The sequence below is a fragment of the Ornithodoros turicata genome, chromosome 8, assembly GCF_037126465.1.
Source record: "Ornithodoros turicata isolate Travis chromosome 8, ASM3712646v1, whole genome shotgun sequence".
Taxonomy (NCBI): domain Eukaryota; kingdom Metazoa; phylum Arthropoda; class Arachnida; order Ixodida; family Argasidae; genus Ornithodoros; species Ornithodoros turicata.
The window spans coordinates 6,985,874-7,048,407 of NC_088208.1; the positions used below are offsets into that span (position 1 = coordinate 6,985,874).

The following is a 62,534-nucleotide window of genomic DNA, read 5'->3' on the forward strand; positions in this document are numbered from 1 at the left end:
AAAAAATTGCCCGAGTTCTATGGCTGCAGCCAAAGAGCTCCGGACGTACACAACATCCCGGTCTTGCACCAGGTAGAAGGGACTCTGACGCAATCTGTCCAGGTAGCCGGTGTTGTTGCAGAACACGACGTGTGATAATATGTCAGGTCACTTTTCCGCGGTCTCCGTCTCCCGCACCCGGATCATAGTCTTGAGTGTCGTGTTGGCTCTCTCAACTAAACCGTTGCTGCCGGATGATAGGTAGTCGGTGAATGATGAATCCCACAATGTTGAAGGTATTTCTCGGTGGACCTCGCCATCATTTTCTCCGGCCAGTTATAAGCACCGCTGGGCAGCCGTGCTTCAGAATGATGCGACGCTCAATGAACTTCCCGAGCGTCTTCGCCTCAATGTTGGTGACCGCCTTTGCTTCAACAAACTTGGTGAGGTAGTCAGTTGCGAGTCTGCATCAACGAGACGCCTGCAGTGGACATACAATGTCGATACCCAAATCTGTGGAAAGCGGCGTCTCCTTCCACAGGCTGAGGCAGACGGCGTAACTTTCATCGTCTGACAAAAGTCGCAGCTCTGAACGAAGCGCTCGACGTCGTTGTACATGTTCGGCCAGAAGTACTTTTGAGGGATACGCTCAAAGTAACAATAAAACTTGATGGGAGAAGTTGTTGCTTCATTGTGCTGATCCCGCTGCTTGCCGTTGCCAGTTGTCTCCGTGGTGCTCGATGATGAAATTTGGTGACGCCTTGGTTACTCCACGACAGGTGACAGGTTTATTTACACGATGATATTTACAAAGTACAGTCAAGACGTTCGTCCTGAGACGTCCGTTCGCGTCAGAGTCCGTGAGCCAAGTCCCGTTTTTCCACTTTCCCGCTCATGGCGTTGTTTTTCAGTCCCTAATGCAGCCGTTCCCTTCGCATGGCTTAAGTTACACACTTGACAAAAGTCAGACAAAAACAGTACACCCGTACAAACGTTACCTCGGCTGACCAAACCATACCCCAACCCTGATATTTATAGCTTCCTGTTTGCTACACAGAACCCATATGGAGAGCCCCTCACGGTAACCCGATCTCCCGTGTTTTCGCTCAAGACTCTAGGAACACTATCCAGACCCCACACATGCTAGGAACGAGGGTGGCATCTTCAAAGTGTCCAGCCGTGTTCTCCGAAAGCGTGGGGACGCATAGAAGTAAAGATATAAAAGGAACCCGGCATTTCTGTCGCACAGCACGTTCCATCTTTACACCTCCCGCCACAAGAATGTGACACACTCTTAAAAATGAACTTCACCGCATAGCACGCTCCTAGCCAACCATAATTTCGAATGATATCGTTATCTGCCCTGATTCGTTGAAAATGGTAGGCGTACGCCTTTTTTGTGACACTTATGCTGTTCATAATTGTCACAGAAAGGCGTACGCCTCCCGTTTTCAACAAATCAGGGCGGATAACGATATCATTTGAGATGATGGTTCGTTAGGAGCGTGCTATGCGGTGAAGTTCGTTTTTAAGAGTCCAGGGCGTTTTGCACTGTCACAGTCAAAACAACTTGAGATGCGACAGACCTTACAACTACCCAAAAAATATATCGCACACAAACGCACAAAATGCAACACATCATAGGAGACCGTCAGCATCACTCCAGGGTCCATAATCCTAAATAAAGTCACCGCATCACACTACTTTGTACATATAGTGTGTCTGCGCTGTGGTCCTCCCCGTATACGTGCAGTACGGTGGTGGTGTGTCGTATTTTGCTTTCCGCCGTTTCCTATGGCAGTACTTCGATACTACCGTGTGGGCCCCGCTGCATTCGGGACATATACTTTTATTGGACTGTACGAGTATGGCATTTGGACCTGATACCAAGACATCGGTGCCCAGTTACGCCGTTCTTCCTTTTGAGGCGGCCTACTGTCTTTCGCCTCAGAATTAGGACTTTTATGTTTCGCGTGCGTCCCACTGGCTGTGGCTGTTCACGGTTTTGCCTTTAGCTACTCTCGGAAGTAGCGTTTGCACGTGTTCCAACAGCTGAGATGGAACGACGCAAACTTCTGCGTAGCAGCAACATCGCGGGAAGGTTCACATTTTCTGCATAACGCACGAACAATAAGCAAAACACGTTTAAGTTCCAACGTACCTTACAAGAACGTCGTGTGTCCAGCTGTATGAATGATGTCAAAGAAGGTTACAGACAAAGACAGTGTTCGTGGGCGTGAATGGAGTTACACGGTGAAATTTACGAACTCTATTCAGGCCTGTCCGGCGTCGCAGCAACAGAAACTGGGACACAAATTATTGCCCGTGGATGAGCACGCTCGTGTAATAGAATTGTCCGTATAAATAGGCGCGGACTACACCAAGGAAGTCATTCCGCTCGGCGACTACGTCCTTCAGGTTGGTTTCCTTTACGATACATTTCTAGATTCTGTGTTGCGCATGCAGCGTAAGTGAATGTTAGCGAGTTTCATGCGTTCGGTACAAAGTGGGTACAAACACTATTGGCTATATATTGTTGTGTGGCATACCATACCGTAGGTGGAAAAGCTATGGCACGATATTAGCGTTGTCGCCCGTCCGGATTACACCCGAACAGTTCGAGAATACGAGGCTTGCTTCGGTGTCCGTATGAAGGTGTAATTCAGAAATTAATGTTCGGAAATTGACGGAGTCGAAGTAAAATCATTAAGACGACTTTTTCGTTTGCGCCACCGTCGCCAAATACTGAGAGATAACGCAGCTTTGATTGCTCATTTGAGCTAAGCCGCATGAAGATATCGTTGACAATCTATCATCTATTATTCGAACACACCGTACCAATGGAGGGCGACGTGGCACCCATAGTTCGGGATAGTTTGCACAGCGCTGGGCGCAATGCAAATGAAATTGACTGGACCAACAAAAATGCGATGTCATCCATTGGAGTCGGCCAATCAAGGGCCTCCCGACTTGTGCCGCCCTTTCGGCGTGTCCTGCCTACCATCGATTTCTACTGGTGTTCCGCGTGACGACCAGTAAATTGTAGTTTGAAATGACTTTCGCTTTAAAAATGCATTTCATACATCGTATTTATCCAAGGGTCTGTGCATGCAAAGCAGAAAACAGAATCCGAGGTTTCAAAACGAACACGCTCTCTATAATTCCTAATAACGAGCGAGCCTCATGAGTGAGCATTCGACTTCGTGATGATGAGCATCTCAACTCGTAACATACATTGCAGCGCCAAGGGAAAGTGCTGCTACATTCCCCTCTCCCCCGCTCTTTGGTATATTTGCCGTCGGAAACGGTGGCAACCTTACACGATATTCCAGCGTCCCAGACCGAGACCCAGATCTCAGGATCAACATTACCAAAATCGCATGTTGCAAAATAAAAGCTTACATCTGCAAGGTCTGAGAACGACCGCGTTCCACAGTATAGGATGTTCCTCTAACGCGGTTCCTGAGTAACGTGGCAGCCTCGCGCGTTTTCGATGTTCATCGAAGTCGTTTTAGCGAATGAGGTGGGACATTTTGGCGACGATTAGACAAATAGGAGGGCGGACGCGCTGGCGCAACACAGACAGATGGGACGTTGTTTAGTTCACGGTCACGAGATACTGAAAAATACTGTGGTAAGACCATGGTTAAACGCGTATCCTTGGCCATCACGAACGAACCAGAATAGCGCCATAGAACGTTAATGGGCGCATGTTAGATGGACCAGCTGACGAAGGCTTAAAATGGTCGTAGAAATCCCTCTCAAAGAAAACGAGTCGCGGTGACGTTCCATGTAGCGTTTTAAAGCCAACGTATTAAAATTTTATAAAATCTGACTACTTGACCAAACGTTATATTGCAGGTTTTTTGTGCTTTCGCTAGCCCTGCTGGAGATTATCAGCTATACCCCTGCTGGCGTTAAGTCACGAGACAAGTAGCAACGCTACTGACGTCGGTTGGTCACTCTGAAAACAATGTTGGCACCTTTGGCGGTGGTCTTGGATGTCGCATACACGACTTCGCTGCATCATAAAGCACGCCAGCTTCCATTGTGTGCAAGCATACTCCGTGCACCGTGCTGTGTACAAGGGGTGTACAGGTCACTGTGGCGAGGAATGCTCTGTAGCTTTGGTAGCTGTTCAAAGGGAGTTCAAGTACACCTCACAAGTGAAAGCCTGATGCGTAAACCTGCTGGGTGTCCAGGTGCATAAACTTCTTCTGTATGTTTATGTGCTCTGACACACGCCTGCAATCTGAATAGACATTCAGACAACATTTACATGCGTGACACGCTGTGTAGGTGCCTGGCGCATCAGCCTATTTGCCTGCAGAGTTATGTGCTCACAGGGCTGCGTAAAGATATCTGAACATACGTGCGACATATACTATAACAAGTGAAATGCTCTTGAGCGACTGTTCATCACTAATTATTGCCGTTATTATATTATTAATTTATCGTTGCCAGTGAGCCCTTCTGCAGCGACGATCACGCTTCCCGTTGCCAGAGTGTCCACGCATGGGTGTGTGACCGTTGCGTGGGCCTCCCCCGGACCCCGAAATATAAACCACAGAACACGACAGAAGCAGGTGTCATTTGTGATGGCCCATAGTGGTACAGCTTGGGACAAAAGTTTACGGAACACGACACTAGCGTATTTCTGCATCGGAGCGGCCCGCCGCTGCTTATCGGGGAGAGATAGAATAAGAAACGGGTGACCAGCCATAGTATCAATCCTTCAGTATGTGTGTCCGCTCCTGCACGCTGCTAGGGTGTCGCTCTAGTGGAGAAATACGACACCCCGGTGTTCCGTAAACTTTTGTCCCAAGCTGTACTCATTTCGGAGACAAGGGCTCGGAGTACAGCACGCATTTCAGCAGTGGCTGTTCTACCTGTGCTGCTAAACCTCGAATGCCACACTTCTGCGACTTGCCCAAATGCACTGGTTGGTCTAGAAAGACGAAGGGCATAGTGGAACCGGTATAAATCTCCAGTTCGTGCCGCTTACTTTGTATATTACGGATAGTATGCTGCTTCTGATAAAGATAGCTCTCCGCAGAAAGCGAGTTTGTGAAAAGCGAACTGGCAGATCTGTAACAGTACAATGTTTTATGAAAAATAATTGTAGCAGTAGCGTGAGCACTGAAACAGCCGCACAAATTTATTTCAAATTGCTTTTACAAGGCTTTGTTCATTTCGTGGTAGGTGTTATAACTGGCGCACGAACAAGGCTAGCTTCGATATAACAAAAGCAAGAAGAGACGAAACAGCTATTTATTGCGTAGGTTACAAGCTTTCGTCCAGAGCTGGACTTTTCTGGTATGGATGGAGAAGTCTGAGGAACGCTTATATCAAGAGAAACAAAAGAAACAAATGCTGAACTTTTTGGCGCACTGCCAAACGCGTATGAAATGCGATAGCATTGGTAGTATTGTAGTACATAGGGTTGCCACCTTTCGTAGTGAAAAATACCGGCTGAGGGGTGGAAGAGCACACACAGAAAACAGAGAGATAGAGAGAGAGCTCAAGATAATACGAGGAAACATATGTTCCTGTGTGTAATAATAATAATAATAATAATGGATAACTAAGGAAGGAACTGGTGACTGCGGAGTTGGGGCTATGTTCCAGATTTATTCAAGCTGTAGTGGAATGTTGAAGGGAAAACCCCGCAAAAGCCCATATGAAAGGTCTTGAGGCACAAATACCGGCAAAAGGCTGCCGGTATCACCTTCCTACCGGCAACCAGTGCGAGCAAATAACCGGCCGTGCCGGTATAATACCGGCCTGATGGCAATCCTAGTAGTACATGAGGGAATTTCGCATCCGTTTCTTCCGGAAGAAGCATACTTTCGGGAGTCTTACCAGAATCGGCTGCACTCCACAGAAACGACACGACGAAGGAAGCTGTCAAATCAATGATGAGCAACGTTATGTAAGCCGATTGACTTATCATATTTTCCCAAGCGTTACCGTTGAGGACTTACGGTCTGCTGAAACTCGATATTCATTTCTAAGGCCATGAACCTGAACGTGAACACCGTACACGATCACTGGGATGATTCCTATTCCTCTTCGTCTGGGTGATCTTCGAATATAGTGATGCAGATAATGGGTTTCTGGATACTGTAGTATGGATATGTAGTCCATGTAGCGCACACTCATACGCACTTCCCGCGAACACAGTCTATCGTTGTACCGCTGCTTGTGGTCTGCATCACCCGCGATGTCCATATTGAACGTGTCTTTCATGCAGCCGATAACGAACCCATTGATGCCGCCCCTGACGTTAATGTTCCACACACAATGAGCGGCTTGTTTCAGCAGGTCGCAAGCTCTCTACGAAAACAATACAATAGAGGAAACTCTCAAAACAAAGACCCATAACACGATGCCAGCCACTTCAAATAAATGAATGCTTATCGTGTTTTAAGAACCGCTATCATGTAGACTTTCCAATCTGCGAAATCCCCGCACGCCGAAACGCTCAACCGAGGCGCGCAACAAAGGAACAGTCGAGGGGGAGATAGCGCATCGCAAGAGCGAAAGTGTCCCTCTCCACTGACGCTATACTTCCGAGGCCCGAAAGTGCGTTAAAGAATAATGTCGCATTTAAAAATTGAGTCCGGAAAATTCCACTGTCTTGCACCTCATGGTCTCAACGCGTACGGCAGTCAGCTTTGCATTCCAAAACTCAAAGCGGCAGAGTTACAGAGACCACTTCTTAGTCTAAGAGTAGAGGGACGCCGACAAGCTGACGCATGAAAGAGACGACACCTAGAATCACTAAGTATACTGAGCTTCAGAGTATCGACACTGAGTCAAAAGGGCGACTTGAGCCACCATGTTGTTTCCGCTTGACCTCCAGCCCCACCTCTACCACCTCTGCTTCGGCAGTAGAAATAGATAAAGATGAAGTTCGGCAGTGGAAGAAGACCACAATTCCAATAGCGCCGTATGGATGGCGCTGGAGGTCAAACGGGGCGGCTCTAACTCGCCCTTTTGCCTCAGTGTCGATGCTCTGAAGCCCCTATTGAAAAAATCCACAACACTTCGATGTGGGATCGATGGGATATTGATGTGGGATCGCGTATCAATGTAGATCTCATATCACATATCGATGTGGTATCTCATATCTCATAATGACGTGGAATCTTATATCCCATATCGACATGGGATCCCACATCACATACTCATGTAGGATCCCACATCTCATATTCATGTAGGATACCACACCCATATTGTTGTAGGATCCCACACCCTGTATTGATGTGGGGTCCCACATCCACGTAGGGCCCCATATTTTGTGGGGTCTCGTGTTTCCCGTAACAGATATGCGTCTCAATAATAGCATGCCCGTGCCTTGACACCGCAGCAGCAGCAGAGCACCTTGAGATGATGTGAAAGCATACAGTGCACATATTTGAAGTGTTTACATTTGATTTTTTATTCAGGACATTTAGCATCCCACGTATATTGTGCACGGAACAAACCTTTCCTTGTTGCCTTTTCGTTTCCATCTTGCACAACACTGTCTATATACTTGATAAATGCATCTGAAACTGTAGCAAAGAAGAAATCGTAAGACATCAGCAGTTCAATGGATGACACCGGTGCACGACAACATCTCTTCTACCCCACGAATGCGCTTAAAACTATCAAGTATTCGGATAACAGAAATAAGAAAAAAACATACTGTGCAGCATGAAAACTACGGCGTCGTAGAACCCCTCCTCCATTTCTCCAATCCAGTGCGCAGATCGGACCGAGATGTGAAGTCCTTTATGTCAGTTGGCTCGAACGGTCCATGTCTACTTTAGGTCCGCCACTGGATTTGAACCTTGAAATCTACATACCTGGATGTAATTATGCAAGGTGCATCGTAATCTGTAATTAATATTCGGCGCTCGGTTCCACAAATTCCTCCAGAGATCAGTTTCCCCGGAAAAGTTTTGGCAGCGGCGACCATGTCACCTCCATGCGCCCATCGTTTACCTATGACAGCTTACGCACACCTCGCACTCTTCCCAGCATGCCTTTCGCCTGTTCCCTCTCGCTCGTTGCCAAGAATGCACAATGAAAGCACTAGATCTCGACGGGTATCATTTGTGGTACTCCTACGCATCAGCCGTAGAGCTTGGCTTTCCACTTCGTGTAGTGAGGTTAGGTCAGGCTAGGTCAGTACATATTACACGCAGTTTTTCGTGACTGTGCTGGCAGAAGACAGTGCCAATTTTGGCGCGGAGCAATTGCGTGAGGAGGAGGCCGACTGTCGTCCGCTAGTGGAGTCGCTGTGCGTCTTAGCAACGAACAGGCAAAAGGCATGCTGGGAAAAGTGCGCGGTGTGCGTAAGCTGTCATAGGTAAACAATGGGCGCATGGAGATGACATGGTCGCCGCTGCCAAAACTTTCCGTGAATCACGGGTCTCTCGAGGGATTTGTGGAACCGAGCGCCGCGTATTAATTACAGATTACGATGCACCTTGCATAATTACATCCAGGTATGTAGATTTCAAGGTTCAAATCGAGTGGCGGACCTAAACTAGACATGCACCTTTTGAAGGCGATATTATTATTGCAACCGTGAATTTTATCGATGTTGCACAAACTCACAAAACGGTAGCACTTATTGCAAAAAGTGGAGGAGCTCACATCCCAGATTAACTGCGAAATACAACAAAACAAAATCAACAAACTATCCAGCTTTTGAAGTATTTGGGTACATGAAGTTGTGCTCAGAGTACTTACTTTATTTATTTGTAATACTTCTGGCACGAATGCCATAGAAGGAGGGACAGTACGAACGCGAATACAGAACACATGCAATGAACAGATAATCACACAAATTAAAAAGGATACTAACAATAAGAGACAACCTATAACGTTCTGTAATATTGTGAGATGCCGTCCTCAAATAAAGACAGTGTGTCACAGTCAACCACCGCCTGGGGAAGGCTGTTCCAGTCCCTGATGGCCGCCGGGAAAAAGGAGTCCCGTAGACAATTAGTTCGAATTTTGTATGGCGTTAGGTGCTGGCTGTGTTTCCCCCGTCGGCTGCCATACTGCTGTAAGCGCAAGTATCCATCTTTCGCAATACCGGTCAGATCGTTGTTGATATTCCATAGGAGTTTTAAACGCTGAATTTTATTCGATTAGTTACCTCTAGTTATTTACGTCTGAGGTCTGGCAATGCATAAAACATGAGCCCACACACAGCAAACGACAATGTGGTGTCATGCACCTGACAAGTGAGATTGTTAGTGTCTTACATAAGTGCTCTCATATGCAAATAATATAGGATATGTGGGATCCTAAATGTCCTACATTGATTCCTATGTGATGCCGATATGAGATGAGATAAACATGGCATAAAGGACATGTGGGACAACTCATGTCCTGTATGGCTTCTCACGTCACACATGTGGATTCCAACATGTTCCACATCCATTTTCATATAAGAATCACATGAGATATGTAGGATCCTACATGTCTCACATCGATTCCTGTATGAGAAAATGTAGGATTTTTCAATAGGGCGCGTAGCTTATTTTATTACTCTAACGATACCTTTAGGCAGTAGTGAGGCACAACAAACGGTGTGTGGGCTCTCTCCTTGTCAGAGGAAATGTCTTTTTCACTTCTTCATTATTTGTCTTGTCTTTATATAAGCGTTCCTCATACTTCTGTATCCCAGTCACTTCAGGGTATCGACACTGAGGTCCAAGGAAGAGCAGGAGCGCCATCTTGTTTCCGCACCACAGCGGTCCCACCTCCACCTGAGGATCAAAGACGGCCAACATAATGCTCGCTGTGGGATAGAGAAGCGCCTATGATTGTTGTGCGATATTCCATGTATTGTCAACCAGAGCGTCCCGAGGATGTCAAGCTGAGCTCAAGGCCGTCAGCCTTGATGAGCTGCTTGCAAGCGAAAAGAACACATCAGCCGCGCACGATTCATGTCATCGCGCGCTAAAGTTGCGGAAACAAGATGGGGCATCTTCATACGAAACCTGAGACTGGGGAAATAACACACAAACAGGAGTCTCAAACACAGCTCAGCTGTGTTTGAGACTGCTGTTTGTCTGTTATTTCCTCAGTCCCAGGGTTCATCATGAAGATAAAATTACCACTAGCTCGTCTGCTTTCTTGCCGCTCTTTAAGATGGGGCATGTTCGCTCTTGGAACGTAGTGTCGATACTGTGAAGCGAACCTTATTTAGTGACTTTACTGGCGTCCATACCCCAAGAAGCCCAGGTTCCGGCCGAAAGCACGTAACCTAAGCAATAGAAAGATGTTCCATGTGCTCTTCATATTTTCGGTGTTATAACTGCAAATTTCCATTCACTCAGCGTGCGGAAACTCTTTCTTGTCTCGGTACCACCTCGCGACCTTCGTTTCGTGACATGTGCCTCAGATTGTGCCTGTCGTTAGGATCCATCCCGAACCCCGTAAAACACCAGATCCGAATGTCCCATACTGTATTTCATGACGCCAACCTGCCGTTTGAGAAGTTCAACATTCGCCGGCACTGTTTCGGCACGAGCCAGTGGCGTCACTAGCGCGGTGTGACCGGTCGACACCACGTAGATAAAGAAAGCATGCGCACTACCTCCTCTCCCTCTTTCAATTAAGAGCCAGAACTCGTCTGCTACTGCGATTCACCGTTTTTTTGCAAATTCAAGCACCCGCAAATGATTACAGCTCACCTCGAACCTGCAGACCAAACATTTAGACAGAAAGTGCAAGACGCGCTGCAGAAAACCAGTTTTGAGAAGATTGAGACCGTTTTGCGCTTTATTTCTAAGTTTTCCCATTTATTACGCGGGGACGCTCAATGACAACTCGCAGAAGACGGTGCTTCTTCTCCATGGCCACGACCGCAGAAAGCGCGTTCGTGATTGGCTGACTTTTAATTGTTACGTCACGTCGACAAGCACGCAGGCTTTCTGGATTTAGGTGGCGTTGGAGCGGTGCGGCCAACACCGGGTGACGCAAGGGGCGACGCGCTGCATCTGTACCGCCGCGTTTTCTCTGCTGCGCGACGACAACGAACCCTGGGCGAGGTATAATATCGTTATTTCTCCCGTATCGTTGGGTGTGGAAAGGTACACTTTGATGGAGTGGGTAGGGAGGAAGTGACACAAAAAAGCTCCCGCACCCGGTGACGCGTACCATAGTGACGCCACTGGTCGTAGGCAGTTCCAGCAGACCGTTTGAGGAGTTAACGTGAAGGCTTTTTACTACCTAACGAGAAGCAATTGAAACGTAGTGTGACTCAGAATCATATCTGTTGATTGGATGCAGTATGGCTATGCGGAAAGCACATTACTGGCTGTTTGCTAATCATGCACAATGAAATGTCGCAAGCGCCATAGAATGTGTTGTGTATTTGCTTTGAACGATCTACACTTTTGCAGGAACTGTGTCGCGCGGCCTTCAAAGCAAGCATGGCTGACGACTTGGCGAGTCACGATGAAGAATCTATCGTGAAATTTGTGAAAAAAGAGATTGACTCAAACAGTCAATTCCTGCAGTACTTGGAGATACTCATCGAGAGACTTCGCTCTGCAGAAAATGAACCACCAGCTAGGCGCCTCATGGCGCATGTTGGTTAGTCTGTAACTATTGCCTCTTTCTTTCACTCTTGTGGGATAAGCATGTCTCTCACAGCGTATACCTCAACGGGTTGTGACGCCTTTCTCTGTGGCTTTCTCAGATAAATGGAGAAGATAGTCATTATTCATGTTACTCTGCATTATAAGTTGTACAGCAAACGGTGTAATATACACGTATATAGCGTAGATAGCGGCATGTTTAGGCCAAGTAGGACACCTAAAAATGCTAGAAAAAAACAGAGGGAACCGCGATAAAAATGTTGGGAGTAACAACGTAGTCAAAAGACGAAGACGAAAACAAGGTACAAGAGTACCATAAGCGGGCCCGTTTAGGTAAGGTATACTTCAGTTGCACTACTACAATAGTACTTGATCATATACCAGATCACTACTAACAAAAACAAAAGAAAAACCCATAGTGAAGAAAACAGCCAAAAACCAACCGTAAACAAACCGGCAGTCGCCATTTTTAGTTGCCAGGGGGCGCGCCGCTCCTTCTCGGCATGTTTAAACCGCTTTTGGCGCCCTGCTGAAGGATGCACTTTCCCAAATTTGTTCCTCACTATGCGGTCGATTTCCCTGTGGTAAAATTGGACATTCGATTTTTTGGTCCTGTTACCCTACCAAATCCCCTTAAAGGGGCAATAAACAGGTATACAATGTGCACTTTTTTTCTAATGCGGTGTGATTCGTTTCGTACAGTGAGGTTTAGCAAACATTTTTCTCACAAAGAAGTAAATGATGGCTCCTAACCGGCCGAATATTCATTGCCCTCTTGCGCGCTCATGCTTCACCCTGCGATACCCTGGCGACAATAGCCACACATCATTCTGACGTCGCGCACAATCAACTGCTCAAAATGCGAGACGCCTATTGATTTTGTTGTAATATCGAGAAGTGAGGTCAATTCTAAACACGTTTACACTTGTCAATCCCAAGGTAGCCAGATCAAAAGGCACCGAAAGCCCATAATATTCAATTTCATGTGCGCTCTAAGTTTTCAGCGCTGTATTGCTCCGCGAGGTCCCAGCGATGTTCCCACAACCGGTTCTCCCCGCACGCCGCTATTTGTGCCAACGAGGCCCGTCATTGGCTAGGAGTCCGAAATCTCCCCCATCTCCAGTGACTGGAATGGAGCTTTGCTACACGTGCGAGGCGTGTGACGTAGATGCTCTCCGAGTAGGAAGGAGAGACGCACGCTGATTATGCCCTTCCAATGGCATTGTTTTGGTGTAAAGGGTCTCGCCAGAAGTAAATGAATTTCATCATTGGATGTCGTGAGCCACGTTCTTTCATAGAGCATAATAATTCGAGAAAATTCGTGGACCTGTTTAGTGCCCCTTTAATGTTCGCCGTGGAAGGCGAGCTGCCTACGGAGCACCACAAATGACCTTCTAAACTTTCGTCTTTTCGGATCCGCTTTTCGAGAGCCATTTCCTCGCGCCACATTGACTCGATCCTCCATCTGAAAACAGCAACGGCAACGACTCCCCGAAATGCATCTTTTTAAAGCAACAGATATTGTCATTGAGCAGACCTTCGTAATTAAAAACTAATTAGTCGAAAGCAAAGAGGGCAACGCCCCAGGAGCTTGGTAGTGCGGCGATATCAGGAGGCCCAACTTGACCTAGAATGCATCACGACCTACTATAAACCAGAAAAGTCATTTCTCCATTTGATTTTGAAGCTTATGTTCATAGCGTCGACAACCTCTGTTGCGCATCGCAAGTTCATTTAGCTTTACAAAAACTGGGACAGATTGAGCATTGAGACTTCTTTCCCTACACAAAATGGCAGTACCAGCTCCCGTGGTGACACGGGTTCGAACCCTGTCACCGGCTGTGCTGTCTGAGGTTTTCCCTCGGTTTACCGAAGACTTTCCAGACGAATGTCGGTTCGGTCAGTTCCCCCTGAAGTCGGCCCAGGACGCATACTAATCCCCCTGTCCCGCACTCCTTCCTGCTGCTCTCTCTCCATCTGTCCGCGTCTGTACGCCGCTCATAGTCACAGTTGCTTCGCGGCGCTAACACGGGATTAAAAAAAACAAGATGGCATTATGGGATTACATTGCATGTGACAGTCTTCCTGTGCGCAGGTTCTGGAGACGGTGCACCGCTGGAGGTGACGCAGCTGGATTACCATATGCGCCAGAACACGCGTCTTCATCACACGGACATGTTCATGTTGACTCAAAGCAATGACGCGACTTTGGTGGTACGACGTGGTTGTCCCGTTACATTCAGCGTGCAGTTCGACAGGGATTACGACGGATCTGTGGACCAGGTTGTCCTCATTCTCAGTACCGGTGCGTATGCTTCGTACTTACTGCTTGTTAACGTGCTCTTTAGGTGAACTCGTGCCTCACCTGAAATAATGAAGCGGGGACTCACTGTTGAATTATCCCAACGTCATTTCACCGAACTAAGCCAATTCCAATGGAACTGGTAGGAAATCATAAGACTGCGAATGCGAAAAGGTGCTTGGAGCCTTGCGAATCAGATTCACCTAGAGCACAGTACTCCCACACCTCTGCGACAGCCATACAATAGTCATCGCAAGCATTGGCAAATGACGCCTTTTGCTGGTTTAGCTTGAATGTTGAGGATTTTGAGGGTACTTGCTTTGTGATAAAGTAACGGGGGTAGTATCGTGCGAGGCATTATGAAAGGTAACACAGGAGCGCGTGGCAGTTAGCCTCATGCGTCAAAGAGGGTGAAAATGGGGCTGTTCGGTGAATCATGGTTAAAATCGCTAAAACCTCCGTGCCGGGGAGCTAAAAGGACAGACACAGACACATAGTACTGAGTAGCGAACCAGGAAACTTTATCTTTAAAACCCGCTTAAATCCTGATCTTCTCGTAGTTAGTTACGGCGACGCCTTGTGGTTCACTTTGTGTGGAAGTGGAAACAGCGCTGCCCTATCTTCTGCGGAGTGCGGCATCCCGACGCACTCCGCTGACTGCTGATAATGATAAGCTACGCTGTTATGACCTCATATCGCAGGCTGATTGGACGGCAGAGTGGCGCCACTAGTGCCAGAGGAGGTTATCTGCCAGGCACTCGCGCGTTCTCTTTCATACAGCTCGCGGTAGTGCGTACAACTAGGGTTCCGAGTTTTCGGAGTTTTCATTCTGGAAAATTCGGACGGTGTTTATCGGAGTTTTCAACTTTTCGGAAATTCGGAGTTCGTCGGAGGATTAAAAGTCTGAAAAATGAACGGCGCCGATTTCGGAGTGTTGCGGAGCAGTCATAGCAGAGACAATGTGAGGAAAGATGTGCAAAAGTGACTTGGACCACGCGATGTAATGAGCGGATGTTTTAATACCCAGAGCTATTGAAGTACAAACGAGCGTATTTGCACAAATTGGGAATGGTGCCCAGACTCAAAATGAGTAGCAGCTGTGACGAACACAGAACTGTTCTGTGCCAAACTAGCCCAGTACCTGGGCCAAGTAGAGTCACTAGGGTCGAGGATACACAGATAAAAGTGTGTGTAGTATCCTCCTTTTGGGCCATTCATGCGTCCAGCGACCCTGAACGAGGCTACCACTTCTGACCTTTTCTTTATTTTTTAGTTATGAATCAGTTTGAAGTCGAAAACTAGGTGTCGAAGAAGGGGGACAAAGGAATGAAGAAAGGGAAAAAAACCTTAAGGCTGCCCGTGGGCGTGGAAAAAATCGGAGTTTATCGGATAAATCCGATATTTTGCGAAAAACATCGGAGGGAGTTTATCAGAGTCTATCGGATAAATCGGAAATCCGAAAAGTCGGAAGCCTAGGTATAACCCCTGCGCTACAGTTGCTTCTGTACGCCATACCCGTCGTTTTTCGATGGACGTGAAGACGTGTATAAACGCTGCTAGATGGGAAGCGAAGAAGGAAAGCGTCCAACTGGAGACGTCACTATGTGCACAGATTGGTATTGCAAATCTACATCTCCTCGGCTTGTCATGGTGTAACCTCACTGCATCCTCTCTGACAGTGATTGAGCAAGTCCTAAAGTTTAAGAAGGAAGTTCATGCTCCTCTAAACAGTTGCTTCTGTAGGGGATTGTAACATGGATTGAGCAGTGATTAAGCACCGCTCAGTGAAAAGGAATTACGCGTCGATTCGAGCAATCCTACACGGCATTTCGCTTCTCCCTTAAAGGTACTGTAAAGCAGTAGATAATCAGGATATGCTGGCGACATGGCTTGAGACATTGTTGCTTGTAATTGTTGCTCGAGAATTCTTCGCTGATACAACACAAGAAAACAACAACGACCTCCGACTACCATCAACCTGGACACCAAATCACGGCCGAGAACCCGCATTAGACCTGTACATTAAACAAGTAAGCAACGACATCCTTCGCAGTATTTCCCAAAGCTCGCGTGGTCACAACCTCACTAAAACACAGCGTGACATCATCAAAGCGCTAGCTGACAGAGATGACATCATTATCAAGCCCGCAGATAAGGGTGGGAGTATCGTCATCTGGCCCACAGATAAATATATTTCTGAAGCTCATAGGCAACTCAACAATACGCAACTCTACCTCAAACTGGACCATGACCCAACAAAGGAGTACACGGCGCTAATAACCAATACCATACAGGACCTCCACGAACGAAAGCTCATCATACGTGATGACCTCAGATATCTCACCCCATCAAACACAAGCGCAGGGCGTTTCTATTTACTGCCCAAAATCCACAAGGTACACGCCAACGAGCTCTATACGGCTGACATCCCAGCAGGCCAATTGTATCTAATAACAACACACCAGCAGAAAGACTCTCGAAATTCCTGGACCACTATTTAAACCATATTCCGACAACACTGCTATCGCATGTACAAGACACACCCCACCTCCTCAGAATAATCAGAGATATAAACAACACTCGTACATTTGGTAGGGACACAATACTAGCCACGCTGGATGTGACATCACTGTATACTAACATCCCACACAACGACGGAATCACAGCCCTCTGCAATACCCTTTCTACAACAAACACCAGAAAAGACACGGAAACCATACTCGCTCTAATGGACTTGGTCCTTAAACTGAACTACTTCGAGTTCAATGGCGAATACTACCTACAAGTACACGATACAAGTATGGGCACACCTGTTGCACCCACATACGCAAATATATTCATGGGTTTCTTGGAAAACAAAGTTCTCAGCGCCCTCTCATTAAAACCCACTGTGTACCTTCGATACATCGATGATATACTGATAATATGGGAACACGGGGAACATGAATATCAAAAGTTCGTAGATCTACTGAACACCGCGCATAGCACCATAAAGTTCACATCACAACAGTCAACTCACTTAATTAGCTTCCTCGACACCACAATATCACTAGACAACGGCAACCTCATCACAACCCTGTACAAAAAGCCAACTGACAAACAACAATACCTTCACTTCAAGAGTCACCACCCGCGCCACTGTAAGGTTGGAATTCCTAATGGGCAGAGTGTAAGACTACGCAGAATTTGTTCAAACGACACAGATTACGCTGAGAAGCTTGACGAACTCTGCAGTACACTTGCCCAAAGGGACTATCCAGACTCCCTCCTAACCGAATTCCGTCGCAAGGCACACACACTCGATCGAAACGAGGTTCTGGAAAACCGAAAAAATCCTGACGCGTGCCAAATAAGCTTCATCACAAGATATTCCAACGCACTTCCAAACATCAAAGCCATTCTACAGAAGCACGAGCCCCTCCTCCAAAGCAGTGACCGACTTAGCAATATATTCACAAATCCCATACAGGTGACATACCGACGCGCAAAAAACCTAGCAGACTCCTTGGTCAATGCCAAAATGAGCAAAACGAGCGCCCCGTACACGGGAACACGGCCCTGCAACCTCCCGCGCTGCAAAACATGCAAGCACGTTCAACACGCTAACTCAATCAAAAGCACTGCGAGCAATTACACCCACCCCGTTAACCACGCATTCACATGCACAAGCTCCAATGTCATATACTGCATTGAATGCGGCGACTGCTCTATGCAATACATTGGTGAAACCGGCCAACAAATGAACAACCGCCTTACCGGACACAGAACCGACACGTCCAACAAACTCCCCAAAGCAGTCGCCGAACACTTTAACGTTCCTGGTCACAATTTTGACAACATTAAACTATATATTCTAGAAACCGGGTTTAGATCCACACGTGACAGACGTGATAGGGAGTCTTATCTCATATACAAGTTCAACGCTCTTCACCCGTCCGGTATCAACAAATCACAAGGCACCCTAGAAACACTTCACAAATAAAATATGCTTTTCCCTTTTACCCCCATTATCATCTGTTATGTTCTGCATGGCCACTGCTTTCTGCATTCTTTATTGCATGCCACAACTTTGTATTACAAATATTATTTAAAAAAATAAAAAAGAAAAAAAAAACATTGCTTGTTCTGGAATTTTCCCCACGTAACCACTAACCTCCTTATCTTTCGCTATGCTTGCCAATTCTTGCCTGTTGTCCCGTTTCGTCCACATGTTCGTGAACCTTCCATTTTCTGTGACCGGTCTGTAGCCTAGATCACAACGTTCACATAATCCCCTCCACACTCTAACAAAGCAGCCATTCACTCCGGCCGTAGAAGCCCGCAGGGACCCTTTCTTCCCTCCGGGCTGTTGACCACAATTCGCATGAACCTTTAAACACGTCACACCTAACCCTTTAAATACCATGCGAATGATGAGGACGGTGCCCAGAAGAAGAACAGTCTCTGTTCGAAATATCGGCGGCTTCTGTCCTGAGGCAACTCCCTTCCTACACGAAATAATGGCGCGGTTTGACTCCTGTTGGATGGAATACATGGTAAGGGCAGATGCCGGACGTTGAGAGCATTCTAGAATTCCTTCTCTAGAAGAAGACGAAAACGTCATTCACTACACCACGAATCAGAGCACAGCCTTTAGAAAAATGGATGCCGCTGCGGTGCCGGGCGCCTTTGTCCTCTGAGTGAGGTGCTCCCACTCCGGTGAGGGAGTGACGTCACGCTGATCTCGTTATCGCTGGAGCTTCCGAAGCTGCTGAAGCAGCGCTGATCTTTAAAATAGTCTATTTGATATATATGCACATTTCAGACAAAAAGAAAAAAGAAACGAGTAGGTTGCCGGCCTACCTCTATAGCTCTGTTTCCAGTGCGTTTGCAGTGCGTTTCCTGCGCGCGACTGTGCATTTTTTAGTCTGATCACATTTATTTACACTAGTTTGTTTTGCAACGAGGATTTCGAATGCAGGTGGCGAATTGCATTTCTCCATTGATCATCATCAGTGTATCTTTGTTCTTGTTAGGAATTTCGATCACTTTATTCCGAGGTACACCTGTTGCAACCAGCCGCTTCTGTGTTTCCTCCCTACTATGGTCCCATAGGGGCAATGTTGTCAGTGTGATGGCAAGCTGCGCGCGCTGTGGCCTTAAGCAAAATTAGACATTGTATTTATGACGCTTCGATGTTACACACACAAAAAAGAATATTTTGGGAGAGTACAAAGTGAGACACACGGACCGCATAAATTAGGTACGATATTGACGGGAGGAGATTTATAGCCGTAAAAATTCATCAATAAAAAAACGTCATCACATAGCACGCTGAAGGCTAACCGCAGCACAGAATGATGCCCTTATCACTCCTGATTTGTGAAAAACACGGCGCGTACGCCTTCCCGTGACAACTAACATAACTGCATAAATGTCACAAAAGGGCGTACGCCACGCGTTTTTAATGAATCAAGCTCGGCAGATAGAACGACATCATTTGAGATGACGGTTGGCCGAGTGCATGCTATGCGGTGAAGTTCTATTTCAAGAGTTGGTAGTCCATAGTGGCACTTCAAGTCGCCCTAACAACTAACTCTGTAATTGTATCTATTGCGCTCTGAAATCGACGCCCGTGGAATAAAGGGTCACTGATAAATAACTGGCTGAATAGGTCTGGAACCGAAAGAAGAGGACCACAGTCTGGTGAAGCTGGAGGTACCTCAGGTGAAGGGATCCTTTTACGCTACCGACAACTCTCCCTGGAGCATATGCCTTGTACTTACCGAAAAGAAGAGCCTCACCGTCAAAGTGATGCTCCCACCAGGGGCAGCCGTGGGGTTGTGGAATCTTTCAGTGGAAACCAAGTTGCGTGCTTCAGACAACAAGGAAGACAGCGCAGTCTTCAACGTCAAGGACACTTTCTACATACTGTTCAACCCCTGGTGTTACGGTGAGCCACTCTTTCCCATTGGTGCGAGGACAGCGGTCCTCCTGGTCCGTTCATATTTTTACTTGGTCAGCTTGAACGGTCATTCCCATATCTCTGTGGATTGGAGTGCGAGAAGTACGTAAACTAAAATAGGCAATCACGAACACGCCGTTTCAATCTGTATGTGTTAAGTTCTCCTAACCCCATCTACTCAAATATGCAACACCAACGTGCCCAATGGCCGGCCCTACATGTTTACAAAGGACGATGTTTTTTTTTTTCTTTGGTGATTACTCATGGTCTGGTGTTCAGGTCAGTAAAAAGGCTAGCTTCAGACGTGTAAATGGGCCTAGATAAGCAAAATCAATGCTAATTGAAGGAGCGCTTTTGATAATAGATTGTGAAACAAATCTCCATCTTTAAAAATTACGTTCTTTTTTAGCTTGTGTTTTGAAAGAAGGGAAAGACGATTCAAGCATGTAGTACATGAGAGCTGTCCCACATCACATCTAGTATCGCAGACAACAACGAGCAGAATTATGAGTTGGGATCGATAAAAAATGAGGAGCATCTGAGTTCGAGCCAAAGGGACACAGTGTCTTGGCCCAGTGCCGCCTGGATATCGGCAATACTCGTCTAATATTGGACCAGTACTGCTAACGTCATGCTAATATTGAGCCGTTGTGCTGCTTGTGTAGTTGTTACAGAAGTCCATGTTACAGAAGCGCACTTGCACTTGCGGATGCTCAAAGCATTCCACGTAATCTGGAAACTGTCACTTCTTTGAGGGCAGCAGGACGGATGTAGTAGATATAGCAAATGAAGCAAAAGTTGGGCTGTTCGGTGGATATCCGTCACGAACTTCCGGGTGTAGGCTGTCGCGCGCCCCTGACATCACGTAATAGACGACTGTTTGGAACTGGCTGGACTGTTTGGACTGGGTCTTTGCAAACAATCTACGTCACAGTGCCAGATGTCGTTGGTAAAAGAAAGCCACGCGCGTTGGCGGCCGTCGATCACATGCGTTGTTTTTGCTGGTTGTTTCCTACGATATGGATGACACTGCGCGAAGCATACATGAAGGAAACACTAACCTGACGTCATCTCACGTAACGCCAAAAACAACGAAGTTACGCAGCGAGAGCAGCATCGTGCGCTTGTTTTGCCAACGACCACCTCTTTCCCAGTCACGTGATATCTCGATGTGACGTGCCGCAGAGGCTGATCTACTCGGAATAAGGCGCAGATAAAATGCGTGGATTCCGCTTCCGGGGACGTTTACGCCATTGCGCTGTCCTAGGGAAAATAATATATTGCTGAAACATGTAGATGCCTGGACAAAAGAGTCCGGGAGCATAGGGCAAAGGTAAACAGATGTACGACAGGCCGACTCGGCAGCCACGTCGCGTCTTGCCGTTGCCAACCTGGTTTATAACGCCATACGTGTGACTAGCAGATCAAGACATGTGCATGTTGGTCCGGTTATTCGCTCGGAGATCGAACGGTGTCGGCGCGCTGCGGAGAACGGAGAACTACCGCAGTGTGGACGCGTCGTCTGCTTTTACACGTTTTATTCTGCGTTCAGTACAGTAGGCGGAGCATTGGAGAATCCAACAGTATGCTGTATCATCGCGGCACAAGTGATATTCTGGTGAGTATACACAAGAATTACGGGAAAGAACCATCAACTCCGAACATCGGCTCACGTGTTATCCACACTAGAATGGTGAGAGTGTTCCCCCTATAGGGCGATCTCGCTGCGAGTAGACGACCCTCTGTTTACAACAACGTGACGTCACGAGAAGACTGGTTCGAAGTTATATTAGGCTGTGGTGGGCAAGAAACTGGAAAAACGCGTCGGCTGACAGGCTGATAAAGCTCATATAGTGCACACCAGCATGCTTTGTGCAGTGGCGGTACGTAATCAATGACGTAGGGCGCACGTCAAGAGGGCCCAAGATAAAAGTATTAGCACCCTTACGGCAGCCTTGAGATATAAATAGGCAGATATAATCAACGTTGGTACGTAGTTTGGGTAACCGGACATCATAGGAAGTCTTAAAGCTGTTGCAATGTATTGTGTTTTCATTTACTAGTAAACAGGTTGTAAATGGACTGTGTTTGTGCTAGTCCGTCCGACTTCTTTATATTTCGATATTTCAAACTAACTTGCTTGGGACGAGTAGAGATGATGTCGAACCGCTTTTCGACGCCCAAAATGGCGTTCAGAACAAGAGTTAAGTTCAGGCGTTTTCATAGTGGCAGCGCGAGGCTTTTGCTACGCCGGGCTCAGTGACGAAAAAAATAGAAAAGGGAAAGTGTAGCACGAGCAGCCCTCTTCAACCCCAGTATGGTGAGAGGGCACCTAATGAAATGCAGGGACCAGACAAGCTCTCTTGTTTCGCAACAGTCTGTTTAGATCAACTAAGCTGTTCACTTCAAGTGGAGGACACACAGACGACGTACCTATATTAACCACGCATGTCGACTGCCTGTTGAGTGCGTTAACCAACTACGCTACGCTGGTATCTGCTTTCCGACGACTTACCAACATGCTCCTTGTGTTCGTCTGTCTCTGCAGTAGCCTCAGAATGGTTGATTGATTGATTTTAAAAGAAAAAAATGGAGATGGTAGTCTCGAGCCACTCGGGACTGGCTACTCCAGGACGCGTAGCCTCAGAATGGTTACTTTTCGTCGCGTTCATTAGTTTGTCTCAAACAGGCAGATATAGACAAGGATGTGATAAATAGACATTTTGTCTGAAGATCCTGACTCTATTAATGAGCCTTTCTGCAAAGTTTGGCCACAATTCGACTGTTGGAATCGTACAAGCTTCAAACGTGTCCTCAATGAGACAGCTGATGTTCTGATTGGAACACATAGAAAAGACAAATACACACACAGCCTCAAGTGCCTAAGAGATTAATGGGGAAAGAAGGAAGTCACTGAAAAGGTTAGCCAACCGTAGGGCTCGAACCCGGTAATCCACAAGATGTGGGTTCGAGTCCTACAGCTGGCTAACCTTTTCAGTCACTTCCACCTTTCATCAGTGTCCTCAATGTTTTGAGAGCTGCATGGAGTATGCGAAGATTCCCAAAGTTCAACCGCTGCCTCTCGAAACGTATATCAAACACTAATTACCTGAAAGCAAAAGTTAACTTAGAGAAAGTTTCATTTCATTTCATTTTTATTTTATTGTACCCAAGATACATCTTAGCTGGAAATAATACAGACGAGGGAGCCAGAGGGAAACACTCGGTTGAAGGCTCCTCCTTGAAAGGTTCGTTAATTAATCAAGTCATAAATCATGATACGTGAAAATAATATATTTGAGGAAAAAGTTGGCGTCGTAAAAAAATGTTAATAACACATTACCTGCCCTCAAATTATTCATTTATTTATTTATCTATCTCGAAGCCTCCGGAGATCCTCTCTCACATAGTCTGACGGGTTACACATGTCCTGTACAGGTCGTGTAGTCTAATGAACTATTTCAATTCGTCAACAAAGCCAAACACTTTTCGGTGGTTTGTACTGCAAGCGAATTCGTGTACGTGCCTAATTATGCTAGGCACGTTACGCAGTTAGCAAACCCTTGTCGTAAGTGAGCCCCATGTCCGCTTATTTGAAGTTCAAGCACAAAGCCACATGTCACTTACTTTCCATAGAGGACTACGTGTACCTAGAAGACGAAGAGATGCTGAAGGAGTACCTGTTGAACGACAGTGGAAAGCTCTACCAAGGAAACTGGGACTACCCAACTGGAAAACGATGGTATTTTGGCCAGGTACTTTTCAATGGCATGAGGACGCTATTATACAGCGGAATAACTTGGCATCCTCGTTCCAGTTCTGCGATGTGGTGTTACCGGCATGCAATTATCTCTTCGAGCTCGGAGAAATGACCGCCAAAGATCGCTCTTCCCCTGTCTCAATGGCGCGAGCCATAGCGGCACTGGTGAGTCTTCACCGTAACTTGATAAGTTCAAAGGAGCAGTCTAGAGGCACACAACTTTGTTTCTGTTTTTAGTCAGTAGGGAATGTTAGGCGGCCGAAAACAGTTTTCTCACTATTAGTGCAACCGTAGCGAAATTGGGACGCCTGCAATAGCCCCCTGAACCTCCCGTGTGCGAAAAGCCCTCCTTCGCCTTCACGATAGACACGTGGTGAAAGCCGTGGTAGGGATGCTCCTCACTGGACTTGAGATCACGTGATCGAGGTTAGCTACCGCGCAGGACAAACGGACGAACGGACAAAGATGTCTACATGAAGAAAAATCTGCCATAAAATGACAACGAAAGGAAAGTTAGGTAGCAAGCGAGCTGGTCGGGACGATCCATGAATTGAAAACCCGAGACAAGGTAGAGGACGATAACAGGCAAACACAAACACAGTCTCAAACTCAGCCCACGGTCTTCACCGTGTTTGTGTTTGTCTGTTAACGTAGTCTACCTTGTCTCGGGTTTTCAAGTCATGGATAAAACGCCAATTTTTGGACATCTGTTGCGTTTTTCTTGCTATTTGCTTGCGATCGTCGTCTTTACTAGGCCTAACAAGAACGACGAAACACATTATTTTCGGGTAAGCATCGACACTGAAGCGTAATTTATAGATGATTTGCAAGATAATCTCTTACGGTAATACACTTACGATATAAAATTAAAGTAATTTGTGAAAACAAATTGTCACGAAATCCTTGCAATCCGTTACAAGCTACGCCGCCATTTTCGGGAAAATTCTGGTGTCATGGCTGCCCGCATATGAAACAGAAGTGAATGAAAAACGCTCGATTTGATTGACAGGTCGGGACATTTTTTTAGGCTTCGCCTCATGGCCAGAATCCCTTTGGCATACACTGCACTGAGGTAAATCGGTTCGGGGCGACGTCTGGTGGCAACAAAAAAAAAAAAAAAATGACAGAAGAAAAAAGTTCCCAATTCGTCGAGCAACAGCGATCTATGTTCCAGGCTGACTTGCTGGCTCTGGGTGCGTTTTCTTATTCAACCCGAGTAGCCAGGAGTTGGGTAACGACGTCAGAGCCTTTATCATCACGTGACTCCAGAGTAGCCACCTTTAACCGTAATTTTCAAACGGCTAGAGTTACTCTGCGCTTAAAATGGCGGACTGGCCTGACGGGCGAGACGATGTGGAAGTGCTGGCAGACACTCTGTTTAACAACTTAAAGCAGATGCGTGCACTCCAGCAGATTTTGAAAATGCTCCACAGTTTTTAACCAGTCATACATTTCGAAATTGGACACCACCCATATTATCTGTCAACAGGACGGTTGGTAGCAGACGACGCATCCTCGTCTGCTAGCTTGTGTGCGACGTCAAAACGACGGCTACCCTTCTTCAGAGCCAATACACCAATGCCAATACACTCTCTTCAGAGCAGAATAGAGTAGAGTTGTCACTCCCTGGCTACTCTGGCTATGTTTCGCCGGCTGAGAGTAACTCGGAGTTGCCAGAATTGAATAAGAAAACGCACCCTCTGAAAGCTACGTAGCTGACACGTCGCCGACTTCTTTCGTTATACACCCAGTGTTGCATGCATGCAACGCACTTTTTCGCCGTACTCGACTGTAGTGGCGCTGCAGTTCCATCGGCAGCGATGTTGAGAATGAAGACAGGCGAGTCTGGTGAGCAATTGCTAGGCAGGTGTCATTTGGGTTCTGGCCTCCGTGTAATAAACAATGTACCCGCGTACTCCGGTCACTTCAACTGGTGACCTCTTCGGCGCAGTGTTGCCCGTAATTTTCCATTTTACTTTCCTAAAAAACCTACGAGCGCAATTGTGACGTAATTGTACTGAAGGACCATGATGTCCAATAGGTAAATCTTTTGAGACTGCAGCTCTACTGCTTTACGGCACCTTTAACAGTAAGACAGCGAAGCGTTTTGGGACCCCGACCGTCAGTGTGCATACGCTGCGGAAACATGCCCAGAATCCAATCCGCGTTTGGAGGTGCACACTGTTTTCGTGAATAAAGTTTTATAGAACGACTCGGGAACGTACGGGGCGACTCAAAACGCGATTGCAACAATGCACATGGCGACCGCTACTCGTGCACAGCTTATAGGGTGGAGCGAGCGCGCTGCTGCGATTAACAGCAAAGAAAACAAACCAAAAGAAACGAAACACGCTCAAATTCTCACCAGCCGCAACAGCAACGCAAGCCATCTTTCGAGCGGCACTCTATTTCGCAAAAGTAGTGCCCACACCGAAAACTCAACGCGGCGATTACGCTATTTCTACCATTAACACAGTGTCATTCCCATTATTATGTATCTTTGTCACGCTTATATAGCTCAGCGTAGACGTGGCACCAATGTGGCAAACCAACTGCGGCAACCTGCAAAATCTGCAGGAACTAAATTTGTGTGCGACTTTGCATAAACTAGTGCAGTATACGTTCGTCACTGACTGTTTTCCAGTACATTTGATGGTTGGGAAGCATGAAGAGGAAACTTGTCGTTTTCCTTTACAGGTGGATGCGAAAGATGAGAACGGCCTGCTCGTGGGTTCCTGGACCGGTAACTACTGGGACGGCGTCGCACCCACAGCGTGGTCTTCTAGCATCAGCATCCTGGAGCAATACATGAACACCGGTGGCGCTCCAGTCATGTACGGACAGTGCTGGGTCTATTCGGGGTTGGTCACAACACGTGAGTTCGCTCGTCTGCAGATGTGCCATCTCCATTAGGCTCCTTAGCGTACTGCTCGCGCGACATACTCGCCTGGAATCGACAGCTCGTGGTGTACCCGATCTGAAATATCCAGGTGTTGCAGATTATTTATCTTGGCCACTAGAATCGTGTTTTATGTGGCCCGTCTTGAAACAAAATATTGGTACAGCTCCTTCGAAGGTGGTAAAACCAATACGGGCTGTTGAACCATGCACTGAAGAACCAAGCACTGAAGAAGCACTGTTGAACCATGATTGAAGATGGTAGAGAAGGATGTCGCAAGCAGTACACATATTTGTACAGGGTCAAAACAGCGAAGATCCGGACTGGAGAGAACGTAGACCAGAGCGCTGCCTCTACTGCGTTCGTGCCTTTCGCGTTGTCACAAACACGGCAATGTTGAAAGATGGAAGTCACTGGAAAGCAGTGATGGCCAGTAGTTAACTACATGTAGTTAAACTACTAGTTAAACTCCCTGATTGTAGTTAAAAAGTAGTTATCAACTACTTGCAGAAATGCAGTGGCAACTACTAGTTAAACTACTATTTTAAGTAGTTAACCACAGTAGCCAGGTTACTGCAGGCGCCAACTACTTCCGATTTTGCCGCAAGCTTTACGGCACGATTGTGCTTCCAACTTTTACCTTGAGCTACTTGTTTGATGAGAACGGAGGTGCAGAGCAATTGTGTCGTGCGTGTGTACTAAATCTTCACTTTTAATGCTTGTCTAGTGAAGCCTCACTTGCTGTGAAATAATCCTGCAACTTAGTTCATCGCGTAGGCACAGAAAGAATCCCGCCGCTAGCTTTGTATTTGACGGTCGTAGCAATAGCTTGAGCCAAAGTTTATCGTTGCTTGTGATTCATGTTTAGGTGTCCAAGAACACTATAAAGGATTGGTGTTGATGGACAACGTTAAGTAGTTATAGATGTAGTTAAAATACATTGCAGAAGTTAAAGAAGTAGTTTTAACTACTCCCCTGAAAAGTAGTTGAACTACTAGTTAAACTACTTCATCGCGAAGTAGTTAGTAGTTATAGTTAAACTACTGTAGAAGTAGTTAGTGGCCATCACTGCTGGAAAGGTTAGCCAGCTGTAGGACCTTTTCAGTGACTTCCATCAGACGCCATCAGCATAGATAGATATATTGACTTTAGGGGCGATACAGGACTTTAGGCCTGCCATTACAAGGTTAAAAAGGATAGGACTTAAAACGATGCCTTGTGGTACACCCTGAGTCAAGACAGCTTTCGACGTGACTCCTTCTTGCGTGCGAACAGAGAGTGGTCTGTGCCGCAAAAAATCAGCAAGCCACAAGAACATTCTGTCGGGAAACCCTGCTTGCAACAATAAATGCAGAACGTTGGCATGACTGACTGTCGTAGGAACACTGCCATGACTATTTTGAATAGGATATTCACTGAGAGAGGCCTTTTCAGTGACTTCCATCTTTCATCATTAATTTCTTAGGCATTTGAGGCTTTGTATGTATTTGTCCTTTCTATGTGTTCCAGCCTCAGAACATCAATTGTCTCATGTTAAACATGGCAAGTTCCGACGAACTATCCTGCTGTACAACATCGGTTGTGCAGCAGGATAGGACCATCTATTTTATTTGGTGTTTTGTGGGTAAAGAACATTACCACGTGAACAAGGAGAACTAGTCGAGGTAGGTCATACTTTAATTCGTTGAAGAACATTACGTTGTCAAGCGCCCCCCCCCCCCTTTTTTTTTTCTAACTCACACAGTAAAGCTTGGGCAGTGGTAAAGGCCTTTCTGATGGAGGTTTTAGACCATACAGAAGGCCTCATACATTGTGCAAAAGCGCTTTAAATGCTACGGTCTATAAAAAAAGTTTTTTTTCTTTTGGGGGGTGGGGGTGGGAGTATTGTGTTGAAATCACTGTTCCAGATGGATATGTGGAAAACACATTCCCCTGTGCACGTTCCAGTTGTGTCAAATATATATCCTTAGCGTTGGGTAAGTAAAGTGCTATTTGCCAACACGCCCTTTTTAAATGCGAACAGCTGTAGAAAATTACTGTGCAGCACTAATGACTGACCTGTGATTACTCCCACACTACTTGGTTTAAGAGAAGCGCCCAAAACCAACGCTTCGTTGACGAGAAAATGTTGAGCGGCAGAAACAAGGCATCGTAGCCATTGTCATGCATTTGACTCATGCACGGTGAATTTTGGGTACAATGTTCTAACTAAACGTACTCTGAACTTCGAATCTGGCTCTAGGGCGCTTGAACAGGCTTTTTGATAATATCAAAGATCAATCTTGCCAAAGGCATCAAGTGAATTACTTTTTTATTACTAGAGCAACACTGCTTGATCGGTGATACCATAAATTATTAGACCTGAAATCATGCCATCAATGTTATCTTTCAGTGTGCCGTGCTCTCGGAATCCCATGTCGCTCCATCACAAACTTCTCCTCTGCACACGATACGGACGGAAACCTGATCATCGAACGCTACTTCGATGAACACGGCAACCCTATAGCTGGAAAGACCGAGGACTCAATCTGGTGAGTAAAGCGTTTACAGTAACACAGACACCTGTGTGTTAGCAAACGAATCAGTGTGCTGGACGTATGAGTACGTGAGTACGAGGATGTGCTGCGTTCGTGCGTTGCTGGAGCATGGAGATAAAGGACACATTACGAGCGCGGGATCCACAGTGGCGCCCCTCAACCACACAGACATAAAAGAAACACAGTCACAGACGAGAAGCTCATCCCGTATCCACGAAGGACCGTAGTGGCATGGGTTGACCAAGCGTTTGGATCATCGATTGTCCCACATCTGTGACATTCATCCGGTCAGTAATATTCAGGCGGAATTGATGTATTAAAAGAGCTAGGACACATTGACAGATGTGGTTCATTGCATCATGCACTCGTTGTACGTCAGAGTGCCGAGGTAAAATCATTCCATTTCTTTCTGCTTATCACAGTTGGCAAGGAAGGAACGGTTGAACAAAGTCGGGTGTCAGGCTGTGACGCGAGAAGGGCCAGAGCTTAGGTCATGGATCTCGCAAGCACGTGACCTGACCCGCAGCCGCCTGACTGACAGGGATATCTGCTTGATGTCACGAGTAGAATGAGTTTCGTTATTCGTGGGTCATACGGGTCATGCTCCAAAGGCTACGATCTGCGTTCACCAACTCTGAGCTACTCAAGATCGGCTCTAGGGGTGACTCCGGCTCCGGCCGTTGTTAAAATATCCTGCGAGAATGCAAAGCATACCATGCTGCGCTTCAGACGGTGATAGTGGTGGTGGTACTGGTGAAAGGGCTCGCCATTGTCGGCCTCGCAGAGGTGGGCAATGTCACGACTGACGCCCTGGGGGAATTTGCGTCCTGGGCTTACTTCTAACTGAACCGTGCCGACATAGAGCAACAACTTCATGTTAAGGAGATGAATGGGGAGTGTCATCGCCAGATGCGATACTCTACCCCTATTGTTGGTGGTGATGGGGGAATGAAATAATGATCCCCTTCACAGTAAGGATCCAAGTCCGATTGTGGCCAGAAAGGTCAATAGAGCCTTGAGCGCAGAGCGTTGGTGGGCTGGATTCGGCCAGGGGCCAAGCAATTTTGATAGGGAGAAGGGGCGAGAGTTCAGCTGACTAGGAGACCCGGAGAGTGCGGTTCGGGACGGGAAAGTTCGTAGTGTGTTGCAATGAAGAAAAATGTGCTCCAGATCCTCTAGACCACCGCAGTGACAGCATCTGAGAGAGTCAACTTTTCTCAAGCGGTAACGCCATTGAGCTGTAAAAGCCACATGGAGTCGCATTTGGTTTGGTCCTTCAGAAATTTTTTGCGGACGATCTATCGAACGGATTTTTGTTCTGAAAACGGCTTTGGTATCTGGTGACCGAAGAGATCAGATGTTCTCATTGGAGCAACTTCGTAGCTTTTATAATTAAAAAGTTAATTATTGAAAGTTAATTAAGACATTGCCTTAGAAGTCTGTTAATGCCCCCCTAGGGAGTGCCCTTCAGCATATGCTATATTGCAATTTATTTCATCGCGGAAAACGTGATTGATATATTTTTCAAAAATCTGTTCACACTTAGCGTGGACACCCTGTATATATATAACTTGCAGTGCAGATTTTGAATTTGTGAAGGCTTCCCATTCCCACTGGGTAAAATCAACGAAGTGCTGCAGACATTTGTGTGCCGGCCGCCACATGTCTGAAAACATCTGAGGAAATCCCAGGAAAAAGCCCTGACACCACAGCTAGCACAGTCTCGTACCTCCCAGTCTCGACGTGACATGCACGCTAACCACTGAGCCACGCGAGCTGGTTCTTCAGACGATGAACGGAACCCCGCGCCTTTGCAATATGCAGTGTCAGTTCTATCAGCAGTGCTTTCGAAGAGGCCGCTACGTGTATTATAGAGCTGGTGTTTTCAATACATTATTCCGATGCACGTTATTCTAAAAATATCTACGAGCATATGGCTTCTGTTGTATCTATTATTTGCCTTCTGCGCCTGTAGAATTGTCGCGCTAATGTAACCAAGCGATTCCAGAGGTGATTAAATAGAGCGTGGTCTCTTTGAAACACAGGAACTTCCATTTGTGGAATGAGCTGTGGATGGCCCGGCCAGACCTTCCTCCAGGTTATGGTGGCTGGCAAGTCATAGATGCTACACCACAAACAATCAGCGATGGTAAGCAAAGCTTCAAGTCTCTGGTGTTGGTTTGCATATGTATACTGGGTGTCCAGCTAAATGCGAACATATCTTTTAAATATATATATGTATCACTTTTTCCGAGATGAAATCAATTGCAATATAGCATATGCTGACACGGGCACTCCTTAGGAGGGCATTAGTAATCTTCTAAGGCAATGTCTTAATTAACTTTCAATAATTAACTTTTTAATTATAGAAGCTACGAAGTTGTCCCAACGAGAACATCTGGTCCCTTCGGTCACCTGATACCGGAGCCGTTTTCGGGGAAAAAAAAATACGTTCGATAGATCGTGCGCAAAAATTTGTGAAGGAACACCTCTTTTTTTTTTTCGTTTCTTGCGCATCCTCGGAGACGCGTCTTTCCTTCACCCCCAATGTGAGAGTGTGAAGGAGTGCCATTCAGCATGTTATATTGCAACTGATTTCATCTCGAAAAAAGTGCTGTATATGTTTTTTAAAAATATGCTCGCATTTAGCTGGGACACGCTGTATATATATATCCACGAATTAGAGGAATGGAAATTATCGGACAGGGGCGGCGCACGTCCTGAATTCAGGGGGCCCCAGATCCCAACCGGCGCCCCCTTCCAACCAGACTCTTTCTTGGGTCACTGCCTTTTCTGTGGCGTCTTTTCCTAAGGCGGTTACCGCGGACGAGGACCAGAGAGCCTGGAATTGTATGCGCCGCGATGTGGGCTGCGGCTTTCGATTCTTCAGCTCATGGCACACATGAGACTGAGAGTTGTGTAAAGCATTCTAGAACCCGTGAACACTTTCAGGTTATGTCGCCGTGAGTTCTACCGCAACAATCGACAAGCAGTTGACTATGCTGGCAAATTGATCGATTCAGAAAAAGGATTTAAGGCATTTAATTCGCATGCGGCACCTGAGATAACATTTCGAGCCTCACCTCCATACGAATTTTGCGCCCCTTCACAAATCGAGGAGGTATACAATGACCCCCTTCCGCCGCCCCTGCTGACAAGAGATTGGAATCGTTCATTCCCTTTGCAGGCTGAGGTGGGGTGATGAAGGGGGAAGGCGCAATCAGCCCGCTCTGGAGTGAGCGGGTTGAGACGCTCCGCTTCTGTTCTCTCGGGCCATGTTTCACCATAGCAAGGTCAACGGTTTCCAGCCTGACGAGAACATAAAGTTCATTGCTCTGAGTGTTTTTATAAGTACTGCCGCTATCTGGTGCATGAAATTTTGTACATGCGTGTGTCTGCTGGCTTGTTATTCTTTTTTTGCTCATATTTTGGCCTCTTTCACCTGTGTTTGGAGTGAGGCGCCGTTGGGTGTTTGGGTGTATGAGGAGAGTTGTGGTTGCTAAGGAAATCCCTGGTCGGATGTTGACAGTATGGCGGAAGTCAGTGAAGGAACGCCGTCATTCACGAACCTTCAGAACCTTGGACCGTCTGGAAGGCGCTTAATCGGCGGAGCAGACGAACTTGGAAACAATGCCAGTCGACTGGGCGCTGCCCTCTCACCCGCCCTTCAGACGTACGTCACCATGACGTTCTCGCCGCTGGAGCTTCCTTAACTGCAGAGGCAGTGCTAATTTATAAAGCTCGGTTACTCGTGTTCGTGTTAAAAGGGCCGTAAACAGGCCACCAAACATTTCTGAAATAATGATACCACATGAAAGAACGAATCTCATAATACCCAAATATACATTTCGTTCGGCTCGTGCTAGCTCATTGACCCATATAACTGCTTTCAAAGATGAGTAACCAGCGAGCCACTCTCCACAACGCATACGTCACATGGCTACGTACCGTTTTACCGTCCAATCGGGCGGCCCAGCTGCGCACATGACGTTTCAAATTACCAGCCAATAAACATACTTCGTTATCAGCTGTGAGTCGGAGCGCTCAGTTTGTTTGTGTGAAACGACGTTTTGCGCTCCGTGGTTCCGAAATTCAACGACATGACATCTTCAGCATCTCCGGCTGGCGCAAACGTCAACAGCTGGGCTGCTATCACATGACGCGATTCGAATCCGGGTTCCTCCCAGTCACGACGTGACATGGCGAGCACGCTATCCACTGTACCACGCGAGCTGGTGACGCTATGCCGCGTGGATCAAATCAAAGTACGGCAGCCCAGTTGTCGGAACCATTCGAAGATGATGAAGATGTTTCATCGCGCACCTGCCTAAGATTCCGGAACTGTAGTCCGGGATATTCATTCGCGCAGGTGGTGTGCTGCGTGCTACTGCCCAGAAAACGTAGTGCGCGTATGATACCTAAATTAAACTCATTTCTTTCTCAGTTTGAGGCTGTAACTGTTTAGATTTTGAATAGAAGAGGATTCACGCTCATCTAGTCCAATTCCGCATTTGAAATAAAATGATATGTGGAACACTCAATCGTAATTGGTGGGGGAAGCGCTACGTCAAAATGACGTAAAGTTAGAGCGCGGGGCGGAGCTAAAATGCGAAAGAGTGCAGTGAATATTTCATCCGTATGCAAGCGCCTTTTGTTTTTGAGCGTTAGTATTTGCAAGGAGTTTTCACTGACTAAGTTCCAATAATATAACACAAAGAAATGTGCACCTTTTGTACCTGTTTACGGTTAAAGGGATTTTCTGCAGAGAAAACGGATTGCGCATACTTCTTTGACGCGGCTCTCCCTATAACGCAATTGTCTGAAGCCGTTTGCCGTGTTTGAGATCATAGTAGTACAGTCGACCCCCGTTTATCCGGACTTCATTTATCCGGATCCCGCGGTATTCGGACAAAAGGCACGGGAACGGATTTTCCTCCATGTATTTTGTTCTCGTTTATCCGGACTTCAGCTTCCGGACTCGGACAAGAATTCCAGGGAACGAAAGTCGAAACTACTTGTAATCCAGCTTCAGTTATCCGGACTACCGTGAGTAAGAGGAGACGCTGACCCCGCTTCGTCACCCTTTTCGCTGTGTTGGGGTTATTCCCGTCACACGTCTGGAACCTACATTCCTCCGTAGGGGAGACAACCGTGCACGATGACCCCCTTTTCTATTTGTGTGCATTGGGTCACGTTGACCAGTCGAGTCATTTTGAAATATCTCGAGCAACTGTCCGGTTCTAGAGGGGAAAACTCCGACCCGAGGGCCTGCTGCGATCCCTGATGCAGAGGCTCATTGTGACTGCCGTAGATGATGCTGTAGTTTCTCACTACGTTGACGTTGATAAGGATGATGACGCGTGTGCAGCTATGACTGATGACGGTGTGATTGTTGCTATTGCCTCCGATGATGTGCTGCAAAACGGTGCCGATGACGCAAGTGAGAAAAAAGACTCCGACATTGACACTTTGCGTCCGCACTGACATTCTTCGAGCAGCGCAACAGCGTGGCTCAACTCTATGCAATTAGCAAAAGTTTGCAGGAATCGAGTGCCTACACTACTATTAACAGCTGTCATTGACGAGATTTCTGTGTTTTAATTAAACCTTGTTCTGTAGGACGTTTCTATTAGGTCGTTTCATTTATCCGGATGCCCCGGTATCCGGACGATTTCGCCGGGAACGGCACCGTCCGGATAAACGGGGGTCGACTGTATTCTACTGTAAGTTAGGAGCAGATGCCGTACTCAAAGTTTCGTCTAGCGCAACGTCATCGTTTTTGCGATACACGATTAAAACGAATTTAATGTTTCGGTATCGGTTTCATGGTGACGTAAGCAATAAGGTGCCCCAGCGCCCGTCAGACGAGTATGAGACCGAGACGAAGGTTATGGAAGGCGGTTTAGAGATGTGATAAAACGTTAAGTTTTATCTCGAGTTCGTGGAACTAAACCCAAAAGGGACTGACTTTGACGTCACTGGCTATAAAATTCGAGTATAAAGTAATTGCCTGCGAATTTAATCGAAATAATTTGCTCACGATATCTACGCGTCTTAAGAAACCTCGCAGCACCAGTGACAGCACTGTTGCTGGTCTGCTTCGGTTGCGGCTTGCCAGTTTAACCGATATCTTTTCACATATATCCGGAAACGACACTTCCAATGGTGTCGCTGTCTTTCAGATGTTACACGCGAAGTTGTGTTTTACAACGACAGCTGTATATGCGGAGTTAAAGGGATTGAGACAACTTTCATAGGTGTGGTTCATTAAATCATGGACAGTATTGCGCGCCAGAATACAGAGGAAAAAATCAATTATTATTCTACGTGGCGTACTTAGCGAGATACAAAGCCTGGAACGCAAAGTGCAGACGCCACAGATCTCAGAGTTGTGTCCATTCCCATTGGCAACCGTAAACACGTGACTTCTCGTGCGCTGCCTCACTGGCGGCGGTGAGGCCTGTGATGTCAGAGCTGCATGAGTTTCGGTATACGCGGTGCCCATTTTCTCCGTTTCTCTTAGTGTCCTCACTGTGAATCTTTCAATGGAGGTTCACGTCGGTTTAAAGAACAGTATTTCACGTTTATCTGGGATAACGTGGATGATCTATCGCAGCCTCTTTAAACATCCGATAGAGTAAGGAAGCCGTTTGTCCCAGATATCGCGGCGCAGTGAGTCACGGAAGAAGCGCGCTGCCAAGTTGGCGTGAAACGACCTTGGGTGTCACGTGAGGTGTGGTGATGCAGATAGCGAGAGTGGAAAGCACAATACGCCACGCCTTTCTCCTGGCTAGCTTCTACGAGGAAGGTTCTTAGTGAAGGTTCTTCTCTCGTGCACTTGAAATACGAACTCGTTCAAAAACGACTGTAAAGATTCCTAACCCCGAACAGGTTCCAGTGGCTATGCATTTGTAAGAGATAATTTCGAAATATTAGCGTATTATAGGTTAAGAACTCTCCAGCACCGAGAAAGAATCGTGTTAAGGCCTGCCCACGATGCGTAGCAACACAGCTGTCGCTGTATTACAGCTGCGAGTACCAAAGGTTGCCCAGCTACACCGGAATTTTTAGAGTGTGGCATTCAGTCAGCCGTATGTCTTCTGCTGATCTGATCCCTTTTTCGTTTTCATGCGAACTGTATTCACGCGAATGAAAGCACTTTGTTACAGTGAATAATACGTCTTTTTTACCCAGGTCTCTTTCGTGTCGGTCCATGCCCCGTGTCGGCCATCTTCAACGGCCACATTGACGTCGACTATGACACCCGCTTTGTGTACGCTGAAGTTAACGGCGACTTCGTCAGTTGGAAAAGAGATGCAGTCACGCGCCAGTTCCGACGGCAGCTGGACGATACTGAGACGTTAGTGATTTCCTTGTGTCGTTCATGTGACATAACTCGAACGGTACATTGACGGAACATGATACTCTATTCAATCCTAAGGCGACCACAAACCTAGCACATTCTAGCCTCTCTGTTGACCTCTGCTGCGTAAGCACGTGGCTTGAAGGAAAACACTTTTAATTCGGCTATGTGAAACAAGACACGGCCGTGCTCCAAAAATCAGACACCAACAGCACCGACCATTGTGCAGAATGACTTGAGGATAGAACACGGCGTGGCACTTTTGTGCGGGATCGGAACCGAAAACGGCTGAAAACCCGTAGTTTTCACTGAACCGAAACTGAACGGAACCGAAACATTTTTTTTTCTCGCGTTGAACCGAACCGGAACTGAACTGAAATAAATTTAGGCGGTGACAAGTTCGGGAAACGATCCAGACGTAATATGCGTTGTGAGGGATCGGAAGTATGATTTACACGGCAGATTGAGCCGCGTTGCCAAACAAATTCGAAACCGAAACTGAACAAAACAAAACTACAACCCAAGTGCGCGAGGCATTTTTTCCTCGCAGCTCTTGCGTTTATTGAGTCGTGTTAGTTTTGAGGTCGTTCTTTTAGAATAGTTATGGGCTTCCTTGTAATTACAATTGCAGTTTCAGGAAATACAAAGGAGATTTGGGCGAAATCTTAAACTTTCCACGCAGGGGCTAGTATAAGAGATACGCCGTTTCCACGATTAATCGATTCAACCAAGGCTCTTAAAGGTTATCTGCAATAAGGACCTAATAACTGGATACTGGCTGCCTACACTTGGCGGGTATGATCAGGTCAGGACCTGGAATGCTTTTGGGGCGCCGTATACTTAATAGGGGGGGGGGGGAATATAGGTTTATTGCAAAACAAAACAAAAAACACGAAAGAGGGGAAAGGTTAGCCTGGCTCCAGCAGCCGACTTGCTATTCCCGCTTACAAAAAGAAAAAGGGAGAAAAGGAAAAATAAAGAGAAAGAAGAAAAAGCGAAAGAAGAGGCGCAGTCACAGGCTCAGCGCGAGCCCTGTGTCAGTAAGGAAGCGTACGAGTTCCCTTCCGACGCGCCACTGAATGGGGCGTTGCAGAGGGCCCAGTAGCGTTGCCAGCGTGACCTCCCTGAGCCCTAGGGCAGCTAGCCGCTCCACCAGAGTGGCACGGGGAGCGGCGAACAGGCGACAGTGGAGGAGTAGGTGGGAAGTGTTGCCCTCGGTAGAGCAGGCTACACATGTAGGGGTGTCAAGCTTGTTGAGTTGGAAGAGCCGTGTTGGCGTTCGAGCCACGCTTAACCGAAGACGGTGGATAACGGACGCCTCCCTCCTTAGGCTTCTCAAATGTAGACAGTTCTCTACAGCACATACGTTGCGGGCAACTTCATAGTACGTGTAATACGTACGTATAATACATTCCAGGACGAACTGAAGTGAACTGATTTGAATTGTGAGAAAAAACGGAGCAGGGGAAGAGTATAGGTTCACTGTTACGCTTTGCTACTTTATTCCAGTGCAGGAATGTTGGTGTACACAAAAAAGATTGGCGTGATGACAGAACAAGACGTAGAAGATGCTGAAGACGTTACTCCCTTGTACAAAGGGGCAAAAGGTGTGTACCTTACATTACCCACAAGATCTGCGCATCGCTCTTCGCCCACGTAGTTACGAAAGATATCGCAGTGCAGTGTGATCTAAATTAAATAATGGCGGTCGTTGAAAGGGCTTTAGCAGTGGGGTACGAACCCACACTTTCTGGTCACGAATCTTCCTTTGTTATCGAAGAATGGAACTGCGTGTTGTGAGGCTTGTAGGGGTTGTGACACTCTCTTAGGGATTAACTCAGAGCTGTACACGTTACCCCAAAAAAGGAACTAAATACGTTACTCCTTCCTTCGAAAAAATAGTAACTAAATACGTTACCCGTTACTCACAAATAAAAGGAACGCGTTCTCGTTACCTGGAAGTAACGAGTTACACCTATACGTTACATTTTTTTTTAGTTCAAATGTTTTATTTTACAGCTTGTACAGAGGTAATGCCATACAAAATGGGGTAAAGAAATTGAATCCATTATACGGCACGAATTAGAAGGATCCAACGCCATAGGCGTGGAATTGATCCAATATTGTATGCATACAACTCAAGCTGACACACGACAGTGATCGCTAGGAAACACAAAAGAAAAAAAAATAATTAGTATTACAAACGACTCATACAGGACCGGGACCTTTCGATCAAAGAAGAAAACACCAATATCAACAACATGAAGAGTCAGCACCTGATATATAAAGCACCAACGACAATTACACAGCGCTTTCACCCATGAAATAATCATGAATCATCTTCCTGAGAACCACTAACGAATTACAAGTATGAATATAAGGTGGAAGCGAGTTCCAAACTTTGGCCGCGAAATACTGGAAAGAAAAGTAGCCATAGTTGGTTCGAATACTAGGCAAAGTCAAGACAAATGATCCCTGATTCCTTAATGGGATGGTTGTCACGGGGCTCAGGGATCGTGCGTGATATCCCCCAGCTCCGAGATCGATGAAGGTATTCGAACTCAGCGGGTAGGGTGGAGATTGGCCAGTCGATGAACAAGAGGACGAGGACACATTGCTTTCGTAACCAGTAACAACAATTTACTCGTTCGCAAAAGACATAACATCAATCAAAGTAGCACACGACAGGAACAGCTCAAGTATCAATCCCGACACATAAATGATACATATACTGCACCCCACTGATGCTATGCGGCCTAACGCGAAATACGCACCGATTGCCCAACTACTGTCTAAAATAGTTCCGCAAAGTTCGTACAATGAAAAGCAAAGTTCAAACACAACTTATCTCTGAGGCGGACGATACTTGGAGGCGGTCGGCTTCGTTGCAGTCGATACTGTCGGGCGGTCCTCTGGATCACGTCGGATGCTTTCCTTCTTCCTGGTCACGCTCACACACAACTAATTCTCACAAAATGTCGCAGCTTCCTGCAATGTCTTCAAAACCCCGGGTTGCACCACTTCTGTCGCAGCTCCCTGCGATGTCTTCAAAATTCTGGGTTGCACCACTTCTGTCGCAGCTCCCTGCGATGTCTTCAAAACTGTGCCGTCACTCAGATCTTCGCCGATCCGCTCCTTCCGCACCTCCAATTATCTCCGGCGGCAAAACCGCCGCTATCTCGTTACGACTTTCACTATCCGCTGACCATGGGACGACCACCTACTTTCGGCCGGTCGCTCCTTTTTAATCCCTCGGCAGACGGGGCACCCTCAGGCGCTTCCACGAAACGAACCCATTCTTCCCTACGAAAAAGGGTCACCACGCGTGCCACATTCTCGGAATCTATGCCGAAGTCCCTTTTGGTTACGTGAGAACCACGACGTTCTCACGGCTGTACTGCTATTCTGGTCCTCGTGATGGACACGTGCTCTCTTTATGGCTGACCACGAGTCTTGCATGTGGTGGTCATGGAAAATTACTTGGGCGCATCTGCCTGTGCGTAATGACTGAAAATTTGTCGCCCTGTGACACGACTCCCCCCTTCAAGAATATTATACAATAATATTCAACACCTTCACAGGTGCAGACAAATCAAACTAATGGTATCATACACTTCAACGCCTCAACAGAATGGAAATGAGACTACGAAACAATTACAAAAACATCACATTCGAGAGTTATAACACAGGGTCACATGATAGCACAACATTCTCACTACACCAATTGTATATACAAATGCAAGCCACAAGTATACACAACTATACAACGCAAGTGTACACAACAATAAGGGATAATCACTACAAATATGCGGAAACAGAATAAACTACAGTACAGCATTCATTTTACAGACACTTATAGTTCAATATATACAGTCCGTTGACCCCTTACGAGTCAATACATCCGACTTAAATAGTCTGCGCCGACATTCTCCCTTCCCTTTACATATTCCACACGGAAATCATATTCCTGTAGCTGCAAACTCCAACGCATCACGCGTGCGTTTGTGTGTCGGCTTCGGTTGATGTGGAGAAGGGGCTGATGGTCCGTTTGCAGGACGAATGGCTTCCCGTAGAGGTACGGGTGGAACCGATGAATTCCCCAAATAAGAGCGAGTCCTTCCCTCTCGATGGTGGCGTACGCTGCTTCTCGGGCCAACAACTTCCGGCTAGCATACGCTACCGGATGCAAGACGCCCTCATATTCTTGCAGTAGCACAGCCCCGAGACTCTTTTCCGAGGCGTCAGTTCGCAGTACAAAGTCCTTGTCTAGATCAGGCAGCCGTAAAATCGGAGCTTCTGTCAACCTTCGCTTCAAGTCATTGAAGGCTTCCTCGTGTGCCTCCTCCCATACCACGGTGTTGCTTCCTCCCTTTTTCGTCAGGCTTGTTAGCGGCGCAGCTACCTCTGCGTAGTGCGGTATGAAATCCCTGTAGTATCCGGTTAGTCCCAAGAATGATCTAACCTGCTTCTTCGTGACTGGTCGCTCTGCTTTTTGGATTTTCTCGACTAATTTTGCGACTGGAGACACTTTCCCTTTCCCAATCTTATGGTCCAGGAAATTTACTTCGTCGTGGCCTATCTCGCATTTCGTTGGCCGCACTGTAAGGCCTGCATCGCGGATCCTCTCGAACACTTGTTTAAGTGTTGCCATATGCTCGCTCCACGTGTCACTTGCCACCAAAACGTCATCATAGTAGTGACGGACGTCTGGCAGGTCGTCGAAGAGCTTTCGCATCACCTTTGTGAAAACTGCTGGAGCGGTCTTTAGACCAAATGGCATGTACCGGAATTGGTACAGGCCGGATTCCGTCGAAAAGGCAGTCTTCGCCCTAGACTCTCTTTCTAAAGGTATCTGCCAGTAGCCCTTACTGAAGTCCAGTTTGGTGAAAAACTTCTTCTCCCCGATGTCTGCAAACATATGGTCAGCCCTTGGGATTGGTTCCGCATCTGCTTTCAGCACCTCATTTAACCTACGGAAGTCAACACAGAGCCTATGCGTGTTATCTGGCTTCCGCACTACCAATACAGGGGAGTTGTATGGCGAACTTGACTTTTCTATGATGCCCAGGCCCAACATCTTCTGGATCTCGTCTTCCACAGTGTTTCGCACTGCGAACGGTAGCGGATACTGCCTTGTGTGTACCGGTTTCGCCGTAGACAACTCCAACCGACATGTTTCCAAATTTGTACTACCCGGCACGTCCGACATGATCGTGCTGAACTGTCGTACCAGTTGACTTGCTTCGCTGCGTTGTCGATCACTCAACCTTCCTGCCAAAACAATGTCGTTGTGGTCCTCTTTCTTCTCCAAGCTGAGCATCGGTACTGTCTCGTCCCTTTCATTTTCTTCTATCGACACGACGCTGCACACTTTTGTCTGGCCTCCCTCTGCTTCTTCTCTCTCCTCGTACCGCTTGAGGAGGTTGGCGTGGAACACCTTCGTTGTGTGACCTAGATCCACGATGTAGTCGACCTCTCCTTTCCTCCCGACGATAGGGAAAGGCCCCTTCCAATGCATCAAAAGTTTGTTGCTGTCTGTGGGGAGAAGGATTAGAGCCTTTTGTCCTACTTCGAGTCGTCTCTGGCGGGCCTTCTTATTGTATTGTTGCCGGTATCTTGCCCCCGCTCGCTCCAGCTCCTCGTGCGCTAGCTTGCACGTTTCCTCAAGTTTGTTCCGCAGTTGGAATACATGCTCGTACGTGGTCTTCACGTCACTTTCGATGTCCTCGTTGGTCCACCATTCACGCAGCACTGAGAGCGGCCCTCTCACATGGCGTCCGTAGAGGAGTTCGAATGGCGAGAAACCAAGGCTCGCTTGGGGAACCTCACGGTATGCGAATAGCAGCGGCGACAGGTACCGGTCCCAATCTCTCGGCCGCTCCTCGCACATGCGTTTCAACATGATCTTGATGGTCCCATTAAATTTTTCAACAAGTCCGTTGCCCATCGGGTGGTACGGAGAGCTGTGAAGTTGCTTCAGGGACAGCAGGCGACTCACTTCCCGCATGGCATCCGACACAAAAGCGGGTCCCCGATCGCTCAAGATTTCCCTCGGGATCCCCGTCCGGGTGAACATTTCTACAAGGCCTTCTGCTACCCTTTCCGTTGTGATGCTAGGTAGGGCCACGGCATCCGGGTAGCGTGTCGCATAATCGACCATCGTGAGGATGTATTGGTTCCCCTTCGCGGTGGCTGGCGAGATTGGTCCAACGATGTCGACGGCAACGCGCTGGAATGGCGTCTCGATCGTTGGCATCTTTCCGAGAGGTACCTTGGCCACCTTTCCTTTTGGGGTTGTCCGTTGACACTGGTCGCAGGATTTGACAAATCGCTTGACATCCGCTTGTACGCCTGGCCAGAAGAATTCCGTTAGGACCCTGTCCGTAGTCTTTTGCACACCCTGATGCCCTGACATAATGCCGTCATGTGCCAGCTTCAATACTGCTTCTCTGAACGTCTTTGGCACGATCATCTGCAGAAATTCTTTTCCAGCTCCCATTCGGTACAACCGGTACAAAATACCCTCCTTTACAACGAACTCGTAACTGTTGTTCTCATTGCGGCATTGAAGTCTCTGCCCGACTCGGTCAAAACAGCACTTCAAAGTGACATCCTCTTGCTGCTCCTTCGCAATTTCTCCGGGCTGCGCTGGCCATTCGTGTATTTCCGGTACTCGGAGTGATGCCTGTTCTCTCCTCCCTTGAGTCTTTTCCTTGGCTTGTCTCCTCGTCTCCACTGCGGCACTCAGTTCCTCTGTCTCTTCATCCTTGACGAGTTGCGTCTGCAGCCTCTCGGCATCTGTCGCTTCACATGATTCCCAATTGGGGTCTGGGTCGCTTGGTTCTCGGGCTCCGGGCACGTTTCCTAGGATCACGTCGTAGAGGGGGTTTTCCATGCACTTGGCCGTCAGGATCCCGCTGAAAAACGGCGTCTTCACAGATATCCTCGCCTCTGGAAGGTTTCTTACGGTCCCGTCCACCAAGTACACTTGACCTACTTCTCCCGTCATGTCTTCCTCCTTGACGAGCATCTTTCTGACGATAACTGTATTGCTTCCCGTGTCGCGCAGCACAGTCACGCGATGTTCTCCCAATTTTCCCGTGACCACTGGCATACCCTCGACCTGGAGCAAAGTCTTTGGCGAGACGAAGGCGTTCACCACTGGCAGCTTCACTCCATTTTTCAGTTCGATGTATCCTTCACTGATGCAGTCGTCTGCGGAGTTACGTTTCTCCGTCCTCGGGGCTACGATGCACGATGCCTGGGGCTTGGCCGGTGCTTTTTCCCAACACTGTCTTGCGGTGTGCCCTGCTTTACCACACGTGTAGCACGTTACACCCACTTGTCTTCCTTGTCGCGATCTGCATTCTGAGGCCACATGCCCTATCTTGTTACACAAATAACATCGTCTCGGGTTACGGTTTTCTTCTCTGTCCCGTACTTGCTTCACGTTTGTCGTTCGTTTTGGTTCTCCTACTACTTCCACTTCTTCGTTCTTGTTTTTCCCAAGACTGCTCTGACATTGGGCTTCCAAGTAGCGATCCGCTAGTTTAGCTAAATCGGTCAGCGATTCAGTTTTTCGTTCTCGCAGGAACACGGCAAGCTTAGGCTGGCAACCCTTAATGAACTGTTCGGTCAGGAGCAAATTTCGTAGGTTCACGTAGTCATGCTTCGTTTCGGAGAGGTCTACCCAGCGGTCGAAGAGGTTACTCAGTCGTGCTGCAAACTGCGTGCCTGTTTCTCCCTCCATAGGCTTCCCGCTTCGGAATTTCTCTCTGAACCCCTCCGCTGTGAGTCGGAACCGCTGAAGGAGCGCGAGCTTCACTTTATCATAATCGGCGGAATCTTCTGGGGTCAGCCTGGCAAACACACCTAAAGCATCTCCGCTTAGGCACACGCTGAGCGCTGTAGCCCATTGTTCTTTTGCCCACCGTTGACCCGTCGCCAGTCGTTCGAAACGCAGCAAGTAGGCATCGAGATCATCTTTCTTTTCATCAAATGGCGCAAGCCACCTATGAGGACTTATGGGCAGCGTGCTGCTTACGTCGCGCGTAGCGCTCTGCGTTGATCCAGTTGCACCCTGGTTCTGTAGCTCTTGCAGTCTAATCTTAAGTTTTACTTCTTCTGCCCTAGCTTTCGCTGCTTCAGTTTCTCGAATTTGTTCTTGCTCTCTCGCATGCAGCTGTTCCTTCAATAGTTCTCTTTCTTGCGCTCGCCTTTCTCTCTGTTCCTTCTCAACCCATTCTTTCAACGCGGCACCCTGAAGGCCTAATTCCTTCCCAATCGCTACAAGCTCGTGCAAATCCATGGCGTACACGTCTCAAACTTCGCAAAACTCGACCACAAGTTCACCGACGAAACCTTTTCTCCACCACTGTTCCTGAGTCCTGTCGCGGACGCCAGAAATATGTCACGGGGCTCAGGGATCGTGCGTGATATCCCCCAGCTCCGAGATCGATGAAGGTATTCGAACTCAGCGGGTAGGGTGGAGATTGGCCAGTCGATGAACAAGAGGACGAGGACACATTGCTTTCGTAACCAGTAACAACAATTTACTCGTTCGCAAAAGACATAACATCAATCAAAGTAGCACACGACAGGAACAGCTCAAGTATCAATCCCGACACATAAATGATACATATACTGCACCCCACTGATGCTATGCGGCCTAACGCGAAATACGCACCGATTGCCCAACTACTGTCTAAAATAGTTCCGCAAAGTTCGTACAATGAAAAGCAAAGTTCAAACACAACTTATCTCTGAGGCGGACGATACTTGGAGGCGGTCGGCTTCGTTGCAGTCGATACTGTCGGGCGGTCCTCTGGATCACGTCGGATGCTTTCCTTCTTCCTGGTCACGCTCACACACAACTAATTCTCACAAAATGTCGCAGCTTCCTGCAATGTCTTCAAAACCCCGGGTTGCACCACTTCTGTCGCAGCTCCCTGCGATGTCTTCAAAATTCTGGGTTGCACCACTTCTGTCGCAGCTCCCTGCGATGTCTTCAAAACTGTGCCGTCACTCAGATCTTCGCCGATCCGCTCCTTCCGCACCTCCAATTATCTCCGGCGGCAAAACCGCCGCTATCTCGTTACGACTTTCACTATCCGCTGACCATGGGACGACCACCTACTTTCGGCCGGTCGCTCCTTTTTAATCCCTCGGCAGACGGGGCACCCTCAGGCGCTTCCACGAAACGAACCCATTCTTCCCTACGAAAAAGGGTCACCACGCGTGCCACATTCTCGGAATCTATGCCGAAGTCCCTTTTGGTTACGTGAGAACCACGACGTTCTCACGGCTGTACTGCTATTCTGGTCCTCGTGATGGACACGTGCTCTCTTTATGGCTGACCACGAGTCTTGCATGTGGTGGTCATGGAAAATTACTTGGGCGCATCTGCCTGTGCGTAATGACTGAAAATTTGTCGCCCTGTGACAATGGTCATACCAGACATTTGCATACCAGACAGCAGAAATACGAAAGCATGGCCTACCTATATCACCTACATATCTGATTGTCTCATGTACACTGTCGACCCGCGCTTCCATCAAATAAGCCCTATGCTAAATGTACACCAAAGAACAGGGTTGAAGGCGGTGATGCATAAGAGGGATTTTCAGGAAAGAAACGGCGTTCATTAACAAGGAGGCCCTCCCATGATCATTGACATGAGTTCCCGAGTAGGGGACAGAGAGACAAAGCACTAAACGTCCTGAGCGCAGTGAATACTTGAAAGAAGGAACACATTGAGTGTGCTGAAACACTATGGACACTAGAGCAATGAGAAAGGCGTTGCTCTCTGGTATCCTTTTCTCTTCGCTGGGGATTTTTCCGCGTGCTTCAGCCTCCTGGAATATCGCCATGTGCGCGGCGAAAACCACAACTGGCGGTCGTGGTTGGTGACAGCGAGCGAAAAAAAAGGGAACTTGCACTAACGCGTTACCAATTTTTGTAACTAAGTACGTTATTAGTTATTTTTTAGAACGTAACTAAGTCTTACTCTGCTATACTAGGCTACTACTAGGCTAGGTACTAAGGCTTTACGACCATACTCTTGGGGAACAATCCTCTGAAACCTCTGCAAATCCCCCCGTTAATGTGATAATTCCGCATTATGACTGAAATTTCCGGGGACGACCATGGTCATAATAACGAGGGTTCACTGTATCTACCATTTTCCAGTGATCCTTCCAAAGAAACTAGAGGGCATGTCGGGTGCGGCAAAGCTCTCCGACGTCGACATGGCGATGGAGAACGTCTCATCGGTTCAGCTGGGGCAGCCAATCAACATACGCCTCACTCTTACCAACAAAAGCAAAGAGAAGCGTCACGTGACGGCCACCTTGGCTGCTGCATCCATGTACTACAGCGGCGGAACTTACAAAGGAATTAAGAGACAGGTCTTCCAGGTGGATCTAGAAGCCGGAGCTGGTAACGTACCGTCTGTTTACTCTTGATGAATTCAGGAGTTTCGGTTTTGTTTTGAGCTTCCCAGCTCTTTTTGCAACTACCGAGTCTGCCAAACCAACGTTGTTTATCACTCCAGAAGAATGTATTGAGCTTGTTTACACAGTCATTATAGTAGTTTCGGATTGCCCCGGAGTCTCCCTTTAAGAGTGTATCGTGACCGATTGTGCAAATTGCTTTCACAAGGGATCAGTCAAGCTGGAGTCACTAAATAGGAAGCAGAGTAGCGACATTTAGCCATGCCGGTGAGCGCATTCGCCATTTTGGGTCCAGCGCGGCTGCGCCGCATAGCGATGGAACGCCGATCTCCCCCTTCTCCGCAGAAGAACAGCGAGCAGACGAGTCAGTGTAGCTCCGTTACCCTGCAGTATGCCTCCGCGAAACCGGTTTTGGATGGAAGGAACTCAACATGGACGGCGCGTTCCGGGAGTTCATGGAAGGAGAAGTCACGTGACACGATCAGCCCAATCGCGGACACCGCGGCTTCGTCTCGGAAAAGGAATGCGATACCCTGTACTCCTATCTAGTGACTCTGAGTCAAGACTGCCCTTAGTTGTTTGGCTCTCCCTGTAAAACATATAGCAAGTAGAAGAAGTATTGTGACACGTCTGTATCGGGGAGATGCAGTGACCCCTAACGACATCCGCTTGAAACTTTCAAATACATCGATCTTTTCTTAATTTGACTCGTAATCTGCAGCGTCCTAGTATGTGCTTTCGGAACATTTCAGCGGCATCGCGTTCGTTGACCATCAACCCGAAAGAGTACCAGAACAAGCTCGCGCCGTACAACATCGTCAAACTGCTTGGCTCAGGCTACGTCGAAGGATCTTCCGCCGATGGCTGGACCAAGCAGCAGAGAATCACCGTTGGAAACCCCGGCATGACAATTGATGTGAGATACCAGTGACACTCTAAACACGGCCTTTCGCTACATAACAGGCTCTATGCCAACCATGGGTGTAGTCAGGGCGGTTTTGGGGGTTCAAACCCCTTAAATCATCTTTGGTAGAGCACCTGGGAGAGGGAAACATCTCTTCCCCCATGCAGAGTCACCATAGAATCTCCCAAACGCAGACACACCGACGTATTTTTCTGTCCATCATGCCGACGCCAACTATACACCGAATGATACGTTCTCGCTTCTTATACGAGGAGATAGCCTGACGTACGCCTTTTACTGGCAGTTAACGTGTATACCAATTGCCACATATAGGCGTACATCTCCCATTTTCGACAAATCAGGAGAGAGAGCGTTATCATACTGACCGACGGTTGGCTCAGACCGTGGTACGCGGAACTTTATGTTCTTCAAAAGTGCGCGCATTCACATGTACATCTTGCGAATGAAAACATTTAATGTCCCTCCTTCATACCACACGGTACATCGCACACCGCAAACAAAACAAAAAAAAAAAAACGAAAAAGAAAAACGAGAAGTGAAACAAAACGTAGCTAGTCCCTCGGAACTCATAAAGAAATACTCTCCTGGGGGTCAGTTTCGCAAAATACACGTCTTCCTGAGTCTATAATCTGTTACCACTTGCTAGACGTCTTTACTTTATTCATTCAGCGTTTACTTGCATTGCTTACGAAGAATGATTAACAGCGCGACCTGGCCGTACCGCTCCTGCTGAAATGTGCTCAAAACCGCGCACTTATCTACCACTGGGTGGCAAAGCAGAAGTACGGATTATAGAGCCTACGCTGCATGGACCAGCAACTCAGGTTGGCCGTTCAGTAGCGGTGAAACGGCCCATGGCCCAGCAATCGTCTGCACTGCGCTTCCTTTCGTGTGTCCGGCTTACGTCATCATGATATTACTGTCGCTGGGGCTTCCTTCGCTGCAGAGGGAGTGCGAATCTTCAAAATTCGTTCATTTAATGTGTAAGATGTTCCGGAAGAGAAACTTGGTCAAGTTGACTGCGCAACGTTGCGGAACATAAATAATAAATAAATATAAACATTATAAAATAACAAACAAATAAACGAAAAAACATTACCGGTCTCATGCACGCGTTGCCGGATGCGATAGCCCCTTTAAGGTAATCAAGGTATTTTAAAAACAGGCGTTTAATGTAATACGAGCCCCCATTCTACTGTACATGGGGCATATCAGCCTATATATTTTTATTAAATCAAGCACAAGGCTCTTCAAGCGCGAAACCCAAACCTAAAACGAACAACGGAGTGAAATGTTTCAAGGCATCACCAGGCGAAACATTCACGTAACTAGTATATTTTCATAATTCGAAATACATGGAGATGCACGAAATGCTCCACCAGAAACACGAAACATTCAGGTTCCGATTGTAGGGGATGCTCTCATTCCACACACGGTTGGCACCATATCAACCGCATTCGCCTATAGTTACAGTTGGCTGTGGATTTCTGGTAATGACAGCGGGATTAATAATCACACTAACAATATCGTTTGGGCCTAGGGTGAGAGATTGAGTTAAATAATTTTCGACTGTTTTTAATTTCTTTGTTTTTTTTTAGGTTTCTGGACCATTGACTGTGGCGAAGAACTTGGAGTACACTTTAAGATTTACGAATCCCCTGAATACGCCACTGACTGACTGTAGCCTGACCGTCGACATTCCTGGTGTGACTCAGACATCTTCTACACAACGCGTTGCGTAAGTTATCTGTATCCACATCCTGCCTAAGTGAGACTCGGACGTATATTCTCAGAATCACAGTTCATAGTGCGTTTCGTAGAGTCGTTGACGTCTGTGTTCGCCGGTTTAGGCATGGGACCGGAGTTGCTTATTTTCTTTTTAACGAGAATTTCGTTGCCGAATAGAGGAAGGGTCCAGGAAAGACTTAACTGCATAGTCTGGTGTTGTGATTAGATTCTCATTTTGGTGTGTTTTACGTGTAGAAGCCGTCTGTAAAGCTTCGTTCAACAGAGCCTCGTAGTTTTTTAGACAAGCATGAAATGTGAACGGCATATTCACGTTAGCTTTCAGTTCCACGGTGACGTATGCATGTGGCGACCTTACCGCGCTTTGGTTTAACTCGCATGGGTGTGCAATCGCGCTAAGGGTGATTAAGGACTGTTGCGAGATATGACACAAGAAAATCAGTAAGTTCTGCTTCCATATTCATTGGCTTGATGTGTTGGTAGAGGAGAGAGAAGTTATTAGCTGTCACGACAAAAGCGCTGGACATAAAACCTTCGACTACAAATTATTGGAAGCGAATCTAATTGAGATGCATAATGTAAAACCCTGAGACAAGGGGACACGAAAGGATAGACACAACACGAAGTCTCAAACACAGCTGTTTTTAATTTTTGAATTTTTTTAAATTTTACTTCACATATACACAAACGGAGGGAAGAGAAACAACCAGTTGAGGACAAAATAGGATGTCAGTTCGAGGGAACGAGAAATCTGCTCAAGACCGGACGGAGGATTATACGGATGGGTTGCTGACACATTTTCCACAAGAGGTTATGCCTAGGGTTTCTCTCAAAAGCCTTCTGTGAGGGTATACCTCAGAAGCCTTTACAGTTGTTTCATCCCATAAAAGTATTCCATAGAGGGTACAATTGTTTCGTCCCCTACTTTTTTCATTGTTAATTAGGATATTTTCACGGTATCTCTGAGCATCACAAGCGAGTATGCAACAGCTAGGCAAACGACTGGCATTTCGTGAATTACTTGATACAACGGCATTTTCTTCGACCTGGTTTCCATCCGTTGTGCCGCTTTAAACGCCAAAACGAAAATCTCCTATGCTCCAAAAAACAGAGCAGAACACGGGAAAACACGATCGGAACAAGTCAGCTCGGAATCACGTTGTTATATTTCCTGACATTCTGAAGGAGAAAGCCGTACGCCTTTTGGCAGCAGTTTGGCTTATATTGGTTGTTATTAATGGCGCATCAGGGCGTACGCCCCGCGCTATTCTCAAGTCCTCCCCCGCCCCGCCCCCTGTCTTTCACGTGTTTCCTAGCTAGTTGGAAAACAGACGCGAGGAAATAGGTGGATTCCACTTATTCTCCTTAGCCAGAGCGCATGCGCGTGCTCTTATCCTCCTCTCCCGCCTCCCACGTGCTTCCTAGCTGGTCGGATAACAGAAGGAGATTCATTGCGTCATCAACAAGCGTTTGTGCCACCGTCCTCTCCTTCTCTGCGATGTTTACCAGGGTGCGGTGTGATTACGGTCAATTTCATTTTACCCACTGGAACATTTATAACATTGACCGCAAGATGTGTTTTCATTTGGCAATGCGAGAAATACCAATATTGGGTTACCGACAGTGGCGTAGCCAGCCCTCCAAGGCAGGGGGGGCTTCATATGAAAACTCGCCCCACTCCCCACCGGCGTGGGGGGGCACATATACTTGTGCACACTGCGAAGTGCGGATGCAAAAAAAAAAAAGAGGAAAAGGAACCAAAATAGTTTATTTGGACGTTCCCAATACGATTACGTGTATAGGCTGTCCTGACCATTCAGGTAGTGTCACGAGATTTGAAAACCATTCAAGAGTGCTGCTTAGATAGACGCCATGAACTGCAAGAACTTTCGCGATCGTCACCCTGGTCCCCCCTCCCACCCCCATATGTTATGTTCTCCTCGGATTTGCACGATTTGCGTGGGTCGGTCCGTGGCAGGTAGGGGGGCTCAAGCCCCCCCTAGCCCCCCCCCCCCCCCCCCCGTGGCTATGCCACTGGTTACCGATAAATACTGCTATTGGGTGTACGCTGCTACATTGCAGACTCGACAACACAACTAGTCCTCACTGTATTTAGTCGAATGTACACTCTTAAAAATGAGTTTCACCACATAGCACGCTCCTAGCCAACCACCATTCCGAATGACAACGTTCTCGTCCCTGATTTGCTGAAAACGTGGGGCGGAGCCTATTTTGTGACACTTATGCTGTTCATAATTGTCACAAAAAAGGCGTACGCCTCCCGTTTTCAGCAAATCATGGAAGATAACGCTATCATTCGAGATGATTGTTGGCGCGTGCTATGAGGTGAAGTTCATTTTTAAGAGTGTATACAAGTGATAGAAAGCATTGTCGGCGACACTGCACAACTGCAACGAATAACTCGACAAGAAACACACTTGACGAATAACACGCTGAAAGAAGACTGAAAGGAATATCACTCAGTGCTGGGTATCGCGGAAAATATGCAAATGTTGGAAGAGCTAGTAAATTTGCCAAGTAAATGTCGCTTTTTACAGCGCTAGCTATATGTGGAAACTCTTTGTCAAGGTCGACGTGGTTCTTGACGCCTCGTTCGGCGCGCCATTGGTTGGCGCAGCAGCAAATCGGAGATCAGATAAAAAAATCACCAACAGCGATAGCTGTTGGGTTCACTACAGACATTCCAACATGAGACTGTGGCGCCCTCTCTGAGGCGCGGGTGGAAGCACTTTAGCGCAGGCTTATCTCAATGTCAGTGCCGTGTATTAAAAGAGAGTCTGACCATTAGGAGGAGCCTAAAAAAGAGGCTCGACCTGTCAGTCAAACTTGGGCGCATTTCATTGGTTGCCGTTTTCCATGGGAACTGCCATGACACCAAAATTTCTCCAAAATGGAGGATGGTGCTTTGTACACAACCTTGGAACGGCGAAGCGGAGATTTAGTGACACTTTTTTTTACTCAAATTTTATTCTGTGCGTATACATCATTTTGTAGCAAGCTGTAAAATCGGCTTCAACTTTCATTCCGCCATCATTAACTCGAAAAAATGACATGTTTCGTGGCTTCCGTAAAACCTAGTGAAGGCCGCAATATCAAGAAAATAGCACGAAAGATGCCACGGATACATAAGATTTTACATTATATCATAGAATTTTATTTATACATACATCTTCGCGCATTTTTGATTCCATCTACATGCGTTACGTGATTTGTGATTAAAAGTTCATACCGCCAGCCGTCTGTTACGAAGAAGCGGTTCTACCGCTCTCCTGTCCAATCACTTCTGCCAGCAGGTCCCCCAAGGTCGCCATTTTTCCATGTATTTGTTCCTATCCCGATGCGTGCAATGCCGGAGGCCGCCCTTAGATACCCCATTGTTACCAGACGTTGGCTTGCGTTTGATTGTAGCGCGCTAAAGATCCAGTTGAAGCACAATCCAAGCCAGGCCAAGTCACCGAAGGAGAAATGGACGACTGCGCCTGCGGCGCCTGGTACGACAGGTACGCTATGTGATGCACGCAGCATGCACTAGATCCTTCCGATCGCTCAACACGTTTAAAAACGGGACCAAAAAGTGAAACACGACACAGAAAGTTGTTATACGCGTTTTATTTGGACATATAAAGACTAGGTTCATTCGCAGAAACAACAAAAACATTTCGCCGCTAAACTTAGCGCGTTGAAGTGATCCGGAACGGCAACAGTGGGGTATCTAGTGGCGGCCTTCTTCGTTGCACGCTTTTCCGAGGTGAGTTTGGGGGACCTGTCAGCCAGCAACCATTTCCGCAGTTCTGAGTCTTCCCGTGTATTCACACGAGCGTGTTTTCTGACGGCGCAGCGACTGAAGGAGCGAGAGGGGTAAATGATAAGGCGCTGAGGCTACGCCCTTTTGGAACGCCTACACAGATAGTGTTCCAATGTGCTGTCGGCTCAGATGCTGGGGAAGTCGGGGATAACGTTCGCGCTGCGGTTGAACATTGCAGCATTAATTTTATGTGCACGGCGCTTGGTACACAATGGACGAAAGAAAGCGAAAATTTGTGGCTCTTGCTTTTCTCATTGACGATAGTGAATGCTGCCACGAAAAGAAGCGGTTAAAGAAGCTATGGACGAATGAATGGTTGCTGAGGAAAGAGTACGGTCTGAAAAATACCCTTCTACGGGAGCTACGACACGAGGACCCATTTGTCTACCGCAAGGTTTTGAGCATCGATGCGGCCACTTTTAAATACATTCTGCTCCGCATAGCAAAGCGCAAAAGGAGAGTATAGAGGCCAATATGCGGGACAGTATACTAGCCAGTGATCGTCTTTCCGTAACCCGTCTGCAACAGGTTCGTTCGAATTATGTGCGCTTAAACATGCCTCTAAATGCATAAATGTTCGTAAATAAGAGTGAGCGGGAAAGAGTGTAGGAGAGAGTACCGTGAAAGCTGTGCGTCGTCGTTTTCATGTCGTTGGACGTCTGGAAAACGTCGTTTTTTACCGTGACTCCGCAGCAGTCTGACGATGTTGAGTGTGGTGTAAAGCAGAGACGGCTGTGGCGTAAAGGTCGCACCTTTCGAACACAGTAAAAACAGCTTCACCGCATAGCAGGTTCTGCGCCAATCATTGCCGTGAATGATAGGGCTCTCACTTCTGATTGGAGGACAGAGTGGAGCGTACACCTTTTTGTGTCAATTGTGTGTGTGTCTCTGGTGGTCCCTCTGCTGTACGTTCCACTAAAGCAAGAAACCTTGTCCTCTTTCTGCAGAAGGGAGGTCTTGCTCAACGGCCCATCTAATACTTTGCTCTTCCCGACGAACTCATGCACCCTCAACGCATCTCCACCCTTCATCCTCTATCCTCCATCCGTCTTGCTTTTTTTTTCGGCTAGCTTTGGTATCTTCCAATCCCTGCGTTTCATTGGCCCCATTGCTTTAGACGTTGGACAGGCCATGTTTTTGTGTCTACTACTCATTCCCAGTAAAACGTTCATCGCGTATACCGGTGGCATAGCGAGGAAGAGTTCACACCCACTCAAACCACCCTTATGATCTGTTTCTTATTCTTTTTCTCTTTTTTTGGTGGGGGTACGTTACCGTCCCATACATACATATAAAATTATGGAACAAAACGAAACTCACGAATTGGCACTTTTTGCATATCGCGTTATATAGGAAGCTCCCCTAGTGACTAATTATGAAATAATGTCATGACAAAGCGAGACACCATCACGTAAGTGTTGCATCTTCAGCACAATAGCTTTGTCCAGGGGTTACTCTAAAGCGCTGTGGCAGTTCTCAAACTGTGTGGCCGCGATGAATGGGAAACACGTAAGAATAGTGAAACGGCGGAAAACTGACTCCCTTTATTACAACTGATCATTCTCGTTGGTGCTTGTCAGAACACGATGTATGCACACAGTGGCCTCCCGTGAATGCGCTGCATGACGTGATGATGACCCCGGGGTGCTGCCATGTAGGCTTGTGTAATGACAGCCCTAAAATATTATACCATTACATGGTTAATTTATGATGCCAGACAACTATGAATATGCGTGACCCCACAGTGGCCGACTTGGGGATAAAATTTTGCACCCCTTTGTCTTACCCGGCGTGCGATACTGCTCACACATTTCTCGTTTTTAAACCAAACTGCTAGCGTCCTGAGCCGATACCTTTTGGTTTGGAACGCGAATGCTGCCAACTCGTTATTATTAATTAACAGCAACTGATACAACGGCTGCGCCGTGAATATGGGGACCCAAAAAGTGTTTTGATGTACACATCTACCGTTGCTTCGACATCCGGGTGTCTCTTTTCCATTTCAAGAGCGATCTTTTCCCACATGGCATGTTTCCTCAGTACATTTCAGTTTTGCTCATCGGCAAGCTTCCAGAAGATCGGATGTTGCTCTACCTGGTGTAATAGATAAAAAATAATAGAGCTTGTAACATTGGCAACAGAGGGTGGCTTTCTTTTTCGCTCCGTCCTCCTTCTGCGCGTCAGTCGTCAGATTCTGTGCCCCGCGAACAAACTATCCGTGTGCTTCTTTCTGACGGACGGAGCTGCTGAGCGCAGTGATGTTGCACAAGGCTCTTTGATATCTCGCCAAAAATACAATAAAAACGTGCGCGCTTCATAGATTCTGCTGTGCGATAAGCTCCGCCCGCGACCGAATGGTTGGATGATTGCGTGATAATGCTGCTACCTCCTTCTCCTCCTTCAGTCGCTGCGCAGTCAGAAAAGGCGCTCGTGTGAATACACGGTTCCCAACATGCGTCTCTCCATGCAGACGACGTGGGCGCAAAATCGGTGCTTTTGGTTTGTCACCACTGATATCAGTTGCAACTAGAGGTGTGCGCTGTGGGCATTTTCTTCGGCGGCGGCGTAGAGCACGTTGAAGGCCCGGCGGCGGCGGCGTCAGCGGCGTCACGCCGATGCTGTCATATCGGCGTGCGCCCCGTGGGCTGTCAATATGTTCTCTTCTCCAACGGGGACGCACGAACACCTCAGAGCGGGGGTATTTTCTCCATCATAGTCAACGCGACGGTGGCAGTATTTACTGTACCTTGCACCAAACAAGTGCGTCAGCACTGGATAGTATTACGAAAGAAAACCGAACACACAAAGGAACATTAGGAGAAGTAAAGCACTTCAAGAAGGTCGTCGCCCAAGAACTTCGACTGGGCGCGTTAAGTGCGCGTTAAGCGCTGGAGAAAGCAACATAGCTAGATAATCAGAACGACGAGCCATCCCTTTAATGGCAACTACACGTAACCGTTATAGCGAGTGCTGATCGAATGTTCACAGGACGGCGACGCGTGAAAGCTCTGTCCACTGATCCAGTGGCTCTTTTTGGGAAACCATATAAATACGCGAACGTTAGCAAACGATATGACATAACGCGCACCCACCACGTCATTGAACAGTATTTTTGCAGAGGCTGTAGTTATCATGAATAAATACTGTAAAATCATTTAATTTCGCAGCCCTAAATTTTCGCGAATCGAGTAGGGATATATTCGCAACAACTACATTTCGCGCACTCCACGAGTTCCTCGAATTTTCTCGATTCGCAAAATTCGCGAAAATTAAGGTCTCGCGAAATTAAAGGGTTTTACAGTATAAACTTGTCCAGAACGAGTGGGTTGAGTCTGCCATGCTCCGCGCGCATTATAAGCCCCGCAATTCCGCGATTGAAAACACCCTCTCTGTCTGTGTGCTTTTCGCCGGCACACACAAAATGCACTATTTGCTAGGCACTTTTCGAGCGCAGAAAGAACGACGGGCAATCCACGTGAGAGGACCAAGTGCTTTGGAGCGATCGAGCTGATTGGTGTAGGCGCTAACCTCTTGGTCTGATAGACCGCTTTCCAACCCAGATAAGGCGAAAGTCGCGTCATTTCTGCGCTCGGAATTAGCATACTTCTTGTTTGGGCTCATTTGCATAGCGACATTCGGCGTCGGATATTTCAACACACGTGCGCGTTTAAGAATTTCTTAAACATGGAATGGCTTTCAACGATGAGTATCTTCCGTTCTGCTATCCCGTTTTTACGCGAAATTCGTTAATTAAAGAATTAATGAATTTTTAGTAATTAATGGTCTTATAGTTACATACTTTCTTCGAGATAATATTCGCATGACCAACTCAACAGCGGCATGTATTTAGTCCCGCTATTTGTTAAACAAAAATTCGGTGACGAATAAAAAACAAAACACCCTGTATATGGATAATGACCAGTGCTATGGTGTTGGTGGATGACCGGCAAACAACCTGCAAGAATTGAATGACAAGTTTTCCTGGAGTTGTGTGCCTCCAGGTTCGACTATGAAACGAAACTCTAAAGCATAAACAGCATATCAGGAGATGAAATTGTCACTGCTAAAAACACCACAAATGAAGCCTGGAACCTAAGATGAAAGAAAAAAACAAACAAAATATTAGGTATGGGAGATATTCGTTTATAGAAAGTGGATCAAAATGGGCACATTACACAGCCGCGCCGATTTTTCAACATCGGCGGCGGCGGCGCGCCGACAGTTTTGGTACGGCGGCGACGGCGAGGCCCCAACCTCCGGTGGCGGCGCTTCGGCGCGGCGGCGCGCACCTCTAGTTGCAACCCAAATCAGTCATGTTTCTCGAAAGTGGTGGCATCCAGTAAATAAGGGCGAGGTATACGTTGGTTTCGGCGCAATATCATCGGGCGTGGCCATGACGCACCCGCAGGGCTGTAATGGCGACCGGGTGACGTCAGGCAAAATAGCTTCTCTCGAGTGAACTGCGGTATTGGTTGCGGCGCATATCAGTGAGCGCGGCTATGACGCCACCACACTGCCGTAATGGTTGCAGCGCATATCAGTGGGCGCGGTCATGACGCCCCCACAGTGCCGTAATGGCAACCAGGTGACGTCAAGCAAGATGGCCGCTCTCCAGAAAACTGCCGTATAAGTACTGAATGGCCTGTAATAACAGGACACCCTATGTCAACATGTGGTTGGTTGGCTAGATACCTCAAGAAGTGGGTGGAGCCGCACTGTATATGCAGGTCCCATTAATGGCCATTTTTATTATAATTCAATGCCACGTTTTCTAGGACACCTTGTATGACACTGTGTGGTAATCTTGTGGCACTTTCCTGCTGAATTCGCCATATTTTGTTACCGTAGACACTGTTAAAACAGAACTTCACCACGTAGCACGCTCTAACCAACCATCATATACCGAATGATATCATTTTGTGTCATGATTTGTTCAAAATAGGAGAGAGGCGCCTACCTGGGACAAGATAATCTGTCCCAGGTAGGCGCCTGCTCTCGTTTTCAACAAATCGATGCACATCATGCCGAATGATGGTTGGCTGGGAGCGTGCTATGTGGCGAAGTTCTGTTTTAACAGTGGACTTCTTGCGGATTCCTTGTCTTAAACTATCTTCTACATGTTTTCCAATTCTGCAGAGACATTCCAGCCCTTGGAAAATTCGAGTACACAGGCCACGTGATCCCAAGGCGACCTGGAAACAAGTCAATCTTGGCTGTGTTTAACAGTCGTCAAGTAAAGGACATTCGTGGCACCAAAGATGTCCGCATCAGCTAGGTACTGCGTCAAGAGAACTCGCACACCGAACGTCCGACGAACGACCCGGCAACCGTATCACGGCTCACTGGCTCCGGCATCACCTCTCTGTATTCAGAGATATCTATATATTCTGGGGTTTTCAATAAATGGGTTACCACGCAAAGGCGACGCGTCAATGTTGGCGTAGCCAGGAGAACTCCGCCGGATTTACGTTCCGCGACCCCCGGTTCCTGTAATCCCTGTAAGCCTGTCCCTGTAAGCCCCTGTTAGGGTCCCTGTGAGCCCTGTTGGCTGCTTCGAGGTGGAATACGCTCGATTCCGTTACGAGTGAGAGCAAGGCTAGAGTGACTGTTGATAGCGTCTCCCCGTGTATTTTGATCCAAAGCTAGGGTAAATATTTCCTATATCTTGGAACGACTAAACAAAACCGCGCCTTAGTCCCAAGTCACTTTTGCTGTAGTGTCTTCCGCTGGTTGGTTTGATTGAAGGGCAGCAGGACCTACATTGCACACAATAACCTTAGGGAATAAGATGACCGCCTTCCACTACGACAGTGATTCTAAAATTGTGGGTCGATTGAGCGAGGGGTCGCGATACATCTCGAGAAGAAAAAAAAGGACTGTCCATAGCCCACACTGTTAAAACAGAACTTCACCAAAGAGCACCCTCCTAGCCAATCATCATTCCGAATTATATCATTCTGGGTCCGCATTTGTTGAATATGGGAGAAGCCGCCTATCTGGGACACGTTACGCATGTCCCGTTAGGCTCCTCCCCCAGTTTTGAACGAATCATGACAGAGAATGATATTATTCGGAATGATGATTGGCTAGGAGCGTACTAAGTGGTGAAGTTCTGTTTTAACAGTGCGTGATCTGACCTCGTGGTAGCGGACCCCGAGATGTAACAACGAAGCTCACTCTAGTAGAAAATCCATTCCTGCTGGCATGCGTTTCTTTTCTAAATACTGTCAAATTAAATTTCGGTATTAATTCCGTGTATTACTTACCACGCACACACACACACACACACACACATATATATATATATATATATATATATATATATATATATATATATATATATATATAAAATCTGTTTCCGCGTCTTTTTTTGAACTTCTATATATAGAAGTTCAAAAAAAGACGCGGAAACAGATTTTAGGGAAGTTAAAAACACTAGTTTATTACATGGGGAGACGTTAAAAAGTAAAATGGGCAAGGGGTCGACGTTTCGACAGTGGCACTGTCTTCGTCAGGACAAAAGATGCGTAGCTGATTACACATTTCTTAAATAGGTTTGCTACATGACGTCATAATGGGCCTGTGGCGTGCCCGTACCGATTATGACGTCATGTAGCAAACCTATTTAAGAAATGTGTAATCAGCTACGCATCTTTTGTCCTGACGAAGACAGTGCCACTGTCGAAACGTCGACCCCTTGCCCATTTTACTTTTTAACGTCTCCCCATGTAATAAACTAGTGTTTTTAACTTCCCTAAAATCTGTTTCCGCGTCTTTTTTTGAACTTCTGTAATACTTCGTGGCCGTTTGATAATCCTTTTACCTCACCCTATATATATATATATATATATATATAAACGCAAAAAAGCGGGTAGGGGGATAGTGAAGCGATATCTTGTATTTTTGGTGGGTGGCAGAGCAGTAGAATTTGGGAAGCGCTGATCCACGCGATTGAGAGGTCACCTGGGTTCGAATTATCTTAGCTCTGGCTATGCTGTCTAGGTATTTTCCTTTGCTGTTCTCCAGACACTTTATGGCAAGTGTCGGCACAATTACCTGCGAAGTTGGCCCAGCACGCTGGATCCCCTACGAGTAGCATGCCGCCATATCGGCAGGAAGTCTGCCAATAAAACTCCATGAACCAACTAACCGCACACCTAGAGTATTCTTTTTTTTTTTTTCTAAGTTGCCTTAATGGTTCAGTGACAATAAAGTTGTCGTGTAAATTGAACTGGAAGTTCTTGGCTGAGACCTTGCACAGTTGGAAGATACTTACTGCCACATCACTTAGTAATAGAAAGTGGACAAAATTAGACCCGTTTTCAGATTTGTAGCGTTCATTTATTCATTTCCACAAAAGTGTTGGCGTCAGGGGCAAAAAGCTCGGTGTAAAGTGGTTCTTTGCCGTTTATCACTTATGAACCACTAGAGTAAGCCATTTCGAAAGACGCAATTCAGTCAAAATCTCTTCCATGTCGAGCACGACCTAGTGATCCACTACACTGATCTTGAACGGACTTTTTAGTGCCGGAACACCACACTAGGCGGGCGATCTTGGATCATTCAGGGTATAATACTATTTTGCGTAATCACAGCACAGCTGACTGGTTACTCCTCTACATGTAGCCGCAAATTATGTCATCTGATTAAGTTGATATCCGCGGGTTAGCACTTAACCTAGGACTTTATGACTTCAGAGCATTTGTCAAGAATGCTCGCTAAAGTTTTGCCAAAAAAGCAAGACACAGGTACTAAACAGCGAAATGCAAAGTGATACAAATTAAATTGGCAATGTACTTGATGAGCACTTGAAGTACTTTGCCTAGTACTTTGTACTTTACTTGAAGTACATTTGGAATAGGGTACTTTGTACTGTACTTGAAGTACTAATGACGCCAGGTACTTGGTAGTTTACTTTAAGTATAATTTTGAGGTGCTTCGCCCATCACTGCACGGCCCAGTGTCACGTGCGCCGTGTTTCATTGGCCATTCCGTTCGTTTCTAGACCGTACCCACCTCGGCACACTGTATACTGCACTGCACGAAAACCGCGCAGAATTCGTCATTAGACATCACACTTCGAGGTAACTCGTTACTATAACTAAGCTCCTTAACTTGCTACTTTTGCGCAGTGGTAACTTTCTGAGGAACTCGCTCCTTTTTCAGGTAACTTTGCCAAAGTAACTTAAGCTACGTTCCAAGTTACTTTTAATTCACTTTTCACTGACGTCCATATGCCATAAAACGTGATATTCAATCAGTGACAATATTCTATTCAGGAAGTAAGGGCCGCTGCTATTGAAATGAAGCTGAGCCATTGTGTGCCCACAGGGAATAAGATGCAAAGCGTTCGAATAGATGGACATAAACGAAAACTGAACGCAGGCAACTCAAGGTCGAACTCAATTGCTCACACGCGCTGCACCTGTGTAGTGCTGTTCTGTGTCCGAAGTAATCTTGGGAGTAACTCGGTCTTCTTCTTTTTTTTTTCTTTTTTTGAAGCAACTCCGTAACTGCAAGTTACATTTCGGGCTGAATAAGTTCGTTATTACCTTAGTTACATTTTTCGCGCTGTCACTTAACTCGTAACGAGCTCCTTTTGACGGGTAAGTTCTCGATCTATGTTAGACATGGTGGTGATAGTGGTGGTGGTGGTGAAAAGGGGGAGATGTTTATTAAGAAAAAAAGAAAAGAAAGGTCAGCCAGACGGAGGTCGGCTTGCTATTCCAAAAAAAAAAAGTAAATGGGGGAAGAAAAAGAGGAAACGAAAAAGATTGAAAGAGAAGAAAAGGAAAAGAGAAGAGAAGGAAAGAAAGGAAAAGAAGAAAGGGGGCTCGCCGTTGTCGGCCTCACAGAGGTGGACAACGTCACGACTGACGCCCTGGGGAATGTGCATCCTGGGCCGACATATGCCCGAAAGAGCCTGAGGAAGGGTTGAGGATTTGGCTAGTTGGTATTGAGACATCTGAAGTGAGTTGGTATTGAGACATCTTGAGACATATTGAGACATTGAAGTGAGGGCGCAAGAAACACGGACAAAGAACGGAATGAAGGTGGTTTCCTTTTTTGCTAATTTTCTTCAATAAACGTAGTTGGAAGTTAGCGCCCCGTCCTGTCTGTTTCTCCGCTCTCCGTCCGTGCTTCTTGCGCTCTCACTTCAGAGGTCTTAGGAAAACCCAGGAAAAACCCC

At 47.0% G+C, this 62,534-nt stretch overlaps 1 protein-coding gene across 1 annotated transcript; it reads left to right on the forward strand.

Annotated features, from left to right (window-relative positions):
• Window positions 1-2,312: 2,312 nt before the first annotated feature.
• LOC135366431 (hemocyte protein-glutamine gamma-glutamyltransferase-like) lies at window positions 2,313-58,764 on the forward strand. The gene is made up of 15 exons (XM_064599131.1): window positions 2,313-2,397; window positions 11,394-11,586; window positions 13,687-13,896; window positions 19,547-19,825; window positions 23,474-23,592; window positions 23,655-23,762; window positions 26,295-26,472; window positions 28,889-29,027; window positions 31,079-31,182; window positions 36,228-36,393; window positions 37,906-38,003; window positions 46,585-46,833; window positions 47,600-47,763; window positions 49,371-49,510; window positions 58,481-58,764. The coding sequence occupies exons 2-15, from the start codon at window positions 11,424-11,426 to the stop codon at window positions 58,617-58,619; spliced, it is 2,256 nt and encodes a 751-aa protein (XP_064455201.1). The 5' UTR covers window positions 2,313-2,397; window positions 11,394-11,423; the 3' UTR covers window positions 58,620-58,764.
• The last annotated feature ends 3,770 nt before the right edge of the window (window positions 58,765-62,534 follow it).

Excerpts from the sequence above, each read along its gene's own strand:
- LOC135366431 (XM_064599131.1), top strand. The coding sequence starts at position 11,424 with ATGGCTGACGACTTGGCGAGTCACGATGAAGAATCTATCGTGAAATTT. Across the intron at positions 23,763-26,294 it reads CGCGAGCCATAGCGGCACTG|GTGGATGCGAAAGATGAGAA; the intron begins GTGAGTCTTCAC and ends TTTCCTTTACAG. Across the intron at positions 31,183-36,227 it reads ACCACAAACAATCAGCGATG|GTCTCTTTCGTGTCGGTCCA; the intron begins GTAAGCAAAGCT and ends TTTTTTACCCAG.